Source organism: Mytilus galloprovincialis, chromosome 5 (assembly GCF_965363235.1).
Source record: "Mytilus galloprovincialis chromosome 5, xbMytGall1.hap1.1, whole genome shotgun sequence".
NCBI lineage: Eukaryota > Metazoa > Mollusca > Bivalvia > Mytilida > Mytilidae > Mytilus > Mytilus galloprovincialis.
In genome coordinates, this window is record NC_134842.1 from 31,040,742 (window position 1) to 31,104,208 (window position 63,467).

General features: G+C 32.8%; 3 protein-coding genes across 6 annotated transcripts; all 3 read right to left on the bottom strand.

The window, feature by feature from the left end:
* Window positions 1-17,430: 17,430 nt before the first annotated feature.
* LOC143075594 (uncharacterized) lies at window positions 17,431-24,555 on the bottom strand. Of its 2 annotated transcripts, XM_076251060.1 has the most exons (5): window positions 24,188-24,555; window positions 22,452-22,583; window positions 18,499-18,508; window positions 17,833-17,955; window positions 17,431-17,495 (listed from the first exon to the last, which is right to left on the bottom strand). In XM_076251060.1, exons 1-5 carry the CDS (start codon window positions 24,236-24,238, stop codon window positions 17,473-17,475), a joined length of 339 nt encoding a protein of 112 aa, XP_076107175.1. In that variant the 5' UTR covers window positions 24,239-24,555; the 3' UTR covers window positions 17,431-17,472. The 2 variants fall into 2 exon arrangements, with proteins under 2 accessions (XP_076107175.1, XP_076107176.1); XM_076251061.1 differs by lacking the exons at window positions 22,452-22,583; window positions 24,188-24,555 and adding an exon at window positions 19,046-19,558 and having other exon boundaries at window positions 18,499-18,637.
* Window positions 24,556-26,422: 1,867 nt separating this feature from the next.
* Window positions 26,423-28,715, bottom strand: LOC143074437 (uncharacterized). Its single transcript, XM_076249895.1, has 4 exons — window positions 28,611-28,715; window positions 28,297-28,438; window positions 26,816-26,938; window positions 26,423-26,485 (listed from the first exon to the last, which is right to left on the bottom strand). Exons 1-4 carry the CDS (start codon window positions 28,659-28,661, stop codon window positions 26,466-26,468), a joined length of 336 nt encoding a protein of 111 aa, XP_076106010.1. The 5' UTR covers window positions 28,662-28,715; the 3' UTR covers window positions 26,423-26,465.
* A 6,119-nt stretch (window positions 28,716-34,834) lies between these two features.
* LOC143075595 (lysosomal proton-coupled steroid conjugate and bile acid symporter SLC46A3-like) lies at window positions 34,835-51,147 on the bottom strand. Of its 3 annotated transcripts, none has more exons than XM_076251064.1 (4): window positions 50,228-51,147; window positions 49,174-49,257; window positions 47,951-48,107; window positions 34,835-37,011 (listed from the first exon to the last, which is right to left on the bottom strand). In XM_076251064.1, the coding sequence occupies exons 2-4, from the start codon at window positions 49,223-49,225 to the stop codon at window positions 36,315-36,317; spliced, it is 906 nt and encodes a 301-aa protein (XP_076107179.1). In that variant the 5' UTR covers window positions 49,226-49,257; window positions 50,228-51,147; the 3' UTR covers window positions 34,835-36,314. The 3 variants fall into 3 exon arrangements, with proteins under 3 accessions (XP_076107179.1, XP_076107177.1, XP_076107178.1); XM_076251062.1 differs by having other exon boundaries at window positions 49,918-51,146; XM_076251063.1 differs by lacking the exon at window positions 34,835-37,011 and adding an exon at window positions 46,993-47,265 and having other exon boundaries at window positions 49,918-51,138.
* Between the last annotated feature and the right edge of the window lie 12,320 nt (window positions 51,148-63,467).

The following is a 63,467-nucleotide window of genomic DNA, read 5'->3' on the forward strand; positions in this document are numbered from 1 at the left end:
TGAGAATCCATCAGCAGCAGTAATGACTCAGTTCTGTAAAAGATTAAAACAATACTGCGTCAAAATCCCTTTTTACATTTTTCAGCCACGCTCAAACGTTGAATATTTAAAGGCAAGTATGCATAAAGATACAAAGATACGTTTATCTAAGATAATTAATACCAGCATAAATATTTACTACCATGTCTTTGTAGCTTCAACTTATAATTGCAATTCTTAATGTCAAAACATAACTCAAAGCAATCATTTAAATGAGATATGAAATACGTTTTTCAATCTCCTAATTAGTTTTCATTAACATCAAATTAAAAGTATTCCCATTTCTGGTTTACAACTCTTTTTTGATATTTTTCTAATGATATTTTAATGACGAGGAAAAATACGATCTTTAAAAACATGTTTATATGCTTTTGCGAACTTAAGCACTATAAAACCAGGTCCAATCCACCATTTTCTACATTTGAAAATGCCTGTACCAAGTCAGGAATATGACCGTTGTTGTCCATTCGTTTGATGTGTTTTTTCATTTGATTTTTCCATTTGATAAGGGAATTTCCGTTGTGAATTTTTCTCATTGTTCAGCATTTTTGTGAATTTTTGTAGACACTAATTTCAAAAAGATCACTCATCATGATTTACTTAACATTTTGTATATTGAGTACTCTGCCAATGATCAAATCGCAGGACAACTCTTCTGCTCCTAGAACCGTTTCCATTGACGTGGACAATATTGGTGAGGTTTCAGTTTATTCTGATGATCTAAGTGTACATCCCCTCGGAAACACTGGACTATCATTTGTCCTTCATCATACAAATGATCTCTATATCATAAACATTATTGATAGAACTTGTTCCGGTGTGTTCATAGATTTTTCTAATATCTATGAAGTGCTAGAAAATGAAACATGTAAGAGAAATATTCATATCTCAAAGTTATTCGATTCTGTCAATGATACTTATAACGTAACTTTCATAGATGACGGTATTATTCCGTTATTTGAGGATATTGGTATTACATTTGTTGACAAACAGTGTATTGATGACTTTAAACTATTTTTATCCACCAAAGGAATTGCCAAAATAAGCAATGAAGAAATACATTACTTTCTTACTAATTGGACAGATTGTGTACAATGTGTAACATTGGCAAAAGAACATATATTTCATGTTAATGTGTATGTGGAAAAAGGCCTATCAAAAGATGGCATAACGTCCATTGGAGAATCACCAGTAATGTTTAGCTTTGAAGATGATAAATGTGTAGACAATTTTGTCGACTTTGTTGCTTTGTACGGACACATAGACATAGAACATCAGGACTTTCTTGTCAGTCCATCTAACATTAATGAATTTCATCGGATATATAAATGTTTAGATTTCCGTATTCCGTGTTATGGAGAGAGGTACGATGATAATTTTCTTGTCCTTCCCCCAAAACCCGCCGCAATTGCAGGCTCTGTGCTATCAATTGTAATCATAGTGGTTAATACGTATGTTATGTTCGTCTTTCTACAGACAAAAAACCGATCACCGATGGTAATAATGTTATCTGCAATTGCTTTGACCGACATGCTTACTGCAGTTTTTGTATGCACTCCTATGACAATACCATATTTGTTGTATGATCGCCAGATAACATTTTCTCCACATTATAATTCATGGTTATGGTTAAGTTATGACTATGTAACGTTTATTTTATGGACAGAAAGCTTTGAAATAAGCAATATATTTCACATGGCATCAATTTTTATCACAACAGCCTTATGTGTCCAGAGAGCTGTTTCAATGCTGTTTCCAATATGGAGTAAAATACATATAACCAATCAAGTCTGTGTGTACACCTCAATAGTCTTGTTTGGATATTCATTTATTTTGAATACAGTATTGATCATATGTCATTTGAATTTATCTTTGAATATAGATGGTATACTTTGCATAGATTATGAACGTTTAGATATTTTAGAAATAGAAAGTTACACATACCTTTTGATTAACATATCTTATATTTCTTCTTGCATCTTAATGGTTGTCTGTTCCTTCTACATTGCGTGTAAACTTACGCTATTAAGAGAAAACCTTAAGTGGGTTGACAGCCAAGAAGTACAGAAAAGAAATCGTAGATCAGCTGTCATTGTTGTTGTTATCTCTGTTATCTGTACTGTATCTGAAGTTATATCAATAATGACTTTAACTTTTCATTTTGCGACGGATGAACAGATAGATAAGTTTATAGGAGACTTCTTCGACTTGCTTTATCCATATCAACAATTGAGTATCACCATTGGATTCTTTTGTAATTTCTTTGCTTACTTATTTATGGGTACACAATTGAGAGAGACAATTTTCGAAAGCTTCAAGAGAGTTATAAACTGCCTACAATGTAAGTGCTAAACCGAAAATTGCTCTGCCTGCATCAATTGATTCTAGTAAACAATGTACACGAGGTATAGTCTTACCACATACGAGAACACACCGCTAGTCTGTGACTGAATTAAAGTACCTACGCCTTATTTTCAGCCTGGACTTTTAGTATTCGTATTGTCATTTGAAATAGTCGTGCTGATTATAAGGCGCAGTTTTCTCTGCTTTCATAATCTTTGTTTGAATACGTCCTGGTTTTCTTGCTACAGCCGGAAACTACTTGTAGATATATTTTTTGTCAATGATTGAATTTAGTAGTGTCAATCCCTGTATAATTACATTGTTTGATAGTGCGCATGAGTTGGAACGTACAGATTATGTAACAGGTACTATCGGTTTCGTAACGGATTCGATCCAGAACTTGATAACTATTAGTAATATCAATTATGTGGAAACAAAAGGGCCTTGAATGGTGTCATTTTTAACACCATTGTCCTATATTAGTTATATATAAATTTGAATTCTTTGATTCGTTGGTTTTACATCATGCCGGCTAACAAATTGGACCTCGTTATTGTAGTAGTATAGCTGTATATAATTGTTTTATTGAAATAAATGTTTTTCTCAAAGATATTTACCTTAAATACATTAATTAGTAAAAAAGGGGCAGAAGAAAAACAAAACAAAAAACAAACATTCAAAATTCAAACTTCGAAGATAAACTGACAACGCCATGATAAAAAACGAATAACGACGAAAAGAAGAACAAATCCATATTACGCTACATAGAAAACTAAATATTGATCAACACCTTCTTGCTTCACATGTGGCGCCATTCATGTAACTATCATATAGATTGATAATTTGATTTTGATTTTTGCTGTTTTAACGCCCCTTTTAAGCACCGCATTTAGGCTATTTCATGGCGGCCAGTTTTTATTGGTGGAGGAACCATCGACCTTCGATAGGAATATTTACAGATAGACAAAGTTTATAGCATCTATATATTGCTGCACTAGATGTCTATCTATTTTGACGTTTGGTTTCTGTAAATTTGAATTATACCACACATCTTCATTAATTCATATACAAATAACACTAACAAATTCAATATGTTTCTATAATAATTATTTTCCAAATCGATCTATGTATTTGAACCATCAACTCTCAGAATTTGATGAAAGAATACAGTAAAATAAATATTTAAAGCGATTATTATATTGAGTTATAATTGAAAGATAATTAAAAGCAATTTATAACTATATGTCATAAATACACTGCAATTGTCATTTTCTTTTGTTGTACTTTAAATTATAAGTTTTTCCTTAAAAGATTCATAATTATCAAAAATTGAGTTTTTGGCATTTTTGCTAGATTTCGAATCATTCGTCAGATTGGATTTGGCAAAGCGGAATTGTCGAATTGCCAAATGAATACTGGATGACACCACCAGGAATTCGAATACAAATTCAAATATTTTACAGTAAGCAGCATTCGGTTTGTAGAAAACTTTATGCGGTGACTGGTGACTTTACATTTGCAGGTTATGTTAAAAAAAATATAGGCCAAAGTCATTAACATGACAAGTTTTAATAATGGCGAGTTCATAAGAAAAGGTAAAGTCTATTAGAGATTTTCAATAAATTGAAATATGTACGTTACTCGATGTAAGGACCTCATGGGACCGGTGATTGTCAGTAGTATAGAGAAGGACGTTTTGTTCGTGAGTCAAAGTACCGTTACGTAATATTATGTTACCGGCTAGTGTATTAAAAAAAGGCATCAGTAGTGTACTGCTGTTCAATAGTCATAATTCTATTAAGCAAAAACAAGTCCGGGTAACAAACTATAACCGAGGAAAAATCATCAACTATAAAAAAAAACCACCCGGAAACACAGAAACACAGAACAACAACAAAAACAAACGCCAACATAAATAGGAACGGAATGTAGATAAAAATGCAATATTCCTGACTTGGTACAGTTTGTGGTAGTTTTTGGCAATTCAGTAGTACTGGTACATTTGTACATTGCAGACACTTTTGTTCTGAAAAGAACTTTGTTTTGACGGTATCTCTTACAACTAGGAAATTCTTGAATTGTATCAAATTATGAAGTCCTTCTTGTGTTTTTTTTAATATTCACTGATTCATTCTAACTCACGAATCTTCTATGGTGAACATTCAAATCAACTGATTTACTGAACATTGATTCTTTGGCTGGGTTATAGAAATACGGTCTTCGCAAAGGAACTATCCTACAAATTGGAGGTGTAGCTAGCGATAAAACCAGGTTTGAATCACTATTGTTTTCCGGAAATGCCTGTACAAAGTCAGGATTATGACGGTTTTCCACTCGTTCCGTTGGCCTTGTTCCCTTGCTTTAGATATTTCTTAATAAAACGGTATGCAGGCCCAAAATGTTTAACCGATTGAATCTTTACTTATTCTTTAAACTTCTCTTCAAAACTAATCCATCATCAGGGACTGTGTCTTGTGTCCAATTTTTATTCCATCAATGACGTATTTTATTGAGGTTGTGAAGTCATTGCGCAATTCAATAAGAATGACGGCAACTAAAATAGCAAAGATTTGGACTTCGATTTGAGAACAAACAAACAAAAAACTTCAATATGAGGGAAATAAAATTGGCCGTCTATTTGGAATCCGACTTCATAATGACGTCAGATTTGACGTCAATTTAAGGTACGAACTACGATAAGGGACCGGGCCACGATCTAAGTCTCAAATATATATATATAGTTTGTTTTTGTTTACATGAAAACATTTGTAAAATATATATTAGTTATGGAGATTTTTAATGAATCTATAGCATCCTTTCAAGCGCATTTATAATAAAAGTTTAGATATTTATATCAAATTAACGGCAATGCACAACCTATATTTTTTTTAGTACAAAAAAAGAAAAACACATCAAAGCGCATAACTATTCTAGGCTGGACTATGTTATGTCTTTGATTACCTAGTTCGGTGTACATCGGTAACTTTCAATTATAATTATCTTCGTTTATTAAAGTATATGAAGGAAATAAAAGACATGAAGCATAACTTATTTTTGGCAACTTTGAAATCAAATTGTTGAGGTTCATATTAATATAGCTTTTACGATATCTTAATATATATACAGTTCCAAAATTTACAATTTAAAATTACAAAGAAACATTTTTTTCTTTTTACATGGAGAACATCGTGACAACTTAACTCAGTTAAAACTAAAAAGATGCTTGACTTTCAACTGATCAATGAAAAAAAATGCCACACTGGGATTTACTCGGTCTAATTCATTATACTTGCCGCGAGATATTCATGAACGAATATCCTTTTTTCCAGCGTAGCAGGTAATAATTGCTCCCGCTAGACAAAGATATTACACTTTAATGATGATTAGTATGAAACAATTATCATTCTTTTCCTACTCATTGAGATGATTTTAATTGGTCCCGCTATTCAAAGGAAAACAATCTATTCATAATTGATTGTGTCTCGCAACAATAAAACATAAGTTAATGTTAATAAATTCAAGATATGAAGTTAAACCATTGTCGTGACATCTGCCGATTCATTTGCCATGGATTCTTTTTCTGGAATCAACGCTAGCTAAATCTGTCGCTGAAATTGGCTCGTCAAATTATTTTCAATTGTTTCCTTTTTGTGCCTAATTTCATTAAGTTTGGATTGGCGAATTTACAGATTTCTGTTCACTAATGGAAATAATTTAAAAACTTACCTTTATTTTTTGTAATTTTTATTTGCCTTCACTGGGAATCGAACCCCTCCTTGAAGTTTGTTATGCGTGACTGACATCAACACAGCAACGAAACCTCTCCGCTACCAATGGGTTGCAATTTAGATGCTATTATATATATATATATATATATATATATATATATATATATATATATATATATAAATGAACATATGATACACATCTGTACAACGGACACACACGGCTTGTACTTTTATATATATACATAATAGGCAATTGTTGGTATCCGCAAGGTTAGCATGGTTAAGATCAATGAGAAAAGAGTCAAGTTAAAGGTAGGTTTGTCGGTTTGGGTTGGAGTCCCTGTATTCTCTTTGTTGTCCCTATTCTTTAGTTTTTCTGTTTTTCTTATTTTATAACTCTCAAAGCCGAATATTTTAAAGCCAAGAATGTATTCGAACCACAACAGTTGAACAGCTAAATGAAGATTAAGGACATGAAAATAATAACCAAATCCATCTAAGGCTAACTGTGCATGAGGGAGTTGAAACCATAGAATTCGGTATTTTTGCTATACTTTTTAATCTCTGAATAATTTCGAAATATATATATATATAAATACTGACAATTTAAAACGGTTTCTTAATAAATCATGTCGGTGCCGAAGTACTGACTGCTAAGCTGATGATACCCTCTGGGACTTTATAAATACTACTTCTGAAGCACTTTTATGAGTTTACATTCATCAGGAACGCTCTAAGTCGAATATTTGAAAGTCAAGTACATAAAAGACCGAAAGACGCGTTTATGTAAAATAATTAATAACAACATAAATTGTACCATTTCTTTGTAGCTTCTACTTATAATTGCAATTTTAAATGTCATTACGGAACAATCATTTAAAAGAGATATGAAATACGTTTTCAACCTCCTAAGGGAATCATTAACATCAGATTTGAAGTACTCCCGTTTCTGTTATAAAACTTGTTTTTATAGTTTTCTAATGATATTCCAATGGCATGAAACGATGACATATTCTTGATACAGGTATATATAATATACGAATTTTGCAGACAATAATTTCAAAAAGAACAATCATCATGATTTACTTCACACTATTGATATTGAGTGCTATGCCTATGATCAAATCGCAGGACAACTTTTCTTCTCCTAGAACCGTTTCCTTTAACGTCGACAATATTGGTGAGGTCTCAGTTTATGCAGATGATTTAACAATCCTCTCGGAAACACCAAACTATCTTTTGTCCTTCATCATACAAATGATCTCTTTATCATAAACATTATCGACAGAAATTATTCCGGTGTGGACATAAAATTTTCTAATATCTATGAAGTGCTAAAAAATGAGACATGTAAGAGAAATGTTCATATCTCAAAATTATTAGATGATGTAAATGATAACTTTTGAAGATGCCGGTATTATTCCATTTTTTTGAAGACATTGGTATAACATTTGTTGACAAACTATGTATTGGTGAATTTAAACTGTTTTATCCATCAAAGGAAATGTCAAAATAAGCAATGAAGAAATACACAACTTTCTGAAGAACTGGACTGACTGTTTACGATATGTAATATTGGCAAAAGAACATATATTTAGTGTTAACGTGTATGAGGCATATCAGAAATTTGCATAATTTCACCGGAAAAATCATTAGCAATGTTTAGTTTTGAAGATGATAAATGTGTAGACAATTTCGTCGACTTAATTGCTTTGTACGGATACATAGATATAGAATATGAAGACTTTCAAGTCAGTCCGTCTAACATTAATGAATTTCATCGGAAGTATACATGTTTAGATTTCCGTATTCCGTGTTTTGGAGAGAGGTACGATGTTAATTTCCTTTACCTGCCACCAAAACCAGCCGCATCTGCAGGCTCAGTTCTATCAATTGTAATCATAGTGAATAATACACATGTTATGTTCGTCTTTCTACAGAAGAAAAAACGATCATCGATGGTAATAATGTTATCTGGAATTGCTTTGACTGACATGCTTACTGCAGTTTTTGTATGGACTCCTATGACAATACCATATTTGTTGTATGATCGCCAGGTAACGTTTTTTTTCATATGATAAGTCATGGGTATGGCTAAGTTATGACTATTTAACGTTTAGTTTATGGACAGTTCTAAGCTTTGCAATAAGTAATATATTTCACATGGCATAAATTTTTATCACAACAGCCTTATGTGTCCAGAGAGCTGTTTCAATGTTGTTTCCAATATGGAGTAAAATACACATGACCAATAAGGTCTGTGTGTACACCTCGATTGTCATGTTCGGATATTCATTGCTTTTGAATATATCAATGATCATTTGTCATATGAATTTGTCTTTGAATATAGATGGTATACTTTGCGTAGACTATGGACGTTTAGATATTTAAAAAATAGAAAGTTACACAATCCTTGTCGTTAACATATCTTATATTTTTTCTTTCATCTTAATGATTGTCTGTTCTCTCTACATTGCGTGCAAACTTACGATTTGAAGGAAAAACCTCGAATGGGTTGACAGCCAAGAAGTGCAGAAAAGAAATCGTAGATCAGCTTTCATTGTTGTCATTATTTCTATCATCTGTACTGTATCTGAAATTATATCAATAATGACTTTAACTTTTGCTTTTGCGACGACTGAACAGGTAGATAAATTTTACAAAGGCTTCTTCTACCTGCTATACCCATATCAACAATTGAGTATTACCATAGGATTCTTTTGTAATTTCTTTGCTTACTTATTTATGGGTACACAATTGAAAGAGACACTTTTCGAAAGCTTCAACAGAGTTATGCTTAAACTTTGTGAGTGCTGAACCGAAAATTGCATTGAGTGGAGCAATTAATTCTAATAAACAAGTCTTACCACATATGTACATAATTGTTTTTATTAAAATAAAAGTTTCCCACCAAGATATTTACCTTAAATGCATTAATAAGTAAAATAAAAAGAGGCAGAAGAAACTAAACGGATATTCAAAACTCAAAAGTCGAAGATAGACTGACAACGCCATGATAAAAAACGAATACCGACGAAAAGACATATAGATTCTATCACTGCAACAAGTGTTATATTTCTCCACTCGAGACAGTTAACATTTTCATATTTTAAGCGCAAGGCTTGCCGAGCTTTTTAGATAATAAAAAATTAACTGTTAGGAGTGAAAAAAAAATCGAAATACACGAGTTATTGTGGTGGAATCTGTTTCTCTAATGAATTTTATCCTTCCTTTCCAGAAATTTGCAGAAAGTTGTGTTCTTGTTATGTGACGTCATCAGGCAAGGTCGATTATTTCAGGACGTCACAATAGGAAATTCAGAAGTAATCAAGAAAATATAATGTCATAATTAAATTTCGGCCAATCATTTGCTGAGAAAAGATTTTTTACTAGTGACGAAAAATATTTTTCTCAATTCGCTCAGGAAATGTGAAAATAGCACAAAAATAAGAGAAGAACAAATCCACAATACGCTACATAAAAAACTAAAGATTGATCAACACCTTCTTGCTTCATATGTGGCGCCATTCTTTTTGACTTAGTATTCTGTGCGTATTGATGGGTCCTGTTTTATTCCACATTGGCTACAGGTAACAGAGAGACTAGAATAGAACACGTTATTTTTCATTCGGAATAGCAAAAAACATACAAACATAAGCTCAGGTTAGCTTTTTAACGAATATGAAAACATATACAAAAAAACAAAAAACAAAGCATCATGCACATAATAAAACATACTACAAAATAAAGCCAAGCAACAATCAATTTTCTATCTATTTTAACATGGAGAACATCGCGAAACTAAACTCAGTTATAACTAAAAAGATGCTTGACTTTCAACTGACCACATATTTTCCAATGTCACATTGTAATTCATGGGGCCGTAATTCATTATACTTGCCGCGAGATACTCAATGAACGAATATCCTTTTTTCCAGCGTAGCAGGTAATTATTGCTCCCACTAGACAGAAGTTACACTTTAATGAAGAAAATTATGAAACAATTATAATTGTTTTCCTACAATTTGATTAGTTATTAATTGGTCCAGCTAAACAAAGGTAAAAAAATCAAACATAAGTAGGGATGGCAACGAGTATTGGAGTACTGGAGAACTCGATCGGAAGGTCGAGGTACTCGAGTACAATTTTAGTAATCAGATACTAGGTTGCCTTTTATAAATCATGAGGTATTTGCCTTACATTCCCCTGACTTTAGTTCCCTTTGAAATATCCTTCGTAATATTAATAAAAATAATATCTATTCACAACGTAAATTCGTTTATCGTGAGACTTTTATGTGTTATAACTTACTCTCAGGTTTGTCTATAAACGCAAAAAGTGTTTTAGCAGTATCAGCATAGCCCGTTCCTTTTCATGTGCTGGAATGGTTGTAACAAAACTTTGAAACCTACTTTTCTGGGTCATTTTAGATTTCTAATAAAATCAAAATCAAAGTGCCCTGCGGTAAACCGTACACAATTGGTATGAGATCTACATTTAATGTAATACATTGTCAATTGAAAAACTTTATTATTGTTTGATATATAATTAAATTTCTTTTGAAGTCAAATATTTTGTTGACAAATTATGAGACAAGTCGTAATATAAAAACTCCATAGGAATAGATGATAGGATTGTCTATCAAGTCGGTCTTTATGAACATGTTGAGGAATTTATTGGCATGTTTCTGATTTCAAATTGATTCGTGAACGCACAAACAATAATTGCTGTTATGATGGATTACTTTTTAGAAACGGAGGTCCGTTATTCATTGTTCTTGTGACACAAAAAAGGATCAGCGATACACATAACCAATGATCAAGTTATATTCTGTAGTCATACAGTTTGATTTCTGCAACAATCGTATGTCTTTCGTTAAGATATAAAGCGATATCATTATATGAAAGGTAATAAACAATATATTACATTCCAACAAAAAATCAAAACCTGTCAGTAGACGTTACAGATTTGTCCGAGTACTAGAGTACTCGAGTATTAAATTTCAGATCATTTGACATCCCTAAAAATAAGTTAATATTAATAAATTCAAGATATCAAGATAACTAAATACTTAACCCTGTTGATCGTTTTTCGTTTTTCGCCAAGGCGTTATCAGATTGTCACCGACATATGAACTATCTAATTTGAGGGTCGTAATGGGGGTACCTTTATGACGAATAACGGTAAAAAATCTTGCCAAATGACGTTAACGGTAATTTTCGGTTCATGACGATTAAATGTGCATTTTTGTTTAGTCGACAAAAAATCTACTGATTTTGACGATCATGTTAACTCTTTTCATACAATAACGGTAACGATACTTATTTGAGACCTATGACGAATCACGACAGGATATTTGAGGAAACACGGTAAAATTCTAACCAATTTGACGCTTACGGTAGCCGAAAATAATCGTTTGACACCTGACGGTAAAGGACATTCTTACCCTCTAATTTCAATATAATAATAAATGAACATTCGACAAGTATCTTATTTAAGGAATGACTGTAATATTGTTTCTGTCTATAAATAAATAACATAAAAAAAAACTTGGTGCACACTGAATACACCTTATCGCTAATCCCGGCTGACCCGGCCGTTTGAAATTTTGACGCATACAACAATCACTTTTCCATTGTGGCGTCAGATATTTTGTTTTATGACGTCAAAATTTTACGGGGACCTGTGTGATATCCAGTAATGGCGGACAAATAGCGATAAGGTGTATAACGCGCGTAGCGGGTTAGTTAACAGTGTGCACCACATTTTTTTATGTTATTTAGAATAGACAGAAAAAATATTACAGTCTTTTCTTATAATTTAATTCTAAATTCCATTTTGAACCGTAGAAAACCATTAAAAACGTTGATGAAGTCATGGTCACATGACTCAATTATGTTTATGGGCTGATAACAAAATAACGTCAGCCAATCAGAAGACGCGTTACATCCAAAATTAAAGTATTGCTATTTACATTTGATAACGAGAATTGATATCAAGTGAATTTCACTCGAGTTATTTGATTTTTTTCTTTTATGCTTAACTCTCGTTGTGTTGAATAAAAATCGGCAAACTGTTGATCTAGTCTTTTAAAATGCCATTATGACATCATATGTCATGTTCGCGCGTCAATCTTTAACATCGGACATTATTTTTGTTGTACCCCTCAGAATGTAATAACATTTTCCAAAACTAGATTTTCAGTTAAAAGGTGGTAATGTTTTGTTCATTATTGGATATTACTTATCTCCGTTGATATGGACAAAATGAACCTTAGTCATCGATGAGCCAACGAATTGCCAATGCTTATATGTTGTGTCTATATGCCATTTTGTGCTTCTTTGTTACATATTTGTTTGGTTTTTATAGTCATTAAGATGATAACACAATGTTGAGTGCTGTACCCCTATTTTTGACATTACCTATAATGTCTGTTTGTTTTGTTCACACATCGTTGTCAATATAATGGAATTTGATGCGACTGTCATACAAGTGAGAGGTTTAGCTAGCTTTATAACCAGGTTTAATCCAACATTTTCTACATAAAAAAATGCCAGTACCAAGTCAGGAATATGACAGTTGTTATCCATTCGTTTGGTGTGTTTGAGCTTTTTATTTTGCCATTTGATTAGGGACTTTTCTTTCCTTGTCCTCCGTGATGTGTGATACGAAAAATATCTCTTGGTGCTAGAAACAAATAACAGGCTATAAATATTTTACAAAATAAAAAAAAAACATAATTATGCTAAACAAGTGTCGATTGATATAAGTGTTCGATTCTTTTGTTGTCTAGTTACATTTTCGTTTTGTGTGACATATTCAGCAATATTTGTAAAGGAAATAAGAGAAATTGAATGTTAATTTTATTAAAAGGACACATTTATAATGTTAACATAAAAATGTACATGTCAGGGCCTTTTAATAATGCTATTCGGTATGGGTTTTGCTCATTGTTTGAGGTTGTTCGGTTACTTGTAATTGCTAGTTGTTATGTCATTCGGGTACTGGCGAACAGTTATCTCATTGTTAATCCTATCAGGGCTTTTTTTTTTTGTTTTATAATTAAGTCGTTCATATCAAAGCTCGTCAATGTCAGATCTGCTTTATACGAAACTAAATTGTTATTTTACTAAAGAAGCATTTGTTTGCTTGAAAACTCACTGATTAGGAGTAACTGGCTTTGTTTTAGTTGTAGTAAATCTTCTGAAATTCAGACGGTCAATCTTTGTGTTCAACAATCTTGTTTCTAATAAATGATAATATTGTTCTGTTAAATCTTCTACCCGACATTGGCTCTAGGGATGATAAGTTATTTGATGGATTTGTCGGGCTTTGAATCATCGATTACATTTGCATGGTCGGAATTTGAAAACTCTTTTACATTATTTGACTGTAAAATCTTTGGTTATCTTAACAATTTAAGGAACTGCAAAATTAGATCTGATTTTCTTTTCCAATCTTAATTTAATGATCCTCCAAAAATAAACTTTGATTTATTGCATGCATATTATATGAATAATGACTGGCATCTGCTTCAAATTAACTTCTAGTGACGGGTTTGATAAATTGCTGGACCCTCAGGGACTTTGTCCTTTTCCATTGTTGAAGCGATAAATGAAGTATCCAATGAAGTTTTGATGTCAGTGCAGCAATTACTATTACTTACTCAAGAACTTCATTAAAGTCGCAAAGGTTGGACGTCGATATGAGAACCTAAAAAAAGAACTTTGTCTTGATGGACATAAAATCGGCCATCGATTTGGAATCTTTCTTTATTTTGCATTACCTGTGATTAAAAGACATGAAGCCTATTTTTTTTCCGGCAACGCAAATGCAAGGTGATTTTTAAAGTTACATCTTCAAGCAATGCCCCGGACTGTTAACGTTCATATCAATAAAACATTTACAATAACTTGATAGATGTACAGCTACCATTTTTACAGGTTAATTTAGGAATTTCTAATGCAATGTAAGGGTACAAGGACATTCATTTTCTAAACTATTAGAATGATGACAGAGATTTTAGATTGATTTCAACCTGGTCTTTTTGTTTTAATCAACATCATCAATACAGCATCAGGTGTACTTCTTGTTTTAGTTTTGACTTATGTCAACTTGATATCTCTTTTAATGTCGAGGAAATCACAACAATTTAATTCAGATAAAATTGGAAAGATGATTGACTTTCATCATTTGAAAATAATAGAAATATTGCATTGGGATTTACCCTGTCTAATTCATTATTTTTGCCGCAAAATATTCATGACCGAACATCCGTTTTTCCAACAAAGCAGGTAATAATTGCTCCCGCTAGACAAAGTAATTACAATTTTTATGATGATTAGTGTCATACATGTATGACGTACACGTCTCTTCCACATAATTGCAATAGTACACTTTATGAATTTTATACTTCCGAAGCGCTTTTCTAAATTTACACCCAAATTCACAGAAAAGACAACTATAATGGCTGTATTATTTCAGATGAGATTGTAGTGTTAAGAGGTTTTTTTGTTGTTTTTTAGGTCCGTGTTGAAGGCATCTCTGTGACTTTAAAATGAAAACTAGCAGCAATAAAAGCGCTGGTCCTTTTTTTGTTTGTTGCCGTGCTTATACTGGATTGGTGTCATAGATTAATACCCCATATATATAACGGAGTGTCTATTTGTCCGGCTAGCCGGACGAATAGTTAAAAATCTCTATTGTTTCGGCCATTTGTTTGAGCATGCGCAAATATTTAATATCAACAGCAGTGTCATGTGATGCGGAAATTGACCCGATTGCAAACGCGCGTATGCCATGGACGTTTTAAGAATTGATGATCGGAATATATATCTTATGATCTCATAAAGAAAGTTAGAGAGAATGTGATTGCTTTGAAACAAACTTCTAAAGGGAAGACTCTAGAACACTGATAGCGTGTGTACACAAACTGAGAGGAATTAAGCGTGAAATCTAACTCATTTTCTGAAATTGCTGATTTATTCCCATCACTCAGTACCTTTACCTGTATCAATGGAGGCAAAACGAATAAAATCAATTCACAGGAAAACGACTAAAACAAGTATATCTGGATGCATTATTTCTAAGTTCTACTACAACCGAGATATATGAATATGATACGATATGCATGGACTGGAAATAGTATATCAGGGTTGGGGTTTAATCCCCCTTTTTATTTCATTTTGTTTTATTTATTTTCTCAATCAACTTTTTTTTCCTATCATAAACACAGTCTTTCTTTGGGGGACAATTTAACATGTGCCTACCCCTTTCTCTTATTTCTTTGTGTTAAACGAACATTTTGAATAAAAAATCATGCAAAATCATTTTACGACTTCATTCATTGGAACCAAACTTCAAGGAAATGATAAATTCAGGATCTTCTTTGGGAATATAATACATTCCCATTGAAGCCATAAATCAGTGGACTCCTAACCTTATTCATTGGTAGAATATTAAGAGAGGAGAGGCATTGTTGCCCCCTTTTCCTTTAAATTGAAAAATAAATCACTATGAAAAAAACATTATTTGCATTGTTATTTGTTTTAGTGAATGGCACGTTTTTGCACAATTAATAGCAAAGTGACTTTAATTCAGAAATTTATTTGTTGCATATCAATCGATGTTGATACTCTTCTTTTGGTCTCATTTGACAAGCTGTTTATATTAACGGGGAATCACCGGGCGTGTTCCATAGAACATTCAGTAGAAAAATCAATCAAAGTTGGTACTAGAGGAGTTTATTTCCAGGATAATTCTGTTTTTTTTGGTTTTTTTCTCAATATTACTATTTTCCGCAATGTTTTATCTTGAGTTTATAATCAGTAACGTGCGCGCGGAGAATGTGCAACAAATGAATTATAGCTTCAATGTTAGCATTGAAGGAGATCATTTACCACTACATTCTCCATTGGATGCTACAATTACCACTTAGCCAACGCATATTCATTATTCTTGGTCATGTATGGCCGGAATAATAACATAAAAGAAGGGAAAAGCCATTTTCTGGATGGCCAGACGAGTAGCCACTGCCTATATATAATTACCAGGTGATTGTTTGCCATAAAAACAATCGATGTAAAATAGAACACCTTATGTGTATGCTTTTAAGTTTTAAAAAATAAAGAAGTTACAAGAATCTTGAATCTTGAATCTTTAAAAAAAATCTTCTTTTATATAAATTTGTCTATGAATGGAAATGAAAGCATATCTAATCTATACAAGTGGTGTGCTTACGAAGACATATAATGATTGTATATAAAATAACTTGGCTCAGCAAAAATGAAAAGCAATACAAGATGTTTGTCCACACAGCTTTCATTCAAAACAAGTATTCTTATTACATTGAATCATTTAACTGATACAATGCACGATGTGTCCTAAAGGTTACTTGTAGCATCTTATTTATATGTGTTACGAAAATATTTGAAGGGTAGCAGGTTATGTTTTTCGTGACATTTCGAAACAAACGCTAAACATAGAAATATGCAGATACTTGCAACCTCAGGATGACATTTTAAGTAATCAATATATTTGCTTGTACTTGCAATTTTGCAGTTAAGTTTTTGACCAAAACAAATAAAAAAAAGCTTAAAAAAATGTTTCAACTTAAAATATTCAAGGCATACGTAATAAACATTTAAAGGAAATAATTTCACGTATGAATAATGCAAAAGGTATCAGAGAAGAACAATGAATTGTGAAAGTTATATCCCCCACCCTAAATTGGATGCCGAAACAGGTACAAGTGGAAAAATTAACTGATTCATATACGCAATCAGATAGTCCGTTTCTATGTATGTTGACGTTTGTTTGTGTAGCAGTTCAGTGTTTCTGTTGTTCCGCTTTGTTTCTTCTTATTGTTGATATGCTTCCCTCATTTTTGGTTTGTGACCCGGATTTGTTTCAGTTAAATCGATTCATGACTATGGAACAGCGGTATACTACTATTGCCTTTATTCAGAAACAAAAGATGTAAGGAGCAGATACGATTGCAAAATTAGCAGATACAGCGGTATTTCAATATACTGGAATTTCATAGGTGGTTTGAATGATGAAGTTAAATAAAAAAAAAATTGAACTTTAAAAGAAGAACACGTTTGCTGCCTTCAATTGTAGGAATAAGATACAGTGCTTCAAACCAATTTTTCTGCACCAGATGCGCATTTCGGCAATCAATATCTCTTTATATGGCTCGAGGCCAAAATATTTGAAAATCAAAAGCTTATTAAAAGATGAGCTATAAACCAGAAAAAGACAAAAAAGTATAGTCGAATCCAGGCAAGGAATTAAGAGCATTAATAATATTTGTACAACATTTTGATTTGATGCATTTACTGTATGCTTGCGACACATCATGCTACTGCGGATCTCTGCAATAACCTAAAACAGAAAAAAATGAAGTTTCAATATTAAAAGCGTGCATTCATTTCATAAAAAAAGCCGAAGGAATTATGCTAGTTTATATGGAAAAGTCACAAAGATAAAGTAGTAAATATAGAAAATAATATGTTTATGAAAAACGAAGTTCTAGTTTCACCAAGAACATGGCAAACATAGATCATAGGCTTTCTTTTTCCCTTGATCAAATTGCTTCGCGTTGTATTTTACTTGACTTTGTTTAGACTTTGTATGCCTTTGATAGTCCTTTTGAAATTTAACCCAGAAAATTACTTTCAACACAAGGGGATCTATACATTTTGCTTCCGTTTATACACACCTAGTTCTCCGAGTGGAATATCATAAACACCCCTTCCTTTACATATTAATGGTGAGCTACATGGGCACCCAAATACCAGTTGGTCAGGTGGCTGTGATGCAGAACCATATCTAACGTAACATCCTAAAGTGACAGGTTTGTAAATGTATATGACTAATTCGGATAAATGTATATTTCTGTCTGTTCGTAAACAATTTTAAATGAAAAAAAAATAAATGAAAACCATTTCTCTTTGTGTTTGTTATTTCCCTCATAAAAGAATAAAGGAAAACTAAATATAATTTTGGGGTGCTTTCGATAATGTTACGATAATCTTTGCAAAAAAAGAAAAAAAAAAAAGAAACTTTGACATTCTATAAACACAGCAATACATAATTACTACTTTTTTTATGTTTTAATGCCAGTACATTGCAGATTGGTACCAAACTGTTTGTGCTAATAACCGCCTAATTAGTTTTGGGTGTATTCAGTACTTAATGAAAAGAATCGATTAATTTGGTTTTCTAAATTCCCTGAACTAAGCTATATAAAAGAAAGTTTTCTGGACGATTCTTCAATATAGAATTGTTAAGACATTTTATATATTGTATGAAAAATTACATACTAGTATTTAAAATCAAATGCTTTGTATCTATACAGAAATTATTTTCATACATAGCACATTACCTGATTTTTCAGTCCCAAGTGGTTGACAGTATCCTTTGGGTTGGTCAACATACCTCTTTCCTATAGGTCTAACAATACTGATACAACATTCATTTCCAGAACAGTCTGCTGGTGTATTACAAGGTGGTGGATTTGCCAGCTATTAAAACATTAAAATATTAAAAATTATCCATATTAATAAAATATAGTTTACAACATATATTTGCAATTAGGTTTGATTTAAAAACATTCTGTAGTGGAAGCCTTATTATCAAACTCGATTTGATCAAATTCCATTCAATAACTTATTAAAGTCTCACGTTATGTACAAAGATGAATACATGTACATAATACATAACATATTTTTTACTCTACAATACAAAATCCACACAAAAAAGAAACTTTATAGCCCTTAAAACTATATAAGATACATAAAATATATGTCCCACAGTAATAAAACTATCAGGTATATTGATGAATGTGACTTATTAATTATGTTGAAAATACAATCTAGATACTTATCATTTGAATTTCACTGCTCATATTTTTTTGAAAATATCATACTCACCACTATCATAAAACAAACAGCAAATATGTAAAGAAAAGTATTGAGCTCCATAACAATAAAACGTGACTTTGTCTATAACATAGTACAACAGATAAGAAAGGTCAGTTGACATAAATAAATGTTCCTGTCTATGGACAAGGCGTTCGTAATTAAGTTCCAACAACAATAGTAGAAGATGTGTCACGATTGCCAATAACACAACTTTCAATAAAAACCAAAGGGTCATCGTGGTCAATAATTAGTAATTTTCACACTGCATAGTGAGATATAAAAGGTCCCAGAATTACAAATGTGAAACAATTCAAACGAGAAACATGAGAAAACCAGCTGATAAAACGAAATCAAATATGGGACTATTCAACCATCGAGAAGATATATTTTTCAAGTTCGTAGTGTATCAGCTATTTGCTATTTTGTCACTCGTGTAATGGAAATACAACGGGTCATTTCTAGCCAGATATAGTAGTGTTCACCGATGAAGTCAAAAAATCGAATGCGAAACAAGTTGTAACAAATTGTTTGACCGATATGATGTGAATGTGTCAACTGACAAATGATCTAATATCTTTATAAACTTAAATAATTGTATTTTCTGTAAACGATTTTAATTGTTTTCGGAGTTCGGTATTTTTGGTATGTTGCTTTTTTTTTTAAATATCTGAGCCAAAACTTTGACTAAATGTGATAAATTAAAGCACCTTGTTCTTTCAAAATAGTTTTGATTAGTATACTTTTATTGCAGTTTCAGTCCTCCTTTCAAAATATTTACTACTCCCGGTTGAAACATATTTACTGAGTGGATTTACATGTGCAGATGCATGCATATCAGTGGCATATTTATCTCGTCGATCTACTTAGTTTCGCTCCCTTTAAAGTACATGCAATTCAACTTGATTTTTATCTTCTATGTGGAATTATAACAATTGAATAACTACTGTTGCCTCGAATTCAGCTTGGGCTTCATATTTCATGTGACTGAGTTTGTTTTAACATATCTTCGTAACATGATGAGCATCGCTAATAAATATCTAGAAAAAGGACATGTTTGTTCAGCAATAATACAGAAAGGAATTTCCACCACATATTCTTTTCATAACATGGATTATAATCTGTCTGCTACAAATGCAAGGACTTTTTTCCTTAATGTTCCCAAATCATGACACACGCGTAGTTGTTTCCAAACATGACATAATATTTCAATCTAGAAAGCCTTGAAGATTCTTTCATCAATGACAAACCTACATTTTGTTAGAACATTCCAATACCGCCTATTAGTATTTTACAAACACCTCTAACATTAAATAAACCCAACTAGCTTGATTACAACGGTAACAAAGGCTACTGTTTGTTAGTTTTACAGTTGTTTTAAATGTCGGAACTGGTGGAAGAAGAACAATAAATTGATTTGTACGCTTCAGAAACAAAAGGTTTAAAGAGCAGATAGGATTACAAAATAAGCTGATAGATCGGTAGTTTAATTAACTGGAATTTCATGGCTGGTTTGAATGATAAAGTGGAATCTGAATTTTAAACCGTAAAAGAAGAACATGTATGTTTCTGTCCATTGTAATAATCACATACAGTGCTTCAAAATCAACGAGAGCTTAAATAAGTGCAACCTAATTTCTTTGTTTTCATTTCTTGTTAATGTTGACACTATGATTTGAAGATATATTAATTAACCCTCCCCCCATTATCACAAATTTGTTCACTTAATTTTGATGTTAAATCGTTTTTTTCTTTTTCTCTATAACACAAGAATAGGCATGCACAATACTTAACCTTGCTGGTCAAGACACACTGTTGTTAACAGTGAGAGAGACTTCACAGACCATTAAAAAAGAAATCTAAACAATTATAAAATAATGGGTGATTGGAAAAAATCCCTCGATAATTTTCAATTTTTACCAAATTCATCTGGCCTAAATGTGGATTTTGAAACACGCGGAGGCCGTTTTGAAAAAAAACGTCAAGCGGAAAACTATTTCTTACGTTACAGGAGACCAACAGGAAGAAACACACCATGTTCGGTGCTTGTAATTTCAAACAAACTATTGTGCCAACATCTTTTCATTAAAATAAATTATTAACAAAAAAAAAGATTTAAAATATGTGTACGGCATGCTGCTTTGAAGCATTTATTGTATGTTTGCGACACATCATGCTACTGCGGATCTGTACAATAACCTAAAACAGAAAGAAAGATTTATTGCCATGCGTTTTACTTATTTCATAAAACAACCTACAATGAATTACTGTAAACCAACTTATTTTCGCGGATACTTTATTTCGCGTTTTACCCTTTCTAGACCACTTCGCGGGTATTTAATTTCGCGATTTTCTGATGTACTTGATGAAGTTTAATAAGGAATATTGGAAATTTTACATATTCGCGACGATTTAAATTCGCGTTATTTTTCTACTCGCGAAAGTCGCGAAAATAAATCGCTCGCGAAAATAAGTTGGTTTACAGTATGCTAGTTTATGAGGAAAAATGCACAATGATAAAGTAGTTAATATCGTAAATAATTTGTTAATGGAAAGGATGGTATATTCTTATCTAGAACATGTCACGTATTGACCATATGCTTTTATCATTCCCTAGGTGAAAATGCTTTAACCTTTGCATATATTTGACCATTTGATATATTGACAGTCCTTTGAATATTATCCAGAAACATGCTGTCACCTAATGGTGATCTGTACATTATACTTATAAATATACCTACCCAATTCGCCAAGTGGAACATCATAAAAACCCCTTCCTTTACATATTAATGGTGAGCTACATGGACATCCAAATACTAGTTGATCAGGTGGCTGTGATGCCGAACCATATCTAACATAACATCCTACAGTGACATGAAATATTCGGCTTAATCAACAGTTTAAAATTTAAAAGAAAACAGATACATGTTATTGTATGTATTTGATCGTGTTAAATTTTGGGAAAGTGAAACAAATTGTTACCGGGTACATCAATATTTATATCACGATAATAAAATATCTAAAGCTATTGACTTTAACAAGGCCATGTTTCATTGCAGTTAGATGCTATAATTTTCTACAAATAACCACCCGACGCCTACTAGTATACACCAAACTAAATAAAAAAAGTTAAGGAAAAGTCAGAATAGATTTATTGTTATATAAATTCCCAGAATCAAACTGTTTTTGAGAAATTTCTCTTTAATTTACTGTAAAATGACTTGAGCGTGTAGGTGAATGTAATATCTTTGACTGGCTTGCTAGCTATCTGAAGCATGAAGTCATTATTAGGTTCTTCAATAAACGGGATTTGAAAAAAAGTTTTTTTTATTGTGTACCTAAGTAGCTTATTCAAAATAAAATATTTTTGTTTGTATACAAAAATTATATACCAACATAGTATATTACTGGATTTTTTAGTCCCAAGTGCCTGACAGCGTCCTTGAATCCTAAGGTCAAGAAATCTCTTTCCTAAAGGTCTAATTAAATTGATACAACATTCATTGGCAGCACAGTCTTTAGGTGAATTACATGGTGTTGAATCCGCCAGCTGTTATGTCATAATATCAAAATAAGGAGATGAGTTACGATTGCCATTGAGATAATTTTCCACCAAAATTGAAATTAAGTGGATGTATGCACTTATATGTAACCGTAGATCGGTCATTAGCAATGAGAAACACCATTACCAAAGTCTTTAAAAACAGTTGTTATTATCCTTACTATTTATAGATGTAGTTTTACATTGTATCTTTTTAATTTGGAATAACATTTGTATGTGACTCGTCGAAAAATTTATTATAAACTGGGATATTATCAAATTCAATATTTTTATAAAGTCTCACCTTTTGTGCAAAGATAAATAAATTATTGATTTAATATTTTTTTACAGCAAAACACTAAAGTTAATCAATACAGTAATATGAGTGCCGATAGAAGCAAAACAAAATACATTAAAATATATATAGATATAGGAAGATGTGGTGTGAGTGCCAATGAGACAACTCTCCATACAAATAACAATTTAAAAAGTAAACCATTATAGGTTAAAGTACGGCCTTCAACACGGAGCCTTAGCTCACACCGAACAACAAGCTATAAAGGGCCCCAAAATTACTAGTGTAAAACCATTCAAACGGGAAAACCAACGGTCTAATCTATATAAACAAAACGAGAAACGAGAAACACGTATATATTACATAAACAAACGACAACTACTGTACATCAGATTCCTGACTTAGGACAGGTGCAAATATTTGCAGCGGGATTAAACGTTTTAATGGATCCAAACCTTCTCCCTTTTTCTGAAACAATAGCATAACATCACAACAAAGAAAAAAAAAAAAAAAAAAAAAAAAAAAAAAAAAAAAACATACGATAAAATATCAATTGGCAGACTTAACTCAATCAAAAAACGTATGATTAAACAATGAACGAATAAATTTGATCTGCGATATCTGAATACAAATGCACAGTTAATTAAATATTAGAGACAAACATTCATAACAATAAAGATATAAACATGTGAAAGCTCTCTCACAGGCAAACAACCAATAACTGAAATATATAAGGGCATACACTACAAGCACGGGGACACATTTTACTGCATCCACACAGCACGAGTAACAAACCCTGCAGTAAATAGATATATATGCACAGTAATAAAATTATCAGGTCCTTTTACAATTGTGACTGATTTTTTTTTTTTTTTTTTTTGACATATAAACGTTTTATTCCTAAATATTTCCTGTGTACAATTACCTTAGTCGTACAGGATCAGGCTAAGGGTCCCTGTTTACAAATTGAAACCATCTATCCAGGGGAAATAGAAGGCAATAAAAAAAGTAGTCCACTTTTAACCTTGGATTTACATCTGGTTGATTGTGACTGATTAATTTTGTGGAATAAATTATATACAAATATTTTTTACAGTAAAACACAAAAACAAGCATTACAGAGACTACAGAAATACGATGGACGATAAAAGCTATATAAGATACATTAGAATAGATATACACAGTAATAAAACTATCAGGTCTTTTTTTACAATTGTGACTGATTAATTTTGTCGAATATAAAATCTTAACATGAACTGGTACCTATGCATTTTATTTTAGTGCTTACTTTATATGAAATTTTGAAAATTAAACTTACCACTGTCAAAACAAATACAGCAAAAATACAATTAAAAGTTTTAAGCTCCATAACAATAAAACGAGATTTGGTCTATAACGTAGAAAAGCAGATAAGAAAGATCAGTTGGGACAAATAAATTTTATTGACAATAGACATGGCGTTCACAAGTACGTTCCAATAACAAGGTTACACGATGTAGTATGTCTATCAATAAAGACCAAAGGACGCCGGTGTGAAGGTGAACCGTACGGCCTTTAACAATGAGCAAAACATATACAACATAGTACCGGCATTACAAATGTGAAACAATTAATACAATTAACACGTTAAAACCAACTAATTAAATGTTAAAACAATAATCGAAAACCAATATCGGAAACATCAACAAACGAGAAATATATTTTTGAAGTTAGAAATGTGTCAGGCATTTCCCACTTTTCATTACTAATTCATTTTTTTAACGTTTATACCATTAGTATCTTCTATGCGTTTCAACGGATTATGATTTCGTTTTATTTACACTCGTGGCTGCAGTATTTTGCCTTGGAGAACGTGAAGCTCGAATCTTTGACATCTTTTGCATACACGATGATTATCTTTAGCTTTGACAACAATTGTTTGACATGGCGTTCTTAATTTGTACAAGTAAAACACTTATACATATCGTACATAACATATGTGCAATAGCTAAAGAAGCCTATGAAAAATAAGTAAATAATATACATGTCTAATTTCCACTTTTTTTGTTTCTTTAAAGTAGGTAAATTTTATCAAACTAACCAGACATTGGAATATTTAAAAGCAACAATGCTAGTATCCTACTATCCTATTATGAAATATCTACGGTCTCCATGTGGTTGTTTTTAACCTATCATATTCGTAGAAATGTAAAGGAGATAAGATAAATAGATAAATACGACATATTCATCACACATTATATTTATAATTACTCTAAATAACAGCACAACAATGTTAATTATGCAAAGCGGAAGCGAATTGTTTGTTTTTCCCTCGCCTGGATTCTAACTATTGTGATATTGGGACAACCATGCCGACACAATGTCCAGCGCTCTATACCACACGGCTACCTAGACTAAACTGCCTGCCTAGTGTTTCTATTCATAGTCAGTTAAAACTAGACCTGTCAAGGTTTTGTCAATTTTATCAAAGTAATCGAACTTTTCAGCGCTAAGCGTTATTGTGTTTGTCAACTAAAGGTGGTACCTGACACTACAGGGAGATAACACTGTACAATGAATTTTATGAAAATTAAACGAGTCAAATTGATTTTAGTTAAGGTGTTGGGTACAACCTTAACCTCATTAATTAGCGCTAACTGTATTATACTTCCGGTTCCCCAATTTACAGGACCTATAATATTAATTTGTGTATTTGTTCTCGTCCTTAACGTGCCTGGGATATTTCTAGCTTGACGTAAAACAAACAATCATTTTATCATTCAATATAAAATTGAAAAATGCATTTGTATAAAATAGGGTATGATGAATTAGGCAAATCAGAAGAAATAAGAAGAAACTTAATATCTTTAAAGTCATATGAAACGAGTGACTGGTGAAAAATAATGTTTATCTAGTTCTTGAACCAATGCATGTATATATTATAAACTCAGTCTTCTGTGTACGATTAAATCATTTTTTACGCAAAAATATCGTATAATCGTTTTTTTTTCTCTCTGTCTGTTATAAATTGCAAATATGACCGCTCATCATTAATTGACGTGTTTTGAAGCCGTAGTTTACCGATTGTCACCCTATTAAAAACAATCAACAAAGAAGCATGGATATTGAGCACGTGTATAACATGAACAGTCAGATAATAGTTTATTTCAGTGACAGATCCATGCGTAATGCGATCACAGGATTTTTACGAGGGGGTCACGCTAAGGTCACTTTGAATGCGGAAAATATGTCGGCGAATTGCTTCCTGGAAGCAAGCAATTAAAAAAAGTAAACTTCTTCTAATGGGAACAAATGAAAAAAAATTCCTCAGAAAAAAGTATATGTACATAAGTTTAACATGTTTAATAATGACATCTATCCATTTTGTTATGCATATTTTTTTAATTTGAGGTTTCAATTGACTTTGATATAAAAATTGATAACAATAATCTAAAAACCCTGAAACGGATCTCAAATATGGAATACACTATTCTACCATCATAATGGTCGACTATACAAATGCCATTTAAAAAATGATAGTCTCAAAATTAAGAAATAATAAATGTTCAACATGTTGATTTGGTAAATTTATTTCATGTGTGCAACATATCATGCTACTACGGATCTGTACAATAACCTGAAAACAGAAAAAAAGGAAGTTTTAATATTCAAAGCGTGTACTTATTTTATATTAAAAAAAAAGACTGAAGGAATAATGCTAGTTATGAGGTGAGGTAAATGTACACAAATAAAGTTGAAATTATCAAAAATAATATGTGCCTGAAAAAAGAAGTTCTAGATTCATCAAGAACATAGCAAACATTGACCGTAGGCTTTCATTTTTCCCTTGAAAACATTTTATTAAATTTGAATTCGTGTATGCTTTGTATGCCTTTGGCAGTCTTCTTGAAATGTTACCCGAAAATTGGGATCTACACATTTCACTTCCATTCATAAGTATACACACCTAGTTCTCCAAGAGGCATATCATAAATACCTCTTCCTTTACATATTAATGGTGAGCTACATGGGCATCCAAATACCAGTTGAGCTGGTGGTTGTGATGCTGAACCATATCTAACGTAACATTCTAAAATGACATATTGTAAATGTACACAAAACATTCTAGTAAAATTACATTTTATTAATTTGCACCAACTTTTTTAAATTATAAAGTAAATGAATAAAACCTTGTTTCCTGTGTTGGCTTCTTCCTTGTATTTTCAAAAAAGGATAAAAAGGGAAACAAAATTGAATTTTTAATCTTTCGATACTGTTACTGATACTATTTACCGGGTTTGTAATAACATGAGCCACACGACAGGATCTGCTTACACCTGAGATCACCCCCAGTTTTTGGTGGGTTCATGTTGCTCAGTCTTTAATTTTCTATGTTGTTTCTTGTGTACTTTACTTGTCTGTTTGTCTTTTTCGTTTTTAGACATGGCGCTGTCAGTTTATTTTCGATTTATCAATGTGACTGTTCCTCTAGAATCTTTCATCCCTCTTTTACGCTAATCTTTGCCGAAAAAAAGATAAAAAGAATTAAATGATTTGAATACATTTATATTTATAATATTTTAAGGAAATGTATTTGCAACTGTTTAATGCAACTCCCAGTGCAATGCAGATTGATGACAAATTTTTTCACAACAGCAGCACCGTTGCTTTTGAGTGTGTTCAGAAGAAAATGAAATGTATCGATCTATTTGCTAAATTCTATGAATAAAACTTTCTGTAAAAACGTTTTCCATTATTTCACGTTCACGTTCAATTGCACCTATATGTCATCTATGTCTTCAATAAAGATTGATTGATTCTTTGGTGTATAACGTCACTTTCAACACGATTGAACTATTTCGTGGCGATCAGTTTTAATTGGTTGAGGAAGTCGGAGTTCCCGGAGAGAACAACCGACCTTCGGTTGGACAACTGACATTCCTAGTCAATTACGAATAGATTCGAGAGCCCCAGCCTGTCCAGTGTGGATCCCAACTCACAGCCTCAGTGTTAACTGGTTAGTTGTACAGTTGTTGAAATACTTAGACTACTAGGCAACCGAAGCCCCGGGTCTATTCAATAAAGGATTGCTGATATATTTATATATTTTTCGTAAAATTACATATTTAAAATCAAATGTTTTTGTTTGTATAGGTGTTATACCACTAACTCATAGTATTTCACATCCGGTTGCATACGAAAAAGGGTAGAAAAATATTTTTTGTTTTGAATTTGATAGTTGTAAGAATTTAATCCTACATTTCGTTGCATTGACAAAGGGGTAAAAAGTTTGATTGGTTATCTTCAAATGATGGTTAAGAGGTTATATACAATGACATGTTTTTAAAATTTTGTCTGTTTTACTGAATAGGATAAAACTTTACGCATACCAAGTATGTCTTTTATTACACAAATTATATATATATATATACAAACATATTATTTTACCTGATATTTCAGTTCCAAGTTGTTGACAGCGTCCTTGCATCCCAAGGTCAACAAATCTCTTTCCATCAGGTTTCATTAGATTGATACAGCATTCATTAGCAGCACAGTCTTTTGGCGAATTACATGGCGTTGGAACTGCCAGCTGTTATGAAATAATATTGAAAAAATCACAATAGATCAACGAGGCAAGATCTACTGTTTTGATTTTCACATGAGACCGATTTTTTGTGTTGAATTTAGGATCATCACGTCTATTGACACCTACTCAAGGAATTTCACTTCCTTTTTTATGAACGTTGTAACACAATACTCACAACTGCCAAAAAGCACACTGCAAATATGCAAAGAGAAGATTTGAGCTCCATAACAAATATGTCTATTATATAGAACAACAGATAAGAAAGGTCTGTTGACACAAATTACTGTTCTTGTCTATAAACATAGCGTTCACAATTACGTTCGAAATAAAGATTAGAAGATGTTGTATGAAGAACAGTGGTAATGATGTAACTATCAATAAAGATCAAAGGTCGTCGATGTGAAGGTCACAGTACGGTCTTCAACAATGAGAAATATCCATACCGCATAGTAAGCCATAAAAGGTCCCGACACTACATATATACTGACTGACCTTAAAAACGCAACCCTCATTTTGTATATATTATTTTTAACAAATCATGTTTGATCCTCATACACCTACTAATATGAGGCCATACTTCTTTCTCTTTAGAAGAAATCAACATCTGACTCACCTGTGATTATTGAACATACAAGATTATTGAAGTCGAACAAATTTCATTATCACTGAACTAGTATATATATTTGTTTAGGGGCCGGCTGAAGGACGCCTCCGGGTACGGGAATTTCTCACTGCATTGAAGACCTGTTGGTGACCTTCTGCTGTTGTCTGCTCTATGGTCGGGTTGTTGTCTCGGTGACACATTCCCCATTTCCATTCTCAATTTTATTCTGAAAGCGAAATTTGGAACCCGTAAAAGATTTTGTCAGTTTTGTTTTCTTTGTGAAACAGTTCTTTCCATCCTTGGCCACACTTAAATCAGTTGAAAAATGATGCATCTCTATATTGCCTGCCATAACTGTTTCCCATAAACCGAACTGCCAAAGAATCGACGGCAGAAAAACCTTTAAAGTTCTAAGGTTTCAACCGCATAATTGCCAAACCCAATTGTTATGGGTGGAACAACGGCAAAATCAGAAGGTGTAAATAAAGGCAACAGTAGTATACCGCTGTTCAAACTCATAAATCCATGGACAAAAAAAACAAAATCGGGATAACAAACTAAAACTGAGGGAAACGCATAAATATAAGAGGAGAACAACGACACAACACTACAATGTAACACACACAGAAACGGACCAAGCATCAGACAAAATCCCACGAGAATAACAAATATAACATCAAAATCAAATACATGAATTAAGGATAGACAAGTACCGTGACACGTCTTATCGCAATGTCAATTTACACTCAAAAATAAGAGAAAGCAAACGACGCAACGTTAAATTGTAACACACACAGAAACGAACTATAATATAACAATGGCCATATTCCTGACTTTGTAAGACATTTTTAAAGGAAAACATGGTGGGTTGAACCTGGTTTTGTGGTATGCCTCGCACTTTAATGGCAATATTAAATATAACATTGAAATGACAACTTAATATTACAGGACTACAATACAAATAAATAGGAGAACGTATTAGACAAAGAAACACATGATTAATGAATAACAAAAAGCATCAGGTTTAAAATTTAATACGCCAAAAACGCGCCTCGTCCACACAAGACTCACCAGTGACGCCCAGATATAAAAGATCGAAAGCGTAAAAAGTACAAATTTGTAGAGCAGTTGAAAAAGTTTGTGTCAAATACGGCTAAGTTTTTATGCTTGGGATAGAACAGAACCCAAAACATGCCAAACAGAATTGGTAGACCTTTCTGACAATGATTTACATGCAGTCGTTGCTTTTGACGGTGACACGTTCATTGGTAAGGGGAAAACCAGGGTTTCAGTGTAAACCATATGATATGAACATACATGGTATAGACGTCGCGCAAGATACTGGTGACAATTTGAAGGTGATTCGAGAAAAATCGGCGAAAAGGCTAACTGTCCGTTTAGGACGCAACAATTTGCAGAATCGCTAAATAATTTTCGTTACCCAATCTAATGGCAACAAAATATCTGTTTTTCATGATATTTTTTTCACGAATAGGTTTCAATTTGAAGCGCTAAATTTTATGAAATAGGCAATTTTGCCGTGTAATGCGTAACATTGAACATTGAGATCTCCAAACATTTTTGAGAATGAAATATGGATTGAGTAGCCAAAGGTAGTTCTCATTTGGAAGGAATTAAGAACCATATGTAAAGTTTTGAATTACATAATTTTACTTACATATATGACGTCATAGCAACTTTTTGATCTTGTAATGGTGACAAATAATCTAGACTCCAACTGCAAACTTTGAAGATCAAATTCATATACTGAAGGTAATTTTAAAAGGATATCGTTTATATTTATAATTTATAAATTACAAACATTTCTGTTTAAATTGGTACCAAACTTTTTGAGTTTACTTGTTTTAAAAAAAAACTATTGAAAAAATTTAAAATCAGAAAAAATGTCCCGTATCATCTGAAATCCAAACAAATATTCCATTTTGACGATTTCGGGATCTACGATGTATCGCGATTAAATCAGAAGAAAAATACTGATACAGATTTCAAAAATTACAACAAATACTGAACATGATAATATAAATACTGGCTGTTTTTATATTTTATCCTTTTCGCAAATAAAGAAAAGAAAAATCAGAAAAAATGTCCAATGAGACAAAAAACGTCGAAAAATAATGAAACGTCATATTTCACACAGAGTCAATACGCAAAAGAAATTATAAGAAGAACTTGTAAAGAATCGATCTCCAAACATGAAACGATATGGGCATGTTTTTGCCTTAGGGAGCTTCCATTTGATTTTTAAGGGGGGGGGGGGGCTAGAATGAAATTTGAAAAAGAGGGAGGACAGGGGTTTTGAGTGTAAAAAAAAGGCAGACAGGAGTTTCGAGTAAAAAAATAATGAATAAGAATGGAAACGGGGAATATGTCAAAGAGATAACAACCCGACCAAAACGTAGAAAACAGCTCAAGGCCACCAATGGGTCTTCAACATGCGAGAAATCCCGCACCCAGGGGAGGTCTTGAGTAGGCCCCGAAATCCTAATGTATACTAGATCAAGAAAATGGACGCCACTCTTCACTTCGAAACACAGAGATGAACTAAAAGTAAAAAAATATAAAAGACTAACAAAAGCTATAGGTACCTGACTTAGGACAGGCGCGAACTGCGGTGGGGTTAAAAGGGCAGGATGAGCAGTTGGCAAACAAACCCAGGATAAACTTGTAAAAAAAGGCAGGACCAAATATAGTGAAAATAAAAAGGCAGGACCGAGATAACAACTAAAAAAAATGCCGGACAAAATTTTTCATCCTAGCACCCCCCCCCCCCCCGCATTAAAATCAAATGGTTGCTCCCTTAATGAAATAAAAATATTATTCTATATTAAAATTCGTAAAAAATTATTTGACTTTAGGAAGTTCTGGAACAATCTAAAAGAAGAGTTACCATATTAGATAATTTTCGTAGACAAAACAAGAGGCACCAATCCCTTCAAACAACCGAAATGATCTCTGGTGTTTCAGGAGAATGATTAGTTCCAAAAAAATAAAACACGAGACAAAAAAGACTCATATTTAATTATTGAATGTATTTATAAACCAACAATCAATTAAAATAATCGGACTTAAAAAAATCAGACCAAAATTTTGTGTACATTCAAATATAAATATGCTTTCAGAAATATGAATAACAGAAAAAAAAGTAAACTTTCGGCTAAGGAAATACTTATTAGGAACAGAGAACGAAAAAGGCTTCAGAAAAATGAAACGAGTAGAAAATCTTATGGAAAGTTGTACAAGAATAAAGAGAGCGAGACAAAAACATATAGTCAAACGATTAATGCAAGAAAAAAGAGAGAACAAAGGGAGAAATCTAAGAAAATAAATGAAAGAAAACTGAAAAATAAAATGAATGTCCGTAAACACAGAGGTAAAAAAAAATGTAGAACTTTCATCAATGTCACTTGTTGTACCAGAAGGTTCAAATGTTTTCAAAAACAGAATGGAAAAGGCCAGAGCCCTAAGAAAATTTAAAGAAGGTTTACCAAAATCTCCATCTAAACGATGCGCAGTTATATCGACTTATTTGGCCCGCAGATCCCCTCGATCGCCAACAATAGCTAATCTGAAACATTTAGTTTCGCCAGTTGAAATGGCCGTCGTTGCAGATATTCAAGAAATAATAAAATCTACAAAATTAAAGCGATCTAAGAATGCACGTTCGGTAATGAATTCTGTTACTGCATCAATCAGCGGGGAAAATTTAGCAAACTCGAGAGGTAAAATTAAACTGTGTAAAAATTTAGGTTTGCCAGCAAGAAGGGTTGCTGGAGGCCAGCGTATTAGGTCTAGAATTCTTAAAAGTGAATCGTCTGCATGGGCTCTTACGCAACAGAAAACAAGAAAAGATTCCATTTCAGAAGAAACAAAGAAAACAGTTTATAACTTTTGGCTCTCTGATGGCATATCACACCCGACCGGCAACAAATCCGATATCAAAAGAGAACGATTGGGACCAAACTTATATACTTCGCATATGACACACGTGCTGGAAAAAACACAAACTGATGCGTATTTAGATTTTGTCGCCAAATATCCGGAAATTAAAATTGGACAAAGAGCATTTGAGAAACTTCGACCGTTTTTCGTAAGACCTGCATCTGAAAAAGATAGAAATACATGCTGTTGTAGATATCACGTGGAAGCAAACCTTGTTTTCAAAGCATGTATGAAGTTCAGAAAATCGTGTGACAGGGAAACCGATTCGCAAGAAAGTGACTATCCCGTATTTGAGAAAATGTCAGACCTTATACATATTACGCTATGTCCAAAAGTAAATGGATTTTATAGAAAAAATTGTCTTGACCGAAAATGTAGCCTTTGCGGAGTTGGTAATTTCAAACTTTCACCCAACGAATCACAGTCGTCTTCAACTGTTGAATGGCAAAAATATGAATATATAACTGAAAAAAGCCAAGAAGTGCATTATTTAAAAGAAGGGTATTTCGATATGTGGACTCAATTGATAGACACAATTCCAAAATATTTAAGCCGATCCAGCAAAATAGACAAATACATCATGTTTTTACTAGTACATGTAATGAAATCATTGTTTCCGATCTCTCTTGTTACACGTGCGATCAATGCATTTTGGGGAATTATCTTAACTGTTTAAATGTAGAAAATACCGGGGTAAAGAAAACTATTAAGCCACGCGAAATAACACAAACTTCTAACGAAGAAGAAGTAGCACAAGACACTGACATTCTTTCAGAAGACATATCAGATTTGGTATCCATAAACTCTGTTGTGGCTGTCAAAACCGACGATGATAACTTTGACTATTATTTAATGAAAATTTCCAAAGGTTCACACGTATTGAATTCAGCAGAGAGTGACAGCTGGGGTGCTACATATCCCCCTGGATTCGAGGTTTTCCGGGGTCATTATTATGACAAAATCAGTGACAATGATCCGTTAAAATATAAACTTTTAAAGACAAAGACTGCTTTGGTACCGACGAAATCTCTGCTATACATACTTGCTGATGTAGATGCCTCAAATCGTATAACTATTTCAGAGGACACCCATCTAGACATTCTTTCTGTATTGGACAATTTGGATTGAAATAAGAATTAAATTATAAAACATCATGCACTGTTGTTTAGCCACTCATAAAATATTTTAGTAGACCTTTCCGATTCAAATGAAATGATTCAACGTGGCTCTGCTTATAATTAAAAAATATAAATATATATATATATATATATATATATATATATATATATATATATATATATATATATAAGTTATATATATAAGTACGTCTGAGTCAGTGACAACCCTACAACAGATGTATCCATCGGATCGCCATCAATGATGGTGATACATGGCTGTGTACATAATGTATATACAACTCGTCTAAACATAATGTTTAGACGAGTTGTATATATATATATATATATATATACATTTTTCGTTAAATAAAATATACATGAATATCTTTACTGAAAAAAAATATTCCCATGAAAAAAAACCTGAATGAATCAATGCTTACACATTAGAAATCACATTAGAAAAACGTTACGTAAAAAACAAGAAAATAAGACGGCTTTTTGCTATATTTCCGACGTTACGTTATTATCACCAGTATTTTGCGCGACGTCATAATGTATCATCCCTGAATTAGTTCTCGTCCTTAACATATCTGATATATTTGCCATTGGACGTAAAGCAACAAACAATCAATAACTCCATCCAATGTAAAATCAAAATGCGTCTTTATGAGATATGTTATGATAAATAAAGGCACATAAGCTGAAACAAGAAGAAACTTATTTTTTAATATATTTAATATAGAAATTATTAACAAAAAAATCAAAACAAGAGACTAGGTAACGCAACTTACAATTGCTAATCATAAGCCATTAAAGGCCCATCTGTAATAAGATGGTTAAAAATAATCAAGAAACCCTAAAACGGATCTCTAGACTGGGATAATGTACCCCGATATCAAACCATTTTTGAAACGATTATTCATATTAAAAAAATATTTACAACAATAATAATTTGTTATTTTAAAAGCAACAGATTATAACGACAAAACATCATATGAAAAAATATAAATAAAATCCCGACACCTCATACGAGGCCTTAAAATTACATAATTAGAAACTCATGTATATATAATTTGGGATTTTGTATTTCAAATGCATGCACCTTTTATTTTGTGAATGATGAATGTAGTCCTCTGTCGTAATATGACAGATTTATGATTTTATTGTCTAAACATTTTAAAGTCATATGAACATCAAACAAAAACAAAAAATGCATATGTGGATAGTTCTTTACTTTATCCACAATTAAAAGAGTTTACTTTATTTTATTTGCTTGCTTCGCCGACATATTTTTCTTATGCAAGTAACCTTAGCGGGACCCTACTCGTAAAAATCCGGTGATCGCAATACGCATGAATCTGTCATTAAAATAACCTATTATCTGATTGTACATGTTATACACGTGCGCAATATATTAATATCCATGCTTCTTTGTTGAATATTTACTATAAGGTGACAATCGGTAAACTACGGCTTCAAAACACGGCAATTATTAGCTGCAACATTTTTTAACAGTCAGAGAGAAAAAAAATGACGATTATACGATATGTTTGGGTAAAAAATGATAAAATCGTGCACGGAAAACTAAGTTAATGGTACATACATGCATTGGGTCAAGAATAGAATTAACATTATGTTTCACAAGTCACTCGTTTCATATTAATTTAAATGAAAATGATAAGTTTTTCTGTATTCGTATTGGACATCGTTTATTTTGTGGTGTGGTCAAGTTTAACAAATCGGCGAGCTTTAAACCCTCCCCTAACCTGCAGTACAGCTGGTGTTACGGCACGGCATATAAACAAAATATAAACTCACTTAGAAAGGGCAAGACACTAGTACTGTTAGATTAACGCAAAGAACTTTAAATCATCTAACAACAAGAATGTGTCCATAGTACACGCGGATGCCCCACAGACCAGAAATAATAATGCCCTTTTAGATCTACTATCGTAGGTGGGGCATACAAATGAAAAGAAAGTTGTAAATCTAAGACAATTGGCAGCTACTTAAAGATGGACAAGATCCAATAAGAACTCCTGAATAAACAGTGCATGTTTCCCTTACAATTTACCAATGTTTGCATTGCAATGCTTTGCAATGTGTTCCCTTATATTACGACATTCATGGAATGTCTGTTTTTATCCTTATGTGCAAAATGGCGGCGTTGCGACAACAGTGATTGTGACATCAAACTCTACAAATGTTCAACGAAATTTGCCGTTTGTACTCCAATATCACAACAATCGTGGTTTCTTGGAAACTCTTTCCAAAAGACCGATGAATTGTCAGACGTGTCAGAGCTCGAAGTTGAAGCAGACTTGTAGCTACGAGTGCTGTCTGTTAAAGAATCATTCACTTTACGTTTCAAAGAAGATCTGTGTATTTCTTTATGGCTTCGCAAGGAATTAACTGCGTATAGAATTCCTGGATTTTTGCTGAATTTTTTGTTCATGTCTACTTTTCTGAACTTTTCTGCTTTCCGTCTGCATGCATTCCCTCTACAGTTATTGTTATGACTAAATTCATCACTGGTGTATTGTTTTGTAACATTCAATATTCTGTTGTCGATCTTCCTTTGAATTCCCTTCTTAACCGGTTCTTTACCCTGTACATGTTCATATTCGTTTTCTATAACTAGATAAGTAGTGACGTCATAACTGCATCCACGATCATTGAACTTCTGCCAACGAGTTAAACGTGAGTTGACAAATTTAAGTACACATAAACAAACAGCAAAAGTAACTGCAACTGTTATTACCAAAATCCATATCCAGTTAGGAATACTTCGATCGATATAGTCAGTGTCATATCGAGGTGTCACAGATGAGGTTTGGTCAGTCGAGTTTTGCACTTCATTTAGTCCTTCGATGATGGATACATTTGGTACCATTCTGAAATGAAAGTTGAAAAGAAACCATTTTAATTTTTTCCATACTGCAAGTTCATGAAAAAAAACTTTTTTAACTCTCACATATATGCTGTTTTATACTACTACATGTAATTCCGTAAAACAATAACATGGATGGAAATGAAATCTTTAATGAAACGAACAAAAAATATTTAAAAGGCACAGTAATCATTGAGAGAGACAAATAAATTCATACACCATACATGTACAGAAAAAGGAGATATTGTATGATTATATTAGAAGGGATAAGATATGAGAACATGGACAGAATTGCATTAAGAACTGAAGATTCTTTGAAAATTTCATAGTTATCTACTCAGCGGTTTAGGATTTCAAAATACTTACCCTGTTTGTAGATATATGCGTTTTAAGTCCATGATAACAATGACAAGGGTCAAGTTTTGCTACTGGAAACCCGAAAAATCATTCGGATCAATAAAGGAAATATGAAGATGTGGTTCTTTATACAATATGTTAGAACATCTGGTAGAAAATTAAGAAAATTAGAAACTTGCAGTAAAACGTGCACCAACACGCATTGATCTGTTATCCAATAGTGCAATTCTAACGGTCTATAAAACAAGAAGGATCATTGCAAATTCAAAGTGAACTCGACGAATATATGCATCTATGATACTGATTGGTAAACCTATTTTTGTGTGTTGCTTCTCCAACTGACATCAGCATTGACGTTGTTATAATCATTTTATTTTTTAAATACTATGGACAATAATTATTAAAACTAGAAAACCTATGAGCAAGGGTCACAAATGTATTCACCATTGATAAGATTTGACAAAGCCAATGTTTTGTAACGTAAACCCCGTAAATTATTCGTATCGAAAAATAGAATAAGAAAGGCATAATGATAAAAATGTAAGAAATTATCATGGAACTGTCAGTGAAATAAAGGCATTTGATCGGTTAATGAGCTGTAGCGGATACAAATCTAAAGGATAACTACTATAGTATCCATTTTGTAGACGGGCAACAGTCTATGCTTTGCTGTCGAAAGGAAACAAAATAAGATTGAGATTAGATACGAAAGATTCTTTGAAAGTTTCATTGAGACTTGACTAAGACGGATAAACAAAAGCTAAAAAAAAAAACATCAACTAAAAACAAGAGAGTCGGAAGATAGAAAAGGGATAGTCAAACTCAAGTCGAAAATGAACAAACAATGCCGTGAACCCCCCCCCCCCCCCCCCCGAAAAACGACATATAGACACATAACTAAAAGTCTACAGAACACAACATAGAAAACTAAACAACATCACTAAAAAACGGGTGTGATCTCAGGTGCTCCGGGAGAGAACCCGGAACAATAAACGAATGGTAGAACGGTTTCAATATTCCACAGCTTAAGTAATCGGGGATTCATTAAATCAGTAATATAAGATACTTACATTCAAAGTTGTAGAACTATCTGAAATCCATTTATATGCTATGTGAATAAGACAAGTGTCTGTCCTTGTAAGAATTAAGTTATATAAACTTGTTTGAAAGAAATAATATAATTATCAATAATCAATTGACATTGATTGGTCTGAATTTGATCAAAGTTTAAATATACATGAACTATATGCAATTTTTGTTTATTGTAACGTCAATGTGCCAAATCTATTATAAAAGATTCACAATAGAATCATATTAATCATTGTTCTATCTCTGGTTTGGTATTTAATAATGTGAAAATCAGTTACACAAAATAGTTATAAGGCGCTTCTTTACGAACAACAAAGCGATTTGTAAAAAGAATGTCTAATGAAATTTTTGCGCATATACATAATAAAAAAAGACTAGGCTCAAGCTAGCAAACATTAACTAGCGAACAATAAGTCGATATATCGAAAATTCGAAAAAATGAATAAGATAGGAACGACCGTTAAATGAAAAATATTTAAAAAGGCAGAAATTACGTCCAAATATTGCAATTTTAACTCTATCATAAAATGGTGTTTATCCCATCAATTGATAAAACAAGTCACATCTCTTTTTTTGGCTTATATTCAGTACCACAGTTAATCTGCATCTGTCAACGGATTATTTGTAGGTGTAAGACCACCAATGCACCCACTTCAATTTAGAACGTATGTAAAAGAAAATCCTTCCCTGTAAAGATAGCACCTTTGATGTCATTGTTTAATTTAACTAACATACACATTTGCAGAAATGGGGTTTGGCCTATTCCATCGCTTCCAGAGAAAAAATAATGAGGGGTGTCACGGAGTATGACTATATAAGTCTTGTAGAAGAGAAACAGGCGCTTCTTTTGTGGAAAAAAAACGGGGGCTGGCCTATTCCATGGCTTCTATAAAAATATAATGAGGGGTGTCATGGGTTATGACTATATAGGTCTTGTAGAGGAGAAACATGCACATCTTTTGCACAAGGTATCAAGTGGCGCTATGTTCAAAAATCTGAAACTAGGGCTCAAAACTATATAGGTCTTGTAGAGGAGAAACAGGCGCATCTTTTGCAAAAGGTATCAAAGTGGCTCTATGTTCAAAAATCTGAAACTAAGGCTCAAAATTTGAAAAAAATAGAAAAAAAACAGTGGGGTTGGGATTTTCCATGGCTTCTAGAGAAAAATAATGAGAGGTGTCATGGGTTATGACTATATAGATCTTGTAGAAGAGAAACAGACGCATCTTTTGCTCAAGGTATTAAGTGGCGCTATGTTCAAAAATCTGAAACTAGGGCTCAAATTTTAAAACAAAATGAAAAAACAGAGGGGGTTGGCCTATATCATGGCTTCTAGAGAAACAAATAATGAGGGTGTCACGGGGTATGACTATATAAGTCTTGCAAAAGAGAAACAGGTGCATCTTTTACTCAAGGTATCAAGTGGCGCTATGTTCAAGAATCTGAAACTAGGGCTCAAAATTTGAAAAAAAATTTAGAAAAACAGGGGGGTTGGCCTTTTCCATGGCTTCTAGAGAAAAATAATGAGGGGTGTTATGGGTTATGACTATATGGATCTTGTAGGAGAGAACCAGGCGCATCTTTTGTACAAGGTATCAAGTGGAGTTATGTTCAAGAATCTGAAACTAGTGCTCAAAATTTTAAAAAAATGGAAAAACAGGGAGGTTGGCCTATTCCATGGCTTCTAGATATAAATAAGGAGGTGTATCACGGGGTATGACTATATAGGTCTTGTAGAGGAGAAACAGGAGCATCTTTTGCAAAAGGTATCAAGTGGCGCTTTGTTCAAAAATCTGAAACTATGGCTCAAAATTTGATTTTTTTTTAGAAAAAAACAGGGGGGTTGGCCTATTCCATGGCTTCTAGAGAAAAATATTGAGGGGTGTCATGGGTTATGACTATAAAGATCTTGTAGAAAAGAAACAGACGCATCTTTTACACAAGGTATCAAGTTGCGCTATGTTCAAGAATTTGAAACTAGGGCTAAAAATTAAAAAAAAATGGAAAAAACAGGGGGGAATGTGGCCTATTCCATGGCTTCTAGAGAAAAATAATGAGGGATGTCGCGGGGTATGACTATATAGGTCTTGGCGCATCTGTTGCACAAGGTATCAAGTGGCGCTATGTTCAAGAATCAGAAACTAGGGCTCAAAATTTGAAAAACAAAATGGAAAAAAAAACCAGAGGGGTTGGCCTATTCCAAGTCTTCTAGAGAAAGATAATGAGAGGTGTCATGGGTTATGACTTAATGGGCTTGTAGAGGATAAACAGGCGCATCTTTTGCACAAGGTATCAAGTGGCGCTATGTTCAAAAATCTGAAACTAGGGCTCAAAATTTGAAAAAAAAATGAAAAAAAAGGGGTGGCCTATTCCATGGCTTCTAGAGAAAAATAATGAGGGATGTCACGGGGTATGACTATATAGGTCTTGTAGAAGAAAAACAGGTGCATCTTTTGCTGAAGGTATCAAGTGCCGCTATGTTCAAGAATCTGAAACTAGGGCTCAAAATTTGAAAAACAAAATGGTAAAAGATGAACCTGTTTTTCCTCTACAAGAACTATATAGCCATACCCCGTGACATCCCTCATTATTTTTCTCTAGAAGCGATGGAATAGGCCAAACCCCATTTCTGCAAATGTATATGTTAGTTAAATTAAACAATGACATCAAAGTTGCTATCTTTACAGGGAAGGTCTACTTTTACATTCGTTCTAAATTGAAGTGGATGCATTTGTGGTCTAACACCTACAAATAATCCGTTGACAGATGCAGATATACTGTGGTACTGAATATAAGCCTAAAAAGAGAAGTGACTTGTTTTATCAATGGATGGGCTAAATACCATTTCATGATAGAGTTGACATTTCAATATTTGGACGGAATTTCTGCCTTTTTAAATATTTTTCATTTAACGGCCGTTGCTATCTTATTCGTTTTTTCCGATTTTAGATATATCGCCTTATTGTTCGCTGACATTGCTCGCTAGGTATTGTTCGCTATAGCTTCAGCCTGGTTCGAGAAAGGACTAGTTTTGACTTTTATAATCTCACTGATAAATAGATATAGATATAAACAAAATTTGAATGATAACACGTATGGCTATTGTCGCACGTTGTACCAGGACAACCTCTGAATATCAACTGTTTGGAATACTGATGTGTTAGTTTCGTCATATGCTACAATAATGTTTTTCTACTTGTTTGTTATTCAATAAAACGAAATGTGTGGTATATGTCATTTATACATACAACAACCAATGATACAAACAGCCAAAAGACATGTTTTGCTAGAAAATATCATTATATGACTATAAACTGAGACTACTATAATTATAGTAGTCTCAGCTATAAAGTATAACTAAATTGTACTTTCAGTGACATTATCGCTAAACGGTTCCAATTTTACTGCACCAAATGTGCATCTTTGACATATATATTTCAGAATTCTAAACGTTATACAAAAGGAAAATAGAATATAGAGTCCAACTTCAAAGAAGTATAAATATAAACGGCAAAAGAGGGAATTGCTAATGATGAGAATGGAAAAATGGCCATTCTTTACATATGCATGTTTCACAAACTTTTACGGTTTAGGTGATGAGTGGACCCAAGTTTCAAAATGTGCTTATCTTCCTCTTAAATCTATTAGAGAATTAAAATGAATGCCTTTTAGTTGTTCGTTTAACTTAGCGTGAGATAATATCTAAAATAGCAATTATGTTAACCAGTTTTATCTCCGCATGTGCAAGACATAACAACTCACAGTTGCATGAAGGTTTTGTATTTTCTTCTTTATTTTGTCACCTCCTATATAAATTTGATGTGTAACCGAGGATCACTAAAAATTTCGATATGCTATATGAGGATCTTCCAACGAATACATCATTCTAATATATGATATGCATTATTCATTATTTTGCCGAGAAATCTGATGTTCCAAAATTATAGCTGTTCTAACATTTTACATTTCTTGATTTAATCGATAACTTGGTCATTTGGTATGGATTTCTAGCTAAAAATATTTATCAACAGATATTGTCTTGTAAGCATCAACTTTGTATACGTCCGTTTCCAAATCAAACAAATGAGACTTCCACCAAAATTCAAATGAAGTGGATGTAAGCAATAATAGGCAACCGTACGGCCTTCAACAATGAGAAAACCCATTCCTTGTGGTTGGCTATAAAAGGCCCCGACATGAATAATAGCTTACTCCACAGTATGGATTTTGCTCATTGTTGATGGCTGTGCGGTGAACTATAGTTTCTTACTTCTACGACCGTCATTTGGTTTCTTGTGGAGTGCTGTCTCATTTGCAATTATACCACAACTTTTTAAATTGATGCAACTGATGCAATCTTAAGGAAACCATGGCCAGTCGTGAATAATCATCAATTAGAGAATTATACCTGGCATGCAGGGCATAGGTAGAAGGCAGCTCTGCTCTTGTCATCCCGTTCCCTCAAAAACGCTACGACTGAAATATATTCCAGTCCTAACTTCACTATCACTTTGGCCAACTAAACTAGACTCAACTCAAATATGCATTTTGCCGTGTAGACAGACTGGACCCAGTATTTAATTTTTTTTTTTTTTAAATCTAAGACAACAATACAGTAATCTCATAATTTTCAAACATCATATAACTCAATGATATATAGTATATATATCTCATTCGTCTCAACTCGGCCGATTCCGTACCCTCTTCTAACGGATAGAAGGAGAGTAGCGGATTCTACCGAGGATTATACCGAATGTGGTATATATTTAAAGTAAATTACACACAACTTGGTGAACAATAAAAAATATACTACCGGCAACAATAGAGGTAAATATCTATATATACTTCCAAAACATTCCAAATGATAAATATCATATTAAGAATACCCATCATAAACGGACACTCGCCGCCCCGGAAAAACCCTCCAGAGAATTTGGAAACCTGCGTCACGGATCAATGCAAGAACCGTTTATGGGTAATGATGCCGCACCTCATCATAAATAGGAAAATACAAAAATTTATACAAAGAAGGAAGTTTTGACTGTACGATGTCTACGGCTAGAATGACCACCTAGACACTTTTTTTTCACGTATTCAGTAGTGTGTTTGTTGACGCCAAATCACGAAAAAATTGTTACCATAACAAAACATTAGATCACCTGACCTAACAAAGCCTACATCATTGACCCATACAAAATATGATTGAAACTTTAATACAGTATTGTTCCACTATACTGCGAAACACTGAAAAATATATCAAGTATGTGAGTTTGGCGATACTATCATCATTCGGGTATCATAGGGAATTCTAGCATCGTTCGGGGATTCTAGCTCATGTCTCAATTTAAGTGACTCCAAGGCGCTGTTGAATAATATACAAGATAAAACAGAAGATGTGGTATGTGTAAAAATCTTTAATTTTTTTAAAGAAAATTGTTTCAATTTTGTCATAGAAAAGGCTGATTGATATGTTATACCAATATAAGTATATTGGATTATTAAATGAATTAATATTGAATCTTTGTGTAAGTAGATATAATATTTTATGTACTTTGTAATGTACAGTTATTATTTGAGGGTCCTCCGGAAGATTAATTTTAAATAATGAGGTTATCATCCTTAAATTAGTGTTATTTATATGTATATATAAATACGATTAATAAATAGATACGCCAAGGCTCCGTGTTGAAGGCCGTACATTGACCTATAATGGTATACTTTTATAAATTGTTACTTGGATGTAGAGTTGTCTCATTGGCACTCATACCACATCTTCCTACAATGTATATCTACATAAATGACAAAACAGATATAAATTGACTTGTTGGTTCCATAAACATTTTCGTTTGAATAAAGAACATTTAGGACATTCAAATGACAGCTGATTATAATATTCATACGTATAATAACGAAATCTAAATAGATAAAGCATCATATCTTTCAGTCAGGGATTTCCATTTATAGTTATAATAATAAAGTCAATTAACATTTTAACAAAGACTTTAAAGTTGCCTATAAATGCTTATGATGTTTTTGCAAGAAGGTTCTTAAACTGCACACTATAGTAATTGTTTTGTAGATTTAATGCTTATGATGTTTTTGCAAGAAGGTTCTTAAACTGCATACTAAAGTAATTTTTTTGTTGATTTTTATACTGGAACTGCATAACAAGTTATCAGTGTGTTTCATCTAAAACATAAGGCACCTTATCTTTTCAAAGGTGTAGGTCCAGTAAGGCCCCTTTTTGGCCCAAAAATATAGAAGTTTTACAAAATTGTTTAAATGTAAACTTTAAGCTATTAATTGGAAAGTAGAATACTTCTCTTAAATAGATTTGGGTTGTTTTTGACAATACAATGCACATATATCGGGTACTAGCATCATTAAGTCATGCTAAATGACTGAAATCCTCGAAATGTTTGCATTTTGGTTAATTTTTAGACGGTTTCCATTTGACATGGAAGTGGCCGCATTTGTGTTCATTCCTAATATTTAAATGTAAGTTGTATTTGATGATAATACATAACATATATAAAGGTTGAGAATGAACGCGGATGCGGCCACTTTCATTTTTGACAAAAAACATATGAAAAGTGACATATTATGGCATATTTGATAGATTTTTCATATTTATGCTTGAATTGGAGCGTTTTTAGTGACTAAATCAGTTTTAAGATCTTTCTCATATACTAATTGATTCGACTAAAGTAGACACTTAAGTGTTTAAAAAGTGTCCAAAATCTTTCATCAGAAGAACCTGAAATTTGAGGCCAAAATCGGCCCTTACCGGACCTACTCCTTTATCAGACGAATAACATAATTGTAACTGAAACGAATGCTTTGTCCACTAATTATAACTAGAGGCTCTCAAGAGCCTGTGTCGCTCACCTTGTTCTATCATATGCGCATATTAAACAATGGACACAGATAAATTCATGACAAAATTGTGTTTTGGTGATCATGATGTGTTTGTAGATCTTACCTTACTGGACATTCTTCTTGCTACAATTATCATTATCTATAATGAACTTGACCCAGTAATTACAGTGGAAAATATATACTAAAAATTTACAAAAATTTACAAAAATTTATGAAAATTGTTAAAAAATGACTATAAAGGGCAATAACTCCTTAAGGGGTAAACTGACGATTTTAGTCATGTTGACTTATTTGTAGATCTTACTTTGCTGAACATATCTGCTGTTTACAGTTTATCTCTATCTATTATAATATTCGAGATAATAACCAAAAACTGGCAAATTTCCTTAACATTACTAATTCTGGGGCAGCAATCCAACAACAGGTTGTCTGTTTTGCATGAAAATTTCAGGGCAGATAGATCTTGCCCTGATAAACAATTTATTCCCGTCAGATTTGCTCTAAATGCTTTGGTTTCAGAGACATAAGCCAAAATCTACATTTCGCCCCTATGTACTATTTTTAGCCATGGAGGCCATTTTGGTTGGTTGGCAGGGTCACGCCACACATTTTTAAAACTAGATACCCAAATGATGATGGTGGCCAAGTTTGGTTAAATTTTGCTTAGTAGTTTCAGGAGAAGATTTTTAAAAAGAATACTAAAATTTAAGAAAAATGGTTAAAATTGACTATAAAGGGCAAAACTCCTTAAGGGGTAAACTGACGATTTTGGTCATGTTGACTTATTTGTAGATCTTACTTTACTGAACATTGTTGCTGTTTACAGTTTATCTCTATCTATAATGATAATCAAGATAATAAGCAAAAACTGCAAAATTTCTTTAAAATTACTAATTCAGGGGCAGCAACCCAACAACGGGTTGTCTGATTTGTCTGAAAATTTCAGGGCAGATAGATCTTGACCTAATAGATTATTTCACCCCCATGTCAGATTTGCTCTAAATGCTTTGGTTTTTGAGTTATAAGTCAAAAACTGCATTTTACCCCTATGTTCTATTTTTAGCCATGACGGCCATCTTGGTTGTTTGGCCGGGTCACCGGACACATTTTTAAAACTAGATACCCCAATGATGATTGTGGCCAAGTTTGGTTTAATTTGGCCTAGTAGTTTCAGAGGAGAAGATGTTTGTAAAAGCTAACGACGGACGACGACGACGACGACGACGGACGACGGACGACGGACGCAAAGTGATGGGAAAAGCTCACTTGGCCCTTTGGGCTAGGTGAGCTAGAAAAGGAATCTAGTCATTAAAGTCTAGTTATTAAAACAATGCAAAGGGCAAGCATTTAATAAAAGTAAAATATATAAAAATAAAGAGACGCTCCCTTTCAACAACTCTTTGAAATCTCCGTAATTGACCTGTTGGAAGGCAAATTTATCTCACTACCCAATATACCCTCATTTTCCAGTGGCAGTATACATTTTTCGACCCTCATCCCGGACGACCATATTATATTTACAGGACCGTTACTATTACCTATTGTAATTATTTGCATTTTGTTTTGCCTTGAAACATGCATGAAATATTTGCCACTGGACGTTAAGCAATCAACAATAAATCAATCTTTTCATCTGGTCAATAGTTCACTATTAACAAGGTTAATGTTAGAACTTTTTTTAACGAAACTACTGCACCATTCTTAACAAAAATGTATTCCATTACACCACAATGAGACATTGGGATTATCAACCATTTAAAAAAAAAATCGCATGATACAGTTTGAGTGTCCAGATTCTATAAACTTGTTAATAGAAATATCAAAGTCTTTGAGTTGTGCTGGTTGTTTCACGACTTTGTTATCCTGTTGGTATTAAGCAGCTACTTCTTTCAAATGCATTTCTTTTGAGGATTTCATTTTTCGTATCAATATTCTGAAATGGTATGTTAATTGTGTATCATTTGTTCAAACAGATTTAATCATCAAAAGTTTAAAAAAGAAAATTGAATCGGATACATTTGATATATTTGACCAATGATACATATCTAAAATATTTTTAAACAGTTAATTTTCATGATGATCTTTTTAACTACCATTAGTCTCAGAGATGACCTTGAAAGCGTTATTTTGTCGTAGTTCTTATGTATTCTCCTTTTTAACCAACTAAAGATTTTATTTCGGACAACCCGTCAGTTGTTCCATTCAAAGAGACATTGCGGATTCATCGGTTCTACAATTTTGGTTTTAAACTTAGCAGATGACGTTTTCCAATATTTTGCGCTTTTCATCATTTTTGTGACTGATCGTCCATTTCTATCTTCGTATTTCAATAAAAAAAAAAAACTCTCAGAACTAGAGTTGTAGCATTGTTTTCAAACTTGCATTTATTTTGTCAAAAGCTGTGTCTCGTTTTTTTTTTATATCTTGGAGCCCTATATGGCTGGCTTTCTGTTCAAAGTGAGCCAAGGCTCCTGTTGAAGGCCGGAATTTGACCTTTAATACTTTACTTCTAAAAATTGTGACTCGGATGGAAAGTTGTCTCATTGGCACTCACACCACATCTTCTAATACCTAGATCAAGGTGATTACATCATAAAAACAATTTTGATTTTACTTACAAACAAAGAATGATGGCTATTACATTGTACCCGGCGTTCACAAAGAAAACTGTTCCTTTATAAACCTCTACCGTTGCGCTATATATTGCATTAGCAGTGACCGAACCAGTCATATTCACTATGGCCTCAACTGCAGCCATACTTCCAAATAAGGAACCTGCAAAATTGCAATACAAATTGTCATGTCTGCCAATTTCCCTGGCACGTGTAAACACAAATATATATATATATATATATACTAGTGGCTAAAGAGATAATAAACGTTTTTGGAAACAGTCCTCGGCTTGTCGATGCTTTTAACAAACATTCATTAATAAAAAAATGTTTACATCTCATAATTGAGTGTTTTAATTGTTGTCTAACTTTCACTGAACTTTTCATTTTCTTATTGATTGATATACCTTTAAACTCAGTTTTACTTAACCATGCGTTTTAGCCTCGATGCATGTTTCAACCTCATCTCAGATATCTCAACTAGAAATATACTTCTATTGATGTGGTTTTATCTGAATTTTTGTTATTGTAACTGCCTCATTCAACTATTAAGTACAGCCGGTGTTTTCATCTTCACATAAAGGAAAACGGAATGGCGCCTAAAAAGAATTTACCGTATTGGTCAGAATGTGTAGTGAGTTGAATGCTTAACCGAGTTCTTAACCGATTGAATGAATATTTGTTGCAGAACTACACATACTGCTATAGAAGAATAACGTTACATATATATAGTGACAATAATGACAGAAAACAGACAGCCACATAATGAAGTCATAACATTCACAGAAATACAAATGTTATATATGCAATCATTAATAATTAATTATCATAGCTTCCATGTCGCATATACGAAAATTAGTAGAAAAAAGTTGAATAGCCAAACTACAGAACTCCGAAGAAAATTATAAACGGAAAGTCCCTAGTAAGCAATTAACAAAACCAAAAGCTCAAACTCATCAAACGAACGAATTATAACTGTCATATTCCTGACTTGGTACAGCCATTTTAGTATGTAGAAAATGGTAGATTGAATAGAAATAAGAAGGAGTGGAATGAGTGCCAATCAGACAACTCTCCATTCAAGTCACAAATTATAAAAGTAAACCATTATAGGTCACAGTACTTTCTTCAACACAAACCTGGTTTTATATCTACCTAAACCTCTCACTTGTATGACAGTCGCATAAAATTCCACTAATATTGACAATGATGAGTGAATACAAAGTTACCTTGCAGATCTGGTGGTGTCAGTTTAGACATTGTACCTCTCATCATCGGCATTGCTAAGGTACTACCCACACCAATCACAGGTACTGCAATTTAAATCATAATGAAATCTAATTTAAAAAATAAACAAAACATCTCACTGAAACATTATTTAGACACAAACATGTTCACATCGTATGCCCCAAAACCTTTTGTATTGCTGTTATATTTAAACTTTCTGGTTTTAGCGTACTAAAGTCTATTGAAAACAAAATAACATTATATGAATCAAAATATTTACGCAGATTTAGTAATGTGACAAAATAATGTGGTTAAAAGTAAGAAACAACCGATGAAGAATGAAGAAAGTAGAATGATTAGGAATATGTGGTATTGTTCTCATTACATATGAGGGGGAGGACAGGGGTAAGGGAGACAGGGAGAAAGGGGGTAGATGAAAGGAGAAAGGGGTGGGAGAAAGGAGAAAGGGGATAGGAGAAAGGAGAAAGGGGGTAGGAGAAAGGAGAGGAAGGCTGGGAGAAAGGCGAAAAAGTTGGAGAAAGGAGAAAAAGTTTGAGAAAGGAGATTTTTTTTTAATTTATCTCAAAAGGAGATGTTTTATTCTAATGGGAGAAAGGAACACGGGGGTAGGAGAAAGGAGAAGATGGGTGGGAGAAGGGAGAAGGGTACCCCCTGTCCTCCCTCTTACATATGGTACTGCTATATAAATATCAAAGCTATAACCCTGTAACATAACTTGTACAAACCTAAATACAACATGAAGCTAGTATTGGCAAACCCTTGCCAAATGAGCGACAATGCAGAAGTAATACTACCGACAAGAGCAATAACTTGGTCCGTGGTGCAATAATGAAATAATTTAATCATTAGGATACAGGCCACACATCCAACTAGAGTCTCTATGGTTCCAAAATTTCCGACTTTTACATTACTCCAGCAGAATGGCGAACCTAGCTCGTATAACATGGAAATGTTAACACTGCCGAGTGAGAAATCTGTTAGAATAAAAATACTAATTGCAAGGACAAAAAGCCATTTGTTCGCCATAGAAGATACCTGTGACGTGTAAAAATCTGTCATCTTTTTCATATTATGTATAATTGGAGTGGCGGGTCGTCTCATTGATAGCGGAAGCGTTTCCGGTAGGAGTAATAAAACGACAAGAATTCCTAAAATAGTAACGATCTCCGATAATAACACGGGAATAAGAAATCCTTTTGTATATTTTATAAGGTATCCAGATAATAGTGACGATAATAATGATCCTACTTCAAAACTAGTCTCCATAACTCCTATAGCAAAAGATCTTTGTTTCCCCCCTTTAGTCAGATCAGATATATAACAAAGAGTCATAGCAAGTGATGCAATCCAGAGACCACCAAAACCTTCAACTATGAAAAAGGGAATAAACCAGTTCATAGTTAGTTCATAGTATATTCCAATAGAGCATAGTAAGCTTTTAATCATCGTTCCTAGAAGAGGTGGTAGGAAAAATATTTTTCTTCCGTACACATCACTATACGACACGATATTAATGCTTACGAATATGGACGGAATATTTGATGCAAGTGTGCAATATATTGACCATCGTGATTGTATTTCTTGAACTCTTAGTTGTTGCTTGAAGGCATTTGTACTTGTATTTAACGCACACCCTGTTCCATTACCGTTGTCCTCGTCCATTCCATTCGGATATTGTTCTTTCGTTATAGCTAAGTAAGCATATTCGTTGAGCACATACATATTTAGAATATACGAAAACATATGTATCATTAACACGGCACCGACAATTACAAACGACCATCTTCCACTATTTGTTTTTCCTATGTGACTGCTTCGATCAGAGACGTTTGGAATAAGTGGTTCGTCGTCGGACATCGTCGATTTGTGATTCATCACTTAAATGAAATATTAATTTTAAATTTAAAATCACATTTACGTATGATGATGTATATTTCATACTATGTTTTTGTTATCTTGTTTATGATAGAAAATATCTAATCATTACCTATTTTGTATCTACAAAGGTTATATATATAATTAGGCCATTGACTATCTTGTCATTGGAATGTTTTTTTTTTTTTTTTAACTACATAATAATTTTATTCATCAAATATTGCTTGTTACATAAACCATCAAGATTCCAAGCTTCTCTTGACGTACCCTGTTACAATCCACTGACTACCCAGGGAATAGTCAGCTGATTAAATTAATTGACATACATTTTTTACAAATCTCTATATTAACAATTTAAAAATATTATTCATTGACTATGTGTCTTTTTATTGAAAGTAACATTGGACTAATTGCCTTATGTCCATTAAGATTGGTATCTACTCTCTTTGTGTATTCGTTAATAAACATTTTGAATACGTCTATGTTTTTTGTTTTCTGTTCAGATACATAGTACGACTTGTATATTGAAAAACTAATAATTGTAATCAAAAAATTTATCGGGTAATACTTGCTGTCTGTAATTTTGTATCCAAATATCATGTGTTGTAATTTTATTGAAAAATGTAAATTACTCTTTTTTAAAAGTTCGTTAAATTGTTGCCAAAATCTTGTTAAATAAGAGCAATTGAAAAAATAATGAGCATAGTCTTCTTCTAAGTTACAAAAATTGCAAAGACTGTTATTAGCTATTTTCCATTGTAATAAATGCTTTTTGGTTGGTACAATAAACTGTAGTAGTTTCCATCTGTATATTTTTAATTTATTTTCAGTTAAGTATTTGAAAATAAAGTTATATAATGAATTCATATTTGATTCTTCTTGCAATGGTAAAATATTGAGCCATCTGTTTATCCCTATTGACGTTTCTTTTTTACTATTCACTAGAGAGTCATATAACATTTTATTTGAAAAAAATGTAGTCTCAAAATAACGATCTTTCCATATGATCTTATTTCTCTGGATATTTACTTTACTTTGGACAGAATTTTCTTGTTTAACTATGTCAATCCAATTTTGTGGAATGGATTGTTTCAATTTATGAAATTCAGCAATCCAGTTTACTTTACACTTTAATTTGTTCAAAATATAATTTTCTGATAGTGACATAGTGTCATCTAGAATGTCATTCAAGTATATTATATCACTTTTAATCCAGTTTTCAAATATAATTGGTTTCTTATGAAATGCAATAAATTTATTTCCCCAAATTGTTTGTTTTCTTATACCAGCATATGTCACTGCTTGTTTTGTTTGCCCACCCCCAGTCAAAATCCAGGACTTTATTACTTCTCTATAAAATTCTGGAACACGTTTAAAATATTCTAAATGTTTTATATCATTTAAATTCATATTGAATATAACTAAAATATTATTAGACACTTTTAAATATTTAAAAGGTATTAGCTTCCAGTTGGAAAATTTACCATTAACTAGTCTATATACCCATGATGCTTTAAGCGCTATAAAATAACTTTTAAAATCGACCATTTGTAGGCCTCCTTTTTCATAAGGAAGTGTTATCAGGTTTCTTTTTACTTTGTCTGGCTTCCCATCCCAAATATATTTAAAGCTTCTTGTTTCTATTTCTTTAAGATAGTTTTCAGGTGTTAAGCAGACACTTCCCAAAAACGTAAATAACGGCAAAATTAATGCTTTAATAATTAGTATTTTCCCTAAAATTGAAAGATTCCTTTTTTCCCATGTCTTGAATAATTTCATCATTTTCTCTATTTTACAATTCCAATTTAATTTTTCGCATTCATCTTTATCATGTCCAAAAAACACCCCTAATGCTTTAATGGGTTTATCTCCCCAATTAATCCCCGCAATTTTATCTTTACATGATTTCAATTTCCCGATCCACAATCCTTCTGTTTTATTTCTATTTACCAATAGTCCTGAAAATGAGCCAAAAATTTCGATTATATTCATTGCAGATATTACATCGTTTTTATCTTTACAAAATAATGTTGTGTCATCTGCTAGTTGTGAAATTTTAATGCTGTGACTTTTCCCATCTAACTTAATAGTGATTCCTTTTACTTCGTTGCTGTTCCTTAACTTAAGAGCCATAATTTCAACAGCAAAAACAAACAATAATGCTGATAAAGGACAGCCTTGTCGGATTCCCCGTGAATTTTTGAAAATTTCTGATACCCACCCATTGTTCATAACACATGTTTGAACATCTGTATACATAGTTTTAACCCACTTAATGAATGATTCATTAAACCCAAAATGTTTTAAAGTTCCAAGCATAAAATCCCATTCTAAAGAATCAAATGCTTTTGTAAAATCCACAAAAACAAGTGCTCCCTCTATTTTGTATGTTTCTGAGTAGTCTATTACATCTTGGATTTGCCTCAGATTAAACCCAATGAATCTATTTTTAACATAACCGGTTTGATCCTCATTTATAATTTTTGGAAGTACCCTTTTTAAACGTTGCGCAAGAACATATGACAAAATTTTAAAATCTATATTAAGAAGTGATATTGGACGATAGTTTTCTAAAAGTAATGGATCCCCCTTTTTAAATATCAAAGTTAATATACTAGTACGTTGTGAATATGAAAGACTGTTTCTGTCGTATCCAGTATTTAATACATTTACCAATAGTGATTTAAGTTTATTCCAAAAACATCTATAAAATTCTACCGTAAGTCCATCAAGACCTGGAGATTTATTTAATTTCATTTTAAAGATACCATATGTGCATTCCTCTACTGTAATCTTCCCATCGCATATTAGTTTGTCATTTTCATCAACGGTACATTCTAATTTTGTATCGGTGATATATTTTTCTGTTAAATCTTTATTTAAACCTTTTTTGTTATACAAGTTTTCATAATAATCTTTTATTTTGTTTAAAAGTTTCTCTTGATCCGAAATTATTTCCCCATTATCTCCCATTAGCTTACTTATAGATTTTTTAACTTGTCTTTTTTTTTCTAACCCAAGGAAGTAAGAATTATTTTTTTCACCAAACTCTACCCATTTTTCCCTAGATCTCACTTGAGCTCCCTTCGCTTTTTCTTCATATATCTTATTTAGCTCTTCTTCAATACCATTAATTTCTTTTTCTATCTTATCGTCATCTATATTTATCTCATCTCTTAATTTTATTATTTCTTCTAATTCTTTTTCCAGAGTATATCTCCGTCCCTTGGTTAACTTTGCTTTATTTTTACAATAGTTTGTGGTTACTTCCCTTACCGCGATTTTAAACCCATCCCATAATAGTCTACAATCTAATGATTCCTTTTCAAAATTATATTTATCAATCAAAGTATTAATCAGTTCTTGGTAATCTTTATCTTGCAAAATTGAATTGTTAATTTTCCAATACCCATTGCCCCTTTCTGATACCCCTGGCTTAAATTTTAGAAATACGCTTTGGTGGTCAGTAGACCGAATAACAGCTGGTTTGATTTTACAAAATTCTACCAGTGGTAAAAAATCTGACCCAATAAAAATCATGTCAATTCGACTAGCTTGTGACTTATCTCTTCTTCTCCACGTGAATTGCTGTTTATTTTCATGTAAGTTTCTCCATATATCTGTTAGTTTGTTAGATTTAATCAAGTTTTTTAAACCATGTACAGGTTGAGTAAATTTACATGGACGTATAGATTTTCTATCAATTGGTTTTATTGTCTCGTTAAAATCGCCCCCAAGTATTGCTATTCCTAGACCGTGTTCCTTTAAATTATCGCTGACTTTTTTAAAGAAAGAATTTCGTGATGTTTTACAGTTAGGTGCATATACATTAATAAATGTAAAAATTGAGTTATTCATTTGCACATTGATAAGCACCAATCTTCCGTCCCTATCAATAAATTTATTAATTAGTTCGTAGCGTAATGATTTTTTAATTAATATAGCTACACCCCTACTAGCCGTAGTACCATGACTACAAAACGCATCATATGCTGTTTTATTATTTATATCCCTTTCGATAATTTCATCAAGATGTGTTTCTTGCAAAAAACTTATGACACTTTTTTGAGCGGTAACCCATTCTATTACTCTATTTCTTTTTTCTCTTGAATTAATTCCGTTTACGTTGAGACTACATAGATTAACTGTATTTGTAAATGTCATAGTTAATAGTATATAAATTATGCTTAAGTTTCAACATACTAGTATACAAATTTACAACAGTTACAATTTTATAACACTCAGAAATATTTATTACAGTTACATCAATCGAAACACAATTAAAATACATATTCATTATTTCAGTCAATAATGCATAGTTGTTACACATATCTATCATGTCTATACAACCTACAAAATAATTACCTTTCACCTGGTGTGACCTTAAGCCAATTGTTCCGCTATTAAACCTCGTGAAAGTAATGTGTATTTTAAACGCATTGTAAATATTTGGATAGTTTGATAGTGTAGGAATTACCGCATGGTAAACGTAATTAAATAATTTAGAATTCGATGTCTGTGTTTGAAAGGAAAATACTATCATGTAAATATGTATCAAATTAACAGCATGAACTTGACACGATTGAAAGGTGGACAATTTAATGCCGTTCATGTTTTTACGATTATAAAGTGTAGAACCAGAAACACAGCATATAACATGTTTCGAAATATTCTCAATCGTAGGATTTACGCTACTTGCAATGTTTTTCAATTCAATACAATGGAAATGGTTCGGTGCTTTTTTGTATACATGTGCACTTGATATATATTTTGTGCATTTTTTATCGGATTGAAAAGTAAATTGTTGTGGACAAATATAAGTGCATACTGCCGGACTATATACGTACTCTACAGGTAAGTAGTTATTTTTCTCTATCGTATTACTTGTATATATTTTATTGATTTGTAGGTATCTCATCAGTGATGTAAGGTTCAGAATGAAAAGTTTCTTGTTTTGTTCACCGTAAACCGTGTTACTATAAATAGCATAGGTAAAAACCTAATTCCTATGTTTATAATGTAAACATTGAACAGCTGATGTATGATTACATGTATCATAATAGTTAAACAACATTTACACACTACATTTGACATTTTCACATTTTGGTTACATGTTTCACATTTTAGTACAACTTCACATTTGAAAAATACTTCTCCATAGCAACTTTTAACTCTTTTAAAGAGCTTTAAACTTTTACATATTTTTATTATTTTTTTAAATGATATCAAATTAAGATAAAATTTCAGCAAAACAAAAATAAAACTGAAACTGATTAAGCAAAAGTTACAATTTATGTTTTGTCTATTTGATTGGTAAACTCTTGAAATGAGCTGTAATTTATTTGTCATTTTTGTCATTTTTTTTTTAGTTAATTTGTATGATAAAACTATTGTACAATCATTGTCATTGTTTTGTGATTTCTATACATTTGAATTATCCTTTACTCTTTTTAGTTCCAATATTTCCACTAGTTTTGTCATGCAAAGCTTCTGTAGGTGTTGGAGGTGATCTGTCACTTGCATTTACTATTCTCCTATGTGGTGTTTTAACAAATCTATCAATTGGAGGTTGTGCTTTGTCTACATTGTCACTATTTCCATCTTTATTTCTTTTTGGTGCAACTGTCTTGCTAGTAGATGCTTTGATGTTATTGGGTTTTTTTCCAGATTGTTTTTTAGCAGGTGGTATTGTAGGAACTTCTAATTCAGTGTGATCTACATTTTCATCCTGATCTGTGTTGTCAACAGATGCTATATTGTCATTCTCAGGTTGCTGTCTAGATTCATCATGGTCATGTTCATCAACAGTCTGAAAATTTTGTGGACAGTCTAACATTTTGTGACCACTTTCCTTACATGTTTTGCACACCCAGTCATTGGGACATTGGAATAACATATGGCCAGGTTGAAGGCATTTGTGACATGTTCTCTCTTTTCTTTCACTATTGTTGTTATTTTGGAATTCTGGTTGACCAGCATGGAAAATTCTCCCAAAATATCTTCCAATAGGCAGATTTCTGGGGATTGGTTTGTCTAGAGTCTTGCTAATAACAAGCCTATCTCCTGTTTCACAAGCTGTCATTCTACCATCTACTCTTAGATACTCTCGAAATAAACCTTGTATTTCACAGCCTTGAAGGGTTAGGGCTCGGTGTATTTGCCCATCATCCGCAGAAAGGGGGATGTTTTTCACCTTTATGCGTATTGTGTCTTTTTGTAGCGTTGATGGGTTGTGAGGGTTTTGTGAGTGAAGGGGTACTTGCCTGCCACGTAAGTTTAACCCCTGTACCAACAAAGACAGTCTGTCACCCTCATTGTCCATATAAATTCGCCACATCTCTCTGATTCTCTGTATTCCCTTTATACACTGTTTAGGGACTTTGGCACTAATAGATTTGAAGATTTCAACATTAGTTAGCCATTGCGCCCGAGGAGGTTTTTCCGAGCCATGCACATCTTGATCTTTTAGAAAAATTGGCTTAACAAGATCACTAGGGTCACTTGATTCCTTTGGTTTACTATATTGACTGATGTTTTCAATGTTAGTTTGTTCGGATAGTGTGTTAGCTTGACTTAAGTGTGTATCTGAAATTACTTCGGCGTAGGTCGCCATTTTTTCTGTGTTTACATTTTGATGAGCTGTCGATTCTTTGTTATCAATAAACGGTTCTATACCTTGTAGACCTTCTAAAAGCCTCAGAAAGCGATCCTGGGTCATTTTCTTACACAATGCTTCCACTTCTGCATTCATTTTAGGTTTCGAAACAACGATTTTTATCACTTTTTGACGGAGTATTGTGCGATACGTCTTGACATATCAGGGGACAGCACTCTTTTTTGGAATGTTAACTTTTATGGTTTAGGGTAATTAATTAAAAAAATAAATAAATTGAGAAATATATAATTAGAATGGGAATGACAATAACAAGGAGTTTATCACAAAAAACAACAATATAGCTTTATATATATATATATATATATAAATACGTCTGAGTCAGTGACAGCTCTACAACAGATCTATCCATCGGTTCACCAGCAATGATGGTGAAACATGGCTGTGTACATTATGTATATACAACTCGTCTCAACATCAACCCAACAATGTTAGATCTGTAAATGGGATTCGAACCCATGCTACTGAGATATCGTGACACCTAATCGCCTGCACTGTAGCCGTCCCGCTAGACCACACGACCACTTGGGCTTCACAATAATAAAGCTTTCATTGGCCGTGTGTTACCTTTCCTCGTCAGTTTTAATCTAGCGCCGTACTACAGTACATGATATATTTTCTGTGACTGTATCTTCCATTAATTTGTAGAATCCTTTACTATAGATAATTGAGCTGATCTGTAACAATAACATCTCCATGCCTTATATATCATGTACTGTAGTACGACGCTAGATTAAAACTGACGAGGAAAGGTAACACATGGCCACTGAAAGCTTTATTATTGTGAAGCTAAGGTGGTCGTGTGGTCTAGCGGGACGGCTACAGTACAGGCGATTAGGTGTCACGATATCTATGTAGCATGGGTTCGAATCCCGGCGAGGGAAGAACAAAAAAATTTGCGAAAGCAAATTTACAGATCTAACATTGTTGGGTTGATGTTTATACGAGTTGTATATATATACAATCAAAATCTCTTACTAATGATACTTGGAAGATCCAGAACAACTTTTCAGTTTTAAATGCATTGGATAAACCAAAGTAAGAAATAACAAACCAAATCAACATAAATAGAACCATGCAAATATTACATGTTTTCAGGTTCTCGGATACCATATCACATATTAAAATTAAATCATGCAGAAATGTGTTTCTTTCTAATTTTGATTCGTTGCTGCTATCCAAAATCTTTTTTTTGTTTAAGTCATGAGGAAATCCTTGCAATCGTCTGCTGCATTACGTAAATCTCTCCAGTGTTGTGTATTAAAAGTTACTTGAGATATATCCTATTAATTTACAGAAATGTACATAGCATATACACAAAACACTCATAGTATACTGGGCAATGTAGATTTGATATTAAAAGCAATAATATCTATGAATGGTCGACACTGGTTTTAATTCATGTCCTCTATGACAGTCTTGAACACTAAAACTAAATATTTAATAAAAGACACCGCTATTCTTAGTGTTCGGTACATGTTGGCTGACCCTATGGGAAAAACAAGAGTGCACACGCTGAAATGTCTCGCCTTTTATACTAATCATTGATATTATGTTGATAGTCCTAAGTATAAAGCTCAGCTTTATTACAACTGTCACATTAACTTAACATTAACCAAGATAACTAAACAAAGACCAATGAACCTTGAAAAAGAGGTCCAAGTCAGATGAACCATGCCAGGCAGACAGGTACAGCTAACAATGCTTCTATACAACATATATAGTTGACACATTACTTATAGTTTAAGAAAAAATAAGAAGTGAGCTAACGCCGCCGCCGTAGCCGCCGCCGCCGCCGGATCACTATCCCTATGTCGAGCTTTCTGCAACAAAAGTTGCAGGCTCGACAACCAGAGAATTCTTTTTGTCAAAAAACACTGTCAAACATAGTTTTTTTACTATCCACACTGATCTGTGTCCACACTTATTATGTTATTGATATATTTATATATGTGTTACATGCATTTTCAGTCAATTGTTGAAATGCTTAAGCTTGACAATCATTAAAACTTATTATTATGTCCTTATGTAAAAAAGCTAAAAAATACCTAGTCATTGTGTAGCACTCCTTAAGTTTTGAAACAAAATTCAAGAAATTGCCTTTTCTATTTCAATTGTTTTTAGGAAAACGATATAATTGACAACTTTCGAGTTCGATGCATTTCCGTCAAAAACTCTGGTTTTAGTGAACGTCATTTGTGCGTTTAGGGGCGTCGTCACTTCCATTCCAATGTTGAGCGAGTGGTTGGAAAACTATAATTCTATATTGTACGAATTATACGACAAATTGAATTCTCAAAATTGACAATCAGCAATGCTGTCATTAGGGAATTGTCATTAAGTACCTACAGAACAACCATTATTTCTAGTTTATCCTGCACAATGACGATCACCAAGACGCTTGATGAACGTAAATAGTGCAGGGATACAGGCGACCCCCTCTATCTGGTAAATGACGTCATAAAGGCGCGTATAATTTACGAGTTTTTTCCGGTGACAGATGAACTCGAAAGTGGTCTATTGAGATACGTTATATGAAAACATCAAATATTGTTAAGAAAATATTTACTGGTTCTAAAAATTTGTCAATTCTTCTACAGCTGGAAAAGTTAGTATGCATGTATTTGTTTTAGCGTGACTACGTTAAGTATGAACCAACTCTGTACTTGGTACATGTATGATCTTCATGTCATGATTCGTTTATGTTTGCGTTCAGTATCACATATTTCATGCATATTGAGGACAAGATCAAATGAGTAAATTCTGCAATAGATTGACCCGTATGAAAGACTGGAATTCGACTGCCGCTTAAAATGAAGATATGTTGGGTAGGGAGAGAAATGGCGCCATCCAACAGGTCTCCAACTGAAGAGTCAAAGATTTCTTAACAATCATACAACCTTGTACTACAGGCATCATATTAGACGTCTTCATTGATAAAATGCTAATTTATACATGGCCTGACACGTCCCCTGATTGCAACATACAAGGTCGTGCTGGGTTGTAATATAAAAATATGAGTATCTTATCATTGGGTGTTGACAATATTATGAATTGAGGCGGCTGTAATTTACCGAGTTTCATTGTTTACGGGAATTTGAAATAAATCAGCTTAATATTTTGGATAAGTTCAGACATTTAATGATAGCTCATAATTGTATGCTTTTTCGGCGCTCAGGATGTCATTTGAGGTTTAGCTTAACAAACTTATGTTTTCTATTTTACGTTTTGTGGACTATATTTGTGCTTCATTTGTACGACTATCCTTCAACTTGTAATCTTTGTAAAAGCATGTTTCTGTTAATGACATGTATTTATCTAAATATTATTTTGTATCAATCGCATGTATCCTAAATTCAATATTGCCCAATTCACGTATGTTGAAATTAGTTTTTTTACATAAATTTCATGCTCGTGTCGAGAAAGTCTCAGGCTCCTTGCAGATGCGGATCCAGGATTTTGAAAAAGGGAGGAAGGCATGAAAGACAATTTAGACGAAGTTGGTTTGTATTTTTTTTAACCATTTACCCCATGTATTTATATATATAGCTTCATAAAGGGAGCGACCCCTCCAACAGCCCTCCAAATCACCAAAGAACTGTAACTACAGTTAATATATATAGCTAAAGGAATCAGCGAATAGCATGTTGCATGGCAAAATATTCAAAGCTCATTTTCCAGAGGCCACCTTATTTGCCCGGACGGACCTTTTTTAATTTCCAACCTTCACGCTCGGTGATGCTAAAATGAATTGATGTACCGATTGTTTATTAACTCTTTTGTCTTTCACTTTGGACAAACACCTCTACCAATAACAGAAAATTTAATGGTACCAATTTATTTGCTCCAGATGTGCATTTCAAAAATTAATGTCCCTTTAGTGATGCTTTAAGTCAAAATATTATAAACCAAAAAGGACAAAACAGTATAGCCAATTTAAGCTGGGTAATCTGGTACCGTGTAATGTTCTTTCATTCATTGGTTATGATTCAATGTTTTCTGACAGAAGCAACACATGTCATAAGAAGAGCAGGCACTGTTAACTCTTTGGGATCACACGAGTCCAAACACGTTTTTTTTTAAATTGGTTCGTGTTATGCAATCTTTAGTTTTTTGTAATGTTTTGTAAATTTCTGTTTATTTGCCCATCTTTCTTACATTTAGGGTTTTTCCTGAGGCCGTGTTTTAATTCTCCCATGGTATTAGTAGTAGCCCAGTAGTCAGCACATATGTGTAAACATGAATTATCATTGATATGGTTATAATTATGAATTAAATGTTTTAAAAACTTTAAAATTTTGCAAAAACCAATGCTTTCTACTTGAAAAATAGGATGATTTAGCCTTGTTGTATTTGGCAAAACTTTTAGGAATATTTGGTCCTCAATGCTCGTCAACTTCGTACTTCATTTGGCCTTTTTTTATCATTCGAGCGTCAATGTAGACGAAAAGCGCGTCTGCCGCGAATTCAAATTGTTAATCCTTGTATCTATGATGATTTTATTTATCCTCTTACAAACAAAACAAAGCCTGAAAAAAAGTTGGGTTTACATTTCAACTTATGTTATTGTAGAACAAGGTTTGTAGTTTACCAGATTAACCTCCTTCTTGATAACTATTATCAAATCATATGCAATGTAATCTGCCTAACGATAAATCAGGACAATAATAAATGTCAAATGTAATTTATGCAAATGATACAGTTATACCTATATATACCAGTCTGCTAACGTATAAGGGACTTATCATTTTTTACCTAGGAGGGGAGTTGGTAATTTTTAAAGCAAACATATAAAATTTTCTTGATCCCCAAATAATGTTTCACCAATTTTATTTGACCCCCCCTGTAAAAAACATTAAAAAATGTGATCCCCCTCGATTAAGCATGCCAAAATTTTAACATGCAAAACACATATCATGTTATTTCAAGGAAATATTGAAACATGAAATATTCTCAGTGTAGTGTCCCAAAGGTATTTGAGGAAAATTGACTTGGCATAGGGCTCTTCCATGGATATTAGTAAGCACAGCAAGCCAGTGCTTTAGGAATCTTTTTCTAACTTTTGTTCAGGTTATGAAGCACCTATATAGATGCATTTTATATTAGACAGAATCACACAAAATGGCAACTTCCTACATCACCAACGTCTTACTTAAAATTGTATGTGAATGGTGGTAAACATATATTTCTATTTGACTGTTGTAAAGATCTTCATGACATTTTGTCTTTTGAAGTATGTTTACTACTTATTTCCATGTGCAAAAAATATTGATCCCCCCACTTTGCTTTATAAAAAAAATTGAACCCTTCTTTTCCACATACAGAAAAAAAACTTGATCCCCCCTGTATTTTGATCAGCCCCGCCTCCTAGATAAAAAATGATAAGTCCCTAGTGCTCTTTCATTGATTATGATTCCATCTTTTCCAAAGGAGCAGCGCAATTGATGTCTTTAGTATAGCTGCAGACATTGTGAATTCTTCCGGAGCACATGAGTCCGCCCACGTTTTTTTCGGGTTCGAGTTGCGCAATCTTTAGTTTTTCTATGTTTTGCAGATTGTGGTTTATGTGTCCCTCAAGTACACTGATTTTTCTCAGGCCGTGTTTTCTCCCCTTCATAAAACTAAAAGATTGGTGATGTAAAGTTAACATTTCAAGTATTGTTATTGTAGAACAAGGTTTGTAGTTTGCCAGATTAACCTCCTTTCTTATAACTGTTATCAAATCAT

Bases quoted from the DNA above. Each gene is read 5' to 3' on its own strand.
- LOC143075594 (XM_076251060.1), bottom strand. From the start codon at position 24,238: ATGGAGCTTAAAACTTTTAATTGTATTTTTGCTGTATTTGTTTTGACA. The intron at 22,584-24,187 runs GTAAGTTTAATT...ATGACATAACAG, and splicing joins CTGTATTTGTTTTGACAGTG to CTGGCGGATTCAACACCATG. The intron at 17,496-17,832 runs GTGTGTATAAAC...TTTCTGTTTTAG, and splicing joins TATTCCACTCGGAGAACTAG to GTTATTGCAGAGATCCGCAG.
- LOC143074437 (XM_076249895.1), bottom strand. From the start codon at position 28,661: ATGGAGCTCAAATCTTCTCTTTGCATATTTGCAGTGTGCTTTTTGGCA. The intron at 26,939-28,296 runs GTAAAATAATAT...ATGTCATTTTAG, and splicing joins ACTTGGAACTGAAATATCAG to AATGTTACGTTAGATATGGT. The intron at 26,486-26,815 runs GTGTGTATACTT...TTCTGTTTTCAG, and splicing joins TATGCCTCTTGGAGAACTAG to GTTATTGTACAGATCCGTAG.
- LOC143075595 (XM_076251062.1), bottom strand. From the start codon at position 51,067: ATGAATCACAAATCGACGATGTCCGACGACGAACCACTTATTCCAAAC. The intron at 49,258-49,917 runs GTTTGTACAAGT...TTTAAATTGCAG, and splicing joins TAGCTTCATGTTGTATTTAG to TACCTGTGATTGGTGTGGGT. The intron at 37,012-47,950 runs GTAAGTAAAATC...CTTTCATTTCAG, and splicing joins ATAGCCATCATTCTTTGTTT to AATGGTACCAAATGTATCCA.